At 36.9% G+C, this 72089-nt stretch overlaps 1 protein-coding gene across 1 annotated transcript; it reads left to right on the forward strand.

Moving 5' to 3' along the window:
* The first annotated feature begins 14091 nt into the window (after positions 1 to 14091).
* On the forward strand, positions 14092 to 31478 carry LOC114290067 (rhomboid-like protein 19). The gene is made up of 8 exons (XM_028233961.2): positions 14092 to 14295; positions 14541 to 14665; positions 28523 to 28583; positions 28723 to 28889; positions 29301 to 29406; positions 29532 to 29734; positions 29839 to 29982; positions 31028 to 31478. Exons 1-8 carry the CDS (start codon positions 14272 to 14274, stop codon positions 31131 to 31133), a joined length of 936 nt encoding a protein of 311 aa, XP_028089762.1. The 5' UTR covers positions 14092 to 14271; the 3' UTR covers positions 31134 to 31478.
* The last annotated feature ends 40611 nt before the right edge of the window (positions 31479 to 72089 follow it).

A 72089-nucleotide genomic window follows, 5' to 3' on the forward strand; every position in this document is an offset into this window, starting at 1 on the left:
AAGAACGGAAGATGTTGGATTTTGGACATAATCGAGCTAATTGGCTCTGACAGCTCCGTATATTTCTTGTCGGCGCGCTTTGTGCACCTGCTATCGACCTGCAATTGCTCATTTGCTTGGTGTGAGCATTGATCGCTGGATCGGCGAGAATCCCATCTCTTGTCTCATTTAGCCCGCTATCGTGGTTCAGGGCTCTGAGGTGGTGCGGAACTTATCGGCTGAGCGATTTCGAGAGGGGCCGTTTTGTTGGCCACGTGTCCGGCTTTAACCCTCAAGGCGCCATCTTCCACTTTGTAGTATTCCTCTACTTTTTTCATCAACCCCCAAACTGTTTTGGGGGGTCTTCTAGTCAAGGAACTACGGAGGGCACTATATGGGTGTAATCTCATTTTGAAGGCGGTGATGGCCATGGAGTCGTTGCAAGCGTCATCAACAAGATTACAACATTCCCAATATCGCGCCAAATATGCTCTTAGTGTTTCTCTTGGTAGGATTTGCATTGCCCAGAGAGAGTCAACTTGCTTCGGCTGGACTTCGTTGGTGATGAATCTAGCCCTGAAGGATTTCTGTAGTTAGTGGAAGGTTTTGATCGAAGCCGGCTCCAGTTTATAATACCACCTGACCGCCAATGGTCCCAAACTGCTGGGAAATATTCGGCACATGAGGGCCTCGTCATCTGCATGCAATGTCATGGCCTGCTTGTAGTGGCGGATGTGGTCGGTGTGGTCTGCTTTGCCGCCGTACAGGGTGAACGACGGTGCTTTAAATTTCTTTGGTAGCGCAGCCCTTGCAATCCGTCGTACAAAGGAATTGTGTTGGTCTTCGTCCAAACTTTTCCTTCTTCGCTTCTGCATTGTACGGGGACTTTCTTTGGAAGAACTGGTGGTTTCATGTCGTCCCTTTTTCCTGGGCTCCAGGGATAATGAGTCGGAGTCACTATCAGTGTCTTGTCGTGCTCGAGGTTGTCAACCACCTACCTTCGGAGATCGTTTCGGATTTAGGCGCGCAGCTTGCTTAGACTTCGCCATTTCCAAGGCCAAATCTTCACGAAGACATTCATTTTCAGCGATCATGTTCTCCAACCTCTGTTCATTTTGCTTTGCTTGTTCCATGATCGCCTACATTGTCTCGTGCTCCAAAGTCGAGGGTGAGGCAAAATTCAAGGCACGTCTTGCAGCGATAGTCTCTGTTCCAAGCAAGTTTGTTGAAGTGGTTTCGTCTTGCGGTATAGGGTCGACAGTGACTGTCGGAGGATCTTCCGTCACGCTCGCCATGGATGTGCTTGAGTATTCCCATAGATGGCGCCAATTATGGGGAAGTGGTTTGAAAATACTCTTCTGATCCTGAAGAACGCTCGTGATCCTCTTCTGGTCACCTGAAAAGGAATAAACACTCCGGTCGGGGGTGCCGGAATTAGCACTCCGACGGACAAGTTAGAATCCACACTCATGAATGCTTGTATTCTAAGTTAAGCACAACAATTCTCACCTACCTTTCTTAATTTGTTGTTCCTTTATTTATACTTGTTTCCTGGGCCTCGTGGCCAGGCCCACTTGTCACTCATTATCCTCTTATTTACTCAGCTCCATAGTTCAGTATCTATTCGGCCTATTTATTATATTCGGCATCCTTATCGTGTAGGATAAAGCCGTGTAACATTTGTCTTCTATAGTACGCTTCTGATTATTCCAATTATCCGGCTCCCACAGTACCTTATGTACAAATTTTAGAGAAAAAAATCGAATGATACCCAAACATTATCGCAGCAACTCAATGATTGTAGCTCGGTTTTTTCGCACCCTCTTTCAGAAGCTCAAAAGAAGCCCTAAATATTTTGTTTTTGAAAAATTTAGGAAACCCATGACTCGTGCCAAAGGCTATGTGTCTGTCATCACCAAAGTTGCCTCGGCTCGGAAACTTAGGTACGAGAGTGGAAGGTCATGAATTGAGCACCCCCGCTCACCCCGATCAAAGATCGGCCTCTACTAATCATGATATGATTTTTATTAACATTATATGCTCTTGTTCCAGTTATTTAAGCTAGCTTTACTATGTGATGCGCACAAGCAAGTATAGGCTAGTTTGCTCAAGTTGAAACGATTCAAGTTCATGTTTGTTTTTTTTTTTTTTTTGCGAAAAGGGTTTGAATTTGCCACCTCAAGTGGGCTTAAAGTTTGTGAATTTTCCACCAAACATAGTGGGCTTAAAACATGATTTGCAACTCAACAAAGTGGGCTTAAAACGCACATTCGTTGAATCATTCCAATTCAAACAACAAGCCTTCATCCACAGGCATGCAAGCAGTTTATCAAGTAAGCATTTAGCCTCATGGTAAGCATAGTAGTCATGCAAATCACTTACACTCATGCAAGTAAGCTAAAGCACTAAAAACTCACCTAGTACTCCAAGCTAAGAATATATAAGTTAGAAAAAATATACATGATTCCTAACTATGCAAAATATCTAATGCAACACATACAAAGAATGAAATTAATAGGCTCGGCTACTAATATGGCATGTAATTCAATTTGATAACATGCGGTTAAACACGTATTCAAAGAATGTATTTAAATGACAATGCAGTTAGAATGATGAGCCGAGCCTCGATGCATGCAATACGAATGAATAGATGCAAGCATAAGGTATGCTAATTGAAACATGTCCCTAATATAACTATCAAAAGTGACTAAATAAAAGAGAAAAAAACATGGGGTTAGAAAATATACACATTATTACATTACACTCTCACGAAGGAGAGTTTGAATAAATAAAGCTAACTAACTAATTAAGCTAAGCTAAGCTAATTAAGCTAATTATTACAAAACTTGAATAAATAGCTAAACTAATTAACTAATTAACTAATTATTACAACACTTGAAATGAGTATTTAACTAACCATCTAAGCTAATTAATTAAGAATTTAACTAGGCTAAGCTAATTAAATATTACAACACTGAATAATTAGCTACAACTAATTATATTAATTAAATATTACAACTCAATTCATTATGCTAATGAAACAATTAAACGATCAAACACATTTGATAAGGACACCAAGGAAGATGGATGGAGGTTGCATGCCCATCGCCTGAAAGCTACTCTGTCTGCCCGAGCCACTCTGTTTCACCTTCAGCCACTGCCTCTATTTCTGCAAAATTGCACTGCTGGCCACACACCAAGGGTCGGTCGTGCATTACTGATGACCTGCCGGGCCTATAGAGGGGCGGCCATGCATTGATTTGGTGCAAAACTTTGTTTCTATTGAGGTGAAATCAGTGTAGATAAAGCATTTTCAAGCCCTGTTTGCCCTTCCTTCCTTCTCTGTCATAGGAAAGCCTCAAGAGAAGGTTGAGATTGACTCCAAAACCATTAATGAGCGATGATCGCTTGATGATCTCGGATATCATTTTGGACCAAAAATCAATGAATGTAATGCAAATGGACTGTCACGCCCCAAACCCGCCCCTAAAAGTTTGGGCATGACCACTTCAGAAATGGACATTCAACTTGATATATATATATGAGATATGGGGCCTGAACGGAAGCATTAATATTCTAAAATAACAAAAAACCATCTCCATTGAGCTATAACTACCATGCCAAGATCACCAACGGAACATAAGGCAAATAAACATACAGTGACGTGCATCTGAGAATTTAGCTATATGCTTATACACATACATATACAGACCCAGCCCTCAAGATTGGGCATATAACAAAAGCATTGAAAGGTAAAAGGATTATATACACTTCCTCTTTAGACAGACAATCGGGGTACAAAATCAAAAGTTTACAAAACTCCATAAAATGAGTTGCCTTAATCTAAGTGCCTGGACACCCTGAGGTTGACATAAGTGGAACGGATGCCTTGGGTTGAGACTGACCTCCAGGTGGAGTGCCTACAGAAATAGACATAACATAATGTGAGCCAAACTCAGTGAATAGTAGTACGTAACAATTTAACAATTAACTTGAATTACAATGTACATGTATAAGGGCGGAGGACATATAGTTAGCTTTATCCTGTAATTATTTTTAGAATGGCCTTAGGCCTATGGTTTTCATCCCTTAAACAGAACGGCATTAAGCCCTTAAACAGAACGGCATTAAGCCCTTTTCATGCATGTATGAACTCAAGAGGTGACTCGCATGACAGCACTTAGTTCCGTGCAGCACTTTGTTTCATACTAACAGATCATACAGAATGGCTATAGGCCCAGATGTCACAAATTGGCCATAGGCCTCACAGATGTTACAGAACGGCTATAAGCCTCATAACTTTCACAGAATGGCCATAGGCCTCATAACTTTCACATCGGCTTTAAGCCCAGTTCACATATGTATGGACTCAAGAGGTGGCTCGTACAAATTCTAGAGGTTGCTCGCATTGCAGCACTTAGTTCCGTACATCACTTTGTTCCATACCAGAAATCATTAGGTCTTAAAGACCAAACCATCCATATCATGTCAGAGCATAGCATAACATAAACAGAAATCAGAGTTCATACTTGATTATACTTGGTACTTTCAATAGCACTAACAAATCAATATAGGGCATACTTGTTAGTTCCATAACAGAACCTTCGGTACCGGGAACTTGTAACATACTTGAACCACAGTATTATTACCCCTGGGCAAGGGCCATAAGACCACGGTATTCTTACCCCCGGGCAAGGGCCTTGTGCTAAGGATGCCATGAATACTTACTTATATATATATATATATATGGACAATCATTCATTAATTCAAAACGTAACATATCATAAAATAGAATATTTCTTGCCATATCATGTCATTACAGTATGCTTAACAAAGACAAAACAATTTACATTCTAACGTGGGTTACATAATGATGTTAAACCTTTGCATTCATGTCGTAGATTCTAAACGACCTCGGGTCCATACGTAACACAACAGAATAATCTTGGATTCATACAGATACCATTGTTCAAGGATGAACATAAGTTTCATTTATTCTTTAAGAAGTAACGTAGTATGCTGATAAATAATAGAGGGTTAATATTTGTTATTGTCAAAACAAAAGGATTCCAAAGTCATACCGATGTGCGCAAATCTTTCAATGTTCATATATGTTGACACTGATTTCCAATCGTCACAATTGTTTGTGTACCACTTACAAAAAATAGAGTGTTAGTGACAATAATTATCAACAGTAAATAAAATATACACTTCTGTACTGCTACTCACAGTGATCGGCTCCCGGTAGCAATGGGACGGTGTCCTCGTTTCGACGTAGAGCACGGTGCACAACACATAATATGAGAATATACTCGATCCTTTACTTATTCTCTTTGATCATTTGATCAATTAGCCATGGTGGTACCAAGCTCATTATTCCTTAATAATTTATAATCCATGTCTCAGAAAACAGGAGAAGTCGATGGGAAATGGTTTAGGTGAAGAAATGGTACAAAACTGGTTGACAAAAAGTGAACAGTTGTAACTAATTTGGGCATAACTATTTCTGTATTTATAATTTTGGAGTAATACCACCGCCATTGGAAACTAGACTTCCGGGGCTTGATTTTAGGCTCAAGAATCACTCAAAACAGAGTCCCGAGGAAAAAGATATGCTTATTCAAAGTTGGCTGGACAAAGCTATCTCCCGCACGTGCGGGAACGTGCGGTTCTGTGCAGTTTGCTGTCTGAAAATGGCTCTTTTTTTTCCAACACTTGGTTTTTCCATTTTTGAACTTGGTTCTTAACATAAATCACTCAAAAACATGTAAAATTATCTCATAACATGATAAACTAACATCAATCAAGTGCAATTCCATTTTAAACAAATCAATCTTTGCCTCAAAAATAGAAATTCAAGTCTCATCTTCTATATAATCAAGCTTCTATAATATATACCCCAAAATCATACAAATGCATCTTACACATGGTTGATCTTCACACCACAACTTGGTATTCCATGAATCATTCTTAAGATTGAACCCAATTCAAGCAAATTTAAAGAAATCAAGGTTCAATTCCTTGAGTTTAACTCATTTCACTCATAACCCAACACACTTGTTCATTTGCATATTAATTTTCCCCAAATCCATCATTGATTTCATGTAGTAGATGCATTATTTACAAAGATAATAGTTGAAGCCACATACCTTAACTTAATTCCTTGTTTTTCCCCTTTAATCTCTTCAATTTTCCAAGCTTCCATGGATCATCCTCTTTCCCTTTCTATCTCTCTTTCACGGTTCTCTCTCTCCCTCTCCCTTAGATATTTTATTTGATTTCAAAATGATAAAACCCCCAACTCACATGGCCTATCCATATATGTATATATCACATACTTAAGCTTAACACAAGGGAGAGCCAAACGTGGCCTTACGAATCGCGCAAAATTAAATTTCAATTAAACTTTCCAGATGACTCTAAAAATTATGATGATCATAAATATGCCCCCTGTTCTGGTTTCTGAAGCTTCTAAGGCCTTCAATTTGCAGTACCAAGTTAACCACCCAAACGTATATTAACGAATCAGACAAATTAGATTTCCAATTAAGTTTCCCAAATAGTTCTAAAAATTTCAATTAACACATCCAAGTCCTCAATTGTGATTTCTGAACCTGTAAAGGCCGGTAATTTCAATTTTAAAGCCGTGGCTCAACAGTTAATTCCTCAATTTAAACACATATCATTAAATTAAAATGCATTAACCTATAAGGTCGTAAAGGTAATATTTAATATGGATTTTGGGGTCGTTACACTAAAAGTGAGTAAAGACAAAATTTAATCAGTTTAATCATCCCTAATCAAATTTCGACAAAAATGCTTATTATTACTTAAAAATTATGCTGATCTCAGATGTAAAATCAATTTCAGGTAATTAAGCTTCTAAGGCTTCCAATTTCTGATTCAATCATTATAATTGTGACAGATGCTTTCCTTACCAAACAGATAGAGGTTTCAATTTATAAGAGCCATGTGCTTAAACTAAATTTCTCGAGAGATTTCACATTAAACATTTAAATGCACAGAACAAGGGACTAAATTATGCCAGAAACACATACAAGGGTCGAGTTATTACATGGACCACCCCTTCCTTTTTGTCATGGAATGAACTCAAAAAGAGGAAGTTGAGACGCTTCAAGGACATCAAAAACACCATGAATTGCTGCTTGATGACCCTTGACACAAGAAACTTGGCATAACGTCTGGCCAAGTTCAATCTATTAAGCCATTTTCTTTAAGTGTGTTGATCCAAGTTTTAAACCAATTGTTTTTGTCATTGCCATTCATTAGTCCATTTATCCAAATGTGATATTAAAGTCCTTTAAACAAGAAGTGAGGTCAAACAAGAGGTCCTTCTAAGACATGAGAAGGAGACTACACTGTTGACGATGAATCTCCAAAGAGATTAAGCCATTAAGTGTAGGTCTTCTTTACATACATTGAACAACCTCAATTGGTTTAAACCATTCTCAAGAATGAAAGATATGGAATATTTGATTGATTAGTAAACTTAGGCTCCAAACATGGAAAATGAACAAAGAAAGCATATCAAGCAACAAGTATGCCAACTTATGCGACCACAAGTGTGTTAAACAAGGCATGAATCAATTGAAAAGGGCGAAACAACCTCAAAACAGCCCTAAATACATGAAAATTAGAGGTAAAACAACATGAAAATGGGCTGAAAAGCTAGACAACAAAAATGAGATTTAAGGTTAGTAACAAGGATAAGGAGGGGTGGCTAACCCCTCCACTTTTGAAGCTTCAAAACATGGTTTTAGCCTTTTCCAACCTCTGAAAATCAGTGTAAATGCCAAAGGAAAAGAGTGAAAATGAGAAGGGTTGAGTTATGAATAAAGGTATAGAAAGAGCAAGCCCTCTCTACCCTTTTGGTAACTCTTCAAACTCAACTCCAATCACTTCAAACAAGCTCAAAACAATCCAAAACAGCAAGAAGTATGAAGTAAATGATAGAAATGAAGGCAAGAGAAGAGTAAACAAGCTTATACCTTTCAAGAAGTAAACTTGTTATGGATGCTTCAAACTTGGTTTCAATGCATTCTCAAGCTTGAATTACACTTCTCCAAGATCAACCAAGGCTTTAGGGTGGTAAGACAAGGTTGTATATGGTGTGTATAGGTGGTATAAGCAAGTTAGGTTAGCTGAAGGATGACTTGCAATGGAAGAATGAGGACTCAAGAGCTCTCAAGGTGTATATATCACTTCTAGAATTTTGTCCAACCCTCAAAACAATCCCAGAGGTTCGGTTTTATAGAATTCGAGCTCAAAAGGTGATAAATATCTTCAAAAATGGACAACTCGCGGCCTCCCACCCAGAACAGTGTTTGTCGTCATCGAGGGCCGGCCGACCATTCATAACCACGGCTGGCCATCACTGATGCACGACCGGGCCTTGATGGCCTCTCTTGTTTTTTTGGTTCAAACTCAGCTCAAGGTGGGAAAAGGTCCAAAAATGAAACTCATGGGTTCAAACAAGGTAAATGTTGAAGACTTAAAGTTATTTCGGGAGCCTGATTGAATTCGAATTGCTGCGAATTCACAATTCAACTTTCATCATCTAGTGTATTGAACCAAGCGTCTGAGTCTTGCGGGCGGTCAAAAATGGGGTGTCTATAATGATACAGAAAGTAAGTACATCAAATAAAAAGTTTTGATTAATTTTTATCATATGCTGATTACTAACAGATAACATAATAAATTTTGTAACTTGACAGTTTCATGAAAGTGAAAACAATTATGAAATTCTTACATCGATCGAAATATTAAGGTATAATATCATTTCATTTTCTTAAAAAATTATTTCATATTTTCTACGTAAATGAAAATATACTAATGGCTAATGTTATATTTTTCATCATGCAAGATATTCGTGGCATGTGAAACGAGACTTAACAATTCTTGATGTATAAAAATATATTACATATTGATATTAATGTATTCTTACACCAATAATATGCAATACTAAGTTCAATGAATTTGTATTATGTGTAATTGTGTAATAATTTCATACCTTCAATTGTATTACAAATACGGATTATGAAAAATCGAAGTAGGAAGTTGATAGAAAAAGATTGAGTGAATTACAATTTGCACCCCTACACTTTGCACTAAATTTCAATTTGGTCTCTACACATGAAATCATGACAGTCAACCCCTTGCACTTCTGGTCAAATCCCACTTTGGTCCCTACATATGAAATTGTGGCAGTCAACCCTCTGTATTTTTGGTCAAATCTTACTCTGGTTTCTACACAACTGTCAATGTCCCCTTTATGTTACTCAATTGTTTAATTTTTTAACAAAATCTAATCATGTGACAAGAATATGACTATGACATGAGGGTAAGAGAGGAAAATCATCTACATTTTCCACCAATACACACTTTGTCCCAAAATTAATATCAAATTATGATTATATTAGGTTAAAACAAAATGCAGATTGTGAACAACTAAGAAGATGAACTAGGGTTTTGCATAAATTGGAATCATGAAACTCTGTTATTCACGGTAACACTGTCTATTCATCTTCCTTTATCTTTGATTTCTTTGTCGCATTTTTAAAAAAAAAAAAAATTCAAAAGCTATATTATTTTGCCTTTTCGTCCTAATTTTTAGCATACAATATATATATATATATAGTATTATATAACTCTCACATGCTTATCACGTACGACAAAGAATATTGGTGGGAAACATAGATAATTTTCATCTCTCACCCTCATTTCGTAGTCACATTTTTGTCATATGATTGGATTTTGTTAAAGATTTAAAATGAAGTAACAAAAGAGATACATTGACATTTGTGTAGGGACAAATGTGGGATTTGAGCAAAAGTGCAGGGAGTTTATTATCACGATTTCATGAGTAGAGACCAAAGTGGGATTTGACCAAAAATACAGGGGGTTGACTGTCATAATTTCATGTGTAAGGGATAAAGTGGGATTTGGTACAAAGTACAGGGATACAAAATGTAATTTACCCAAAAAGATTTGTGTAACACTACATATTTGAAGGACTTATTTATTGTTTGTTGTTTAAGATAAGATTGTGATCTCAACAATCTAGCTATAAATTAATGTTTATGTTTATAAAATTTCTCATTTATCATTTAAATTATTCAACCGAATATATATTCATTTCTTCTTAATTGTATTTTGGGTACAAAACAATTTACCCATATAAGTCTCTATATTTTGTACACATATCACATACCAATTTAAGAGACACGTATACTTATAATACTAAAAGTTGATGAAAAATTAGATATCACGTGCAACGCACGTTTCCAACTACTAGTAAGTTAAAAATATATAAATAAAATTATATGATTGCATTGAACTTTATCATTTTAAAATAAATTGTTCATTTAAATGGCATTGAATTATAAAATTATTGTTGTCACATTAAACAATTATAAAAAAATGTTATTGAATTATAAAAATTCTATATAAACAATAGTTTTCCTTCAACAACAAATGTACTCTAACACTATGTTTGATTGAGAAATTTACGAAAAGATTTGAAAAGGGAAAAAGAAAAGATAGATGATTTGTGAATAAAATATACTTATATTTTATCTAATTTCATACACATTTTTTCTTTTTCTTTTCAAATTCCTTCATAAATCTTCTAACCAAACATAGGCTAAAGAAAACATCTCCTTTAGTAGCTTACAATTACGGGTATTTAATCCCTAATCACATCTCATTCATTGACTTCTCAACCTCACGGCGTCCATAAAATTTAATCTAGTTTGTTTTCTAGTATTTTTGTTTCTGTGTTATTTTTTAAAAAAAATAATAAGAAAAAGTTTTTTTTTTTTTAAAAAAAACTCTATTTAGTTTAACTTAAAATTTGCTTTCTAGATATTTTTTGTTTAAAAAATATCAACCAATTTGGTAACAATCATATGAAAGTGAGAAAATTATACGAAATTGTGCTCGTACCCTATTTGGCACAACCAATAGGAAGCTGGCACGTGACACTAAAAATCCAAAGAATGATAGGCAAACAGACACATGGCAACGCTACCGTCAAGGTAATGGGTAGGTCAACCCATGGCCGCAGGTCCCCATCCAATTATGAGTCATCATGAAGTGAATAGATATGGTCAACTCAGCAGTTATAAACTTCTCACGACCATAACCGCCAGGCAGCTTTAAGTAGCAAGAAGGATCTATCCATGATGCATGCCACTTGTTAAGTTTTCAGTACTTCTCGATAGTGAAATCTATCATCTCAATTAATGTGTTAGTGGGACAGTCGATAAAAGCACGTAGAGAGAGACGTAACAGATTACCACAAAAACATGTGGGGGTCGAGTAAAAGTGATCGTTCAAAACTTGTTCAGAGGATGTCAAAAGATGAACACTGGCGAGGATAACTCGGCATGACCAGACTCATCTGAAGGCCGAGTAGAATCTATCCAAGGGCCTAGTATTCCGTGATTCTTCTGACACATGTGGAGGTCTCGATGTGATGACGAAAGGTAATGATAGGAAAGTGGGCCCCTAGAGTGCAGTATAAAAAGGAGGAGCTTTGGTCAAACTAAGGTATGTAAAAAAAAGAAGAAAAATGAGATAACTTGAAATAGAAGTAAGACTTAAGAGAATACTGACTTGTCCGTCGGAATGCTAATTTTGGCACCCCCGATCAGAGTATTCATTCCTTTTTTCAGGTAGCAATTTGATCTATCAGGATCAAAGAGTATTTCCAAACCACTTTATTACAAGACACAATAGACTAATTAAAGACGAATTAACTAAAATTATGAAATAGTTGTCAGATAGAGAAGAAAGTGCAAATGTGATGCAAGGATATGGCACCAACTATCCACCAAAAAAAAAAGAAGTGGACAATATAGAGGAAAAATCATGGGACACAGGGTAGGCTATCATAAAATGTTAATAAAAAAAAAAAAAATATAACCAAATAACTGTCAGCAGCAACACTATAAATACTTATGGAGGGGACATGGCAAAATGTCCAACACCAATCAAACCCAGGGCCTTTATCTTTTACGTTCCTTAGTTTCATTAAGTTAGAATATTCAAATATGGAAGCTACTTTTGTTCATTAATAGAATAATTTATTTCATCTTTTTTCCATACAAGTTCTACACGCTCTTTCTTATTTTTCTGTCAAAGATAATAACTTTTATTCAAATAGGCAATGAATCAAACTACACAACCATTCCCTGTTCAAGGAGTCAAATAACCATGACAAAGTGAAAACCCCATTCACGCATAAAAAATAGTGAAATCCTCCTCAATAAAGGAAAGAAAGAAAATCAGTGGTGTTTTCCTTTGATCACCAACGAAGGTTTAATATGAGAAATTAGATTGAGCAAATCGTGCAATTCGATCTTAACATGTCTGCATTTATATTTTTCAATCATTAAAGTTGTTCAATTGTTTTCTTTCCAGACAAACAAAATGATGATTGCTTTTATTTATTTGATTTTTTTCACCAAATTATTTTAATTTTAAAAAAAAAAAACTTGGATACAATTTTTGAAAATGAAAGTAAGAGGATATATTATTTTCATTTTGTATGATAACAGTTTTCTAAAATATATTCCCTAATCAGTGATTTGTTTCAGAAAGGTTTTACAAAAAAATCTCTCTGAAAAAATACAGATAAAAAAGAGTGTTGTTATTAGTACTCTATCAATTATTTTGAATCCCTCATTTTTTAGTTTTTTTTTTTATTACAATAATAACTTCAAGTGAAATTACTAAAAAAAATATCAATAATTTTGGGACATTCCATCTTACAATTAAGTCCACATGTCCACTATATCATGAGTTACGGTTTATGAGAGCATCTACATCCATCACCATCCATCCATTTTTCCTAAATCCCACCTTTAAAACCTACATCCACCCTCAAAACCTTAAAAATCATTTGGTAGCAATATTTTGGCGGCAACGGGAGTAACTATTTGATTACATACATTTCTCTGGCAATGATAATGAGTAGAATTTTTCCCGACAATCACAACTTCATGAGACAAGAGAAGTACAACAATGAAAATTTAGAATAGACTCATAATTTTGATGGTGTTCTAAGCTTAGAGAAAATTGGCATTATAAGAATAAGTTTCTTGAAAAAAATGGCAAAAATAATAAAAATTATTTGTCATTTTTTTGGGACTAAACTCTCGTATGCCCAAAATTCGGGAACACAAGCCCGATCATTGTTTATTTGTTCAGGAAGAGATAACCGAACATTTCTTATTTGTTCATGAATAGATAACCGAAGCAGCAGCAAAAGTAGGCAAATAAGGGAGGTCTGACCACCCTTGGGTGGTCGACCAAGGAGTGAAATCCTCTCCAGTTACAAGTACAGTGGAGCTATGGATAAATGATAGAAAACCAACTAGAGAAGCATGAAAGTGGTGTTGTGTGTGTGAAAAGAGGTAATAGGAAAAAAAAAAGTCAAACACAAACCTCGTAATGAAGTAAATAAAAAACTTCTTAACCACACAAAAAAATTTCACTGGTTTTGGGAGGTTCTAGCGTTGTGGGTTTTATTAGGGTTTTGGAATAGAGGCTTTTTTGGGAGTGGGGATGTGTATTTGAATGGGTGAAATATTTTTATAATGATAATTTTGATATTATTTGGAGGAAGAAAAGAAATTTTGAGAGTTTTACAATTTAGCAGTGGTGGTGTAAAGAACTAGGAAGTCCAAAATAATTGATAGGGTACTAATAACAACACTCATAAAAAATAAGGCAAATTACGATAGTCGTTATTATATTTTGGTACTTATATCATTTTAGTGTTTGTAATTTCAATTGACTTAATTTTGATTATAAATTTATGATTTTATTTCAATTTGATCCAATTGATTACAACTCTTAACAGTTTTTAATGAAAAATATACATATAAGTGAAATGTATCATATTTTTAAAAGCAAAATTATAAAGTCACTAAACTTAATGAGTCAATCTCAATCAATTCAGCAATTGTTTTCTGTCAAAATATTATCAATTCGATTAAATTAATATAAAATTTAAAATTAGAAGTTAAAATTAAATCAATTAAAAATATAATGATTAAAATAACGGGACAAAATATAGGGATTAGTAGGGTAATTTGGGTTTTTTTTTTTTTTTTTTTTTTTTTAATCCAAAAGAATGAACTGTTGTCAAACGAGCCTTGTTTGTCACCGCAGCGATCTATGGGTCCGTTAGTCAGAAGCTAGAGGTAAATCAGATCATCATCGTTCAGATTCCAAATCGACGATCACTATTCGAAACCTCCCGTCATGACTACTCCGGCGATTTCAGGAGTAATCACTGTCTCTCTTTCTCTCTCTATAAATATATCTGTGTATTCGTCTCTGTATATCACATGAATGTGTAAATTCAGTGTTGAAGCACCAGTAGATCTGAGTTTCCTTGGTTTTCTGTCTCTAAACATAATTCAAAGAGTTGTTACAATGTTCGTAGCTCTCATTGTTGGCTTGGCTACTTGTAATTGCATGAATTCTTCATAATTTCATGGATATGTATAGTGATTGGGTTGAATTAGCAGGGCACGAGCTTGTTTAGTGGATTGACTCGGCTGTGCAAGGGTCTTGCGGTAGTACTTGTCGGCGGACACATTGTGGTTCAGATCTTACCTTCTTCTCTCACTTATCTTGCTCTCATCCCCGCCAGGTTCTTCTCATCTCAAAAAAACTCTCATAGTTTTAGGGGATTACTAATCTCACTCCCTTTTGTGATCATTCCAATCCAAAATTTGTCATTTATTCATGTTTGGATCGCGGGGTTGAGAAAAGAAAAAGATTTGATTTTGGTGTCTCATTTAGGTTAAAAAGGAAATGATTATGTTGTATAGGGATATAGATGTGATTTCCTTTTCTTCCTATATGTTTTGAATGGACAATCTTGTATTATGAAAAATGTACAATCAATCAATTTGTTTCTCAGTAAATTTCACCACTTTTGATGAGAAATGAAACCTATAAAATAAGAGATTTTTCTCTCTCCATTTCTCATAATTTTGGCCCTAACTTAATAAACTAAATATGAGACAAGAGTTCTCCTTCTCTTCATTCTGTATCATTTCTCACCAAATCACTTAGAAATTGTATTATGTATAGGTTTTTAGGCTAATGACAAAATATGGACTGTTTTTATAATAATGGGAGTGCGTATAGCATTTCCCTAGTTTTAATTTATTTACAATTTTCATCATTTAAACACAAAAGCGCACACAAATCATATGAATCAATGTATGGATGAATGGAAGTATAGATTCGGAGTAGAAGTGCAGTTTGGTTGGGCATGGACCTTGATAAATATACAAATGATGACTCACACAAGAATGTTTATATTTCGGTGGGCAAGTATTGTAATCCCTTCAGTCATGGCAAAGTTTCTTGTTTTCTATCTCTAATGGCTGGCCTTTGTCAGTATATAACACGCATAAACTCAATCTGGCTTGCATTTTACATCATTTTTCTTCTTTTCTCTTTCTGTTTTTGCTCTCTGGTCTCCACTTGTTTGAAATACTTGGATTTATTCATTTAGGGCTTGAAACTTCAAGATTCAATCTTAATCTTTCGTCCTACTTTTGAAATTGTAATTGTTATTGAATTTTAATTGGTGTTTTCATTCCATATAGCAAAATGATGGATGTCAGTATGTTGTTATATAGACTCCACTAGTTTGGTTGTATTATTTGTATCATTGTACCTTAAAATATTTGTTTATGTTTGTTTTATTGTTATGAATTATCTACTCTAGTAGCATTTCTAAATATATTAGATAGTGAATTCCGTTGCTAGATGAAATGAAATGTTCCACATTTAGCCTTAAAAGTAATAAAAAAATTCAATCTTACTTTACAAAACATGTTTTTAGGTGCCACTATGTTGATTAAAACCATCATAAACATTCAAATTGTGATAAATAAGGGCAGAACATGCTGATCAATGAGTCTTTTTTTATATATATATATATATATAAAATCAAAAAAAATCAGGCCCATTTGTCTTTGCTCTTATATCTGATATGCAACCAAAGACATTCTTTAGGACTTGTTTGGATATGAGTAGTCCCAAGCATACTTGGGATATAGTTTATGATCATTGTCCAATCAAGCCTTATGTCTCAAATCTCGGGTCTAAACCCAAATCCATAAGTCTATAGCATGTGGATCCCATGCGCACCAATGCACATGATTGCATTTCTTCTCTCAGTTGCAAACTTGCAAAACCTAGATTTGAATGACTAACACTACAAGAAATTAAACTTTTAGTTACCCAAATTTTTAGTCACCAAAAGTCATTGGCGACTAAAGTTTTTCATTGCCCATTTAGTCGCTGAAGCCTTGTCGGCAATAGTCAATGGCAACTAAATACACGTTGGTCGCTAGCTTGTTTGGTTATAATTTTCTGAAAACAGTTTTAAAAAAATTCTACTTTTTTATTTTTTGTATTTTAATGTTTTCAATGATTTTTTTTTTAATATTTTAAGCATTTTTGTTTTTTTAATTTTTAGACACACCTAACGTAAATACACTTAAAAAGTATAATATTTGTGAAATAAATCTTTAAAAAATACACTAAATATCAAAAAATACAAAAAAAAAAAAAAACAAAAAACAAAAATTCAGTATATTTTTGGTATTTTTTGTGCATTTATTAATTTTTTAAAATATTGTTTCACAAATATTTTACTATTTAGATTCCTCTAAGTAAGGTGCATCTAAAAAAGTAAAAAATTACTTAAAATATAAAAAATATTCACTAAAAACAAAAAAATACGAAAAACAAAAAACTTAGTTTTCAGAAAACTGAATTCAGAAAATTGAAATGAAACATCTTTGGCTACTAAAACAAACTTAGTCGCCACAAAGTAACCATTGGCGACGAAAGATTTAGTGCCGAAAGTAATCAAATAAAAATGAAATTCTCTTTCAGCGACTCCAATATTTAGTCGCTAAAACCTTTTAGTCGCCAATAATAATTACATTTAGCCTTCATTTGGGATGTGGGTTGGTATTTTGGCTATTTTGTCTTGGCACTAAAAAATCTCGTTTGGGATAAGCTTTTTGACTTTTTTGACTTTTTTGACTTTTATGAGAGAGAGAATGAAATGATTATGGTTTGGATGTGACATTTTGTCTTATTGGACTAAAAATTTTTATTTATTTATTTTTTTTTTGTGGCTAAAACCCCAACCCAACCCAAACTGTCATGCCAAACATAGCCTTAGCGACTACATAATTTAGTCACCGTTTTATGCCACCATTAGCCACCAAATAGTTTAGTCGCCGTTATTTTTCACGACTAAACATTTAGTTGCCAAAATACTAGATATTTTCATTGCATTGTATTTTACGGCCAAACATTTTAGTCATCAAAGGTGTATTGTTCTTTCGTGACTAAAATATTTGGTTGGCAATATTGTTTCGGCTACTAACTATTTGGTCGCTATAAGTTTTTTGTTTTTTTGCTACTAAGTATTTAGGCACAAAAAACCTTTGCTTACATTTTTGGCTACCAAATATTTAGTCGTCAAAAACTTTATAATCTGTTTTTTTTTTTTTTTTTAATTAGTTTCTCGACCACTTGTTCAATTCATTAGTAGTGCAACCTGTACCCTGTATATAAACAAAATAATGCATGTACTGATTATATCATCAACCATTCTACATGATGCACACATTTCACTTTCAACCATCCAAAAAATTCATATTTAACGCCAAATTTCAAATGTAATAGAAATTCCATACAAACGAAATATAATCCAATCTGAAAAATGTAATTCCATACAGAATAGAGGATTAAACAAAAATCATGCCCTTTGTACACAAAAAATTAATATCCACAATATCATGCCAAAAGTTAATCTGTACCACACCAAAAAACTAGTTTGTGCCACACCAAAAGGTAATCTGTACCACGACCAAAAAGTAATCTATACGAACAATAGTAATCCGTAGACTACAAACAATGTCCTCCGTAATTTTCCAAAAAAAGTGGTATCCACAATTCCACGGCAAAAACTATCTGTAAAAATAAAATTAATCATTATTATTGACTGAATATTGGCATATTTAAAATTATAAAAGAAAAATCATATAAAACTCGAATGTAATTGATCTTTTCAAATTAATCATTAGTTTTGCATACTCAAATGTATATAAAAGAAAATTATGTAAAACTCGAACGCATATATATATATATATCAGGCAACTAGTAATATTTTGCAGGTAGTTTCGTCAGTCGTAGTGAAACAATTAAACACTTTGTTTTGTCTGTGTTGTCATACGCGGACTATAGAAAGTAATTAATGGCAAAATAAGTCTGTAACTAATAAACGCTAAATGCTAAGCATGATGTGTTATCAAATGATATTCTACAAGCCAAACTGTGTTCTTCAGATCAAGTATAAACTCAATAAACAGAACTTCAAATGCTTTTAGTGGCAATTACAACGGACTGACAAATTGGAGCACCTGCCATCCAAAGTAAGATCTAAAAGCTAATACAAAATATGAAAGAGTATGCACTGAATCTCAGTTTAGTTAGAAAACTTTTTTTTGGGGGGGGGGGGTGGGGGTTGCATTCCAGTCCATGCATTGTGAACCAAATGTCTGGTACAACTACCAGAAAACTAAACCAAATATACATATTAAGACATATTAATGAAGCATCATCTTGAAGAAAAAGTTAATTCAGACAAGGATATTGCCGCTGGTGGGTGATCATTTTGGTAAAAACGCTTCTCTGTATTTAGTGAAATAGGGAAGGATTCATGGAGGTGACCTTATATTTATAGCAGGTGTTGCCTGTTTAGTCCTTTGAATCTAGTGTATTGGGATTCTTAGGATTGAAGCATACCCTCGCTCCAACTACAACTTGGAAAAATTCAAATAACTTCTAAGGTTGTTTTCTTCTATCATCTCCAGCTATGCACGAAATGCTGATCATTGTGGTTCATAGAACAATAAAAGGAAGACATCTCTAAAATATGATGTGATAAACGTAGGCTTAAATTGATCACTTGGTTGAGATGCATCGTGTAACGCCTCTCGAGGTACTGCTAAATACAAGAGTGATAATGTAAAATGCACCATTCTTTGATCCTCATGGAATGATTTGGTTGGGGGGTTGTTTTGCAATTTTGCCCCCTGAACACCCTTTTCCGACTAACTGTAAGGCATTTTTTATCTACATGTCCTATTTACGTATTGTATGTCCCCACAGGTCATATTTGGCATAGGGAAGCTGAATTATACGTCCCAACAGTGGTTCGAGGGTTGTTTTGTATTTTCGCCCCCCAAATGCCATTTTTGGACTAACTTTAAGGCGTTTTCGACTCTTAACTCCCAATCTACGTGTCCTATTCATGTATCATCTGTCCCCAAAGGTCATATTTGACACGGGAAAGCTGCCCATTACATCCCAACAGTGGTTCGAGGCCTATTTTGCATTTTCGCCCCCCCAAGCGTCCTTTTTATACTAACTTTAAAACGTTTTCGACTCTAACTCCCAATTTATGTGTCCTATTTATGGACCATCTGTCCCCACAGGTCATATTTGGCATGGAGAAGCTGCCCATTACATCCCAACAGTGGTTTGAGGGCTATTTTGCATTTTTGCCCCTCAAACGCATTTTTTTGACTAAGTTTAAGGCGTTTTCGACTTTAATTCCCAATCTACATGACCTATTTGCGTACCATCAGTTCTCACATATCATTTTTGGCATGAGAAAGCTGCTCGTTACATCCCAACAGTGGTTGGCGGGCTATTTTGCATTTTCGCCTCCCGAACGCCATTTTTCAACTAAATTTAAGGCGTTTTCGACTCTAACTCCCAATTTACACATCCTATTTATGTACCAACAGTTCTCACGTGTCATTTTTGGCATGAGGAAGATTGTTACATCCCAACAATAGTTAGGGGGCTGTTTTGCATTTTCGTCCCCCAAACGTTTTTTTTCAACCACTCTAAGGTGTTTTCGACTATAACTCCTAATCTACGTGTCCTATTTACATATTGCCTGTCTTCACAGGTCATATTTGGCATGGGGAATCTACCCATTACATCCTAACAGTGGCTTGAGGGCTATTTTACATTTTCACCCCCCCAACTTGAACTCCCTTTTTCGACTAACTTTAAGGCATTTTCGACTCTTAACTCCCAATCTATGTGTCCTATTTACGTATTATCAATTCTCACAGGTCATTTTTAGCACGAGGAAGCTGCCCATTACATCTCAACAGTGGTTTGGGGGCTATTTTGTATTTTCACCCCCCGAACGCCCTTTTTCAATTAACTTTAAGTCATTTTCGACTCTAACTCCTAACCTATGTGTCCTATTTATGTACCATCTATCTCTATTGGAATATTTTTTGCAAGATAATATTGTTCCAGTAAATATAAATGGTAGACGAGGTTTAAGAGTACGGAAATAATATCAATTTACTAGTTCATTGTTAAAGCTAACATATTTTAACAAATTATATATGCCATTAATGTAATTGTGCTTACCAAACAGTAAACGTCAGACGACCGCCTCAGATCCCCAAGAGTTGTGTGAGTTTGGCGACTACGTTATTCAGATGATCAACCTTTTTATTTGTCTCCTGTTACTCTTTCTAGCTTTTGACCGTTTCTACAAAAAATAATTACATAAACAAATATGATTGTTACATATTTAGGCATATCACACTTGGCACGGGGCTATGCAGAATGCATTATTAGTTTACCTAGTGAGATGAATCTTGCCATGCGACGTCAATCAAATGTTTCCAATCAAACAAACTCACTACTCAGGGTGGATGAGCATAGAGGTCATCAACACCCTCTTCCTCTAATAGTTTGAATTCTTGCATCAAGTTGTACCTCCAATCTTTGTGCAACAAATATGCCTTCTTATTCACAATCTGCTGAGCTTGTGAGTCATTGTAAAAATCGTCCCCAATATCAAACTTATCCTACAAGCATAACAAGTGAAAATGTGAAAATTGCAGTCATTAAATACAAGTGATTCTTACAAGTATACATAATACAAATACAGATTGCCCAATATTATGAATTACTAGAACAACTTGGATGACAGTAGCTTTGGTAGTCTCATCAATATTTAGCCACGACTTAACATCCTTGAGAGGGCACAAACTCCTAATCTGAAGCCCTAACTCATTAGTTGCTGGAGTGGCTTACATTCAGGTCATTGCATTCATAACACAATCAATGTGAACATATAATTTTTTCCCTTTTTTGGATCTAATTGGCTTTTGTATTCCTTTTCCAAGGGTAGGTTCCTGTACACGTGTGGACCTAGAAGTCGTCGGTAACAAAATAACAATAAGCAAATTGTAAATAATGGCAAGTGATAATTGACAAATTTTAAGTACAACCTACGCCAACCGTCTATGTTTCTGACCGTGGCTGTGTCTCATTAGAATCCTTGAATTGGTGGGCTAGTGGCATTAGGAGATGGTGCAACTGTTGATCCTAAGGGGACAACAGGAGATAGTGCAACTGTTGATCCTTAGGGGACAACAGCCGGCGAGTCTGTTACAGTGGTTGTGAGTGACTTTTTCTAGGGCCGACCAGTCTTCAAGCCAGGAACCATGATGCAAACTGCAATAACACAACTGACACTACAAAATGTCATATACAATAAGGCGTTAAATTATTAAAAAAAAGATATAACAAGCTATGACATGATTTTTAAATTATTTGTTGCATAGATATATAAAAAGCTAACATTATAAAGCATGATCTACCTAAAATAAATTATAAAAAGAGTTATAACAAGTTATGACATGATTTTGATGAATTAATCAGACGAGGTCTCATATCAATAAGTGTGTTGCAAAGTTAAGAAACACTTTTACACAAAATTATCCCTAATCTTCGGTGTACACAAATTCATGTAGTTTCAACCAACTAATTTAAAAAAAAAAAAGGGTACCCATTTGGGATGCTCCTTGAAGATTGACAAGGTATAAAAATTAGAAAAAGATAACGTCAAAACAAACATACACACCAAATGTCCATATGCATATATACAAATCAAAAGATAAGGTGATCACATACAATGAGAGGTGAAGGTGATTACATAAACAGAAGACATGACACAACCAAAATGTGAGTGGTATCTGTGTTCATATTTTATGTGGTTATTGATGTTGAAGATTAAAAAAAAAATGGTAAACCAAGAAGTTCTAAATCTAAACCTCGCCCATGTAAACTAAGAAGTTCTCAGTGAAACATTGACTCCATGAAATTTTCTAAAGTTCTAAACCCAATAAAATGTTAGTGAAACATTAACTTTTTCAAAGTTTCTACATTTGAGTTTATTTGTCTAACACAAAAAACAAAGCCATCAAACATAAGTAGAAAACCCAACACTTACCAAAGACCAAATAAGTAACAAATCAAAAAATAATAGCTTTGTTAAATCATGAAAATAAACTATGGCACAGATACCAATAAAGGCTAATTAAATCATGAAACATAGTTAAGTATTGGACATAAAGTTAGAAGTATATTTGTTTAAGTAAATGCTCCATATGTTCATTTTTCTTTTCTTTTTTTCAAATGGTATTGTTTGTTTGTCTGTTTAAAGTAGCGTTGTATTTGTCTCAATTTTATTCAGGTTGACACTAAATTTGAAATTAATTTAATTATGATCAGTTTTAAATCCCACCTCTTTAGGCCTTTATGTAATAACTTCGTTTTGTCATACTTTTATGTATCTCTTGTACACTTCTCTAAGGATCTGCTCATTGTCAGAGGTAGGATGGAGGGGATTGATAGTGAGGAGATTAAGTAAAATTGTGTTTGTTTTTATGATAGTTGTTAGTGTGGGGATTGTAAAATTATTTTTGTATAAAATAAATATAAAATAAAATAAATAAATAAAAACATGGTTTTTACTTAAAAAAAAAAAACACAAAAATTAAATAGTAATGTTTAAAATGTGCTGCCCAAATGTATAAAAAAAAAATATAAATAAATTAAAATTTGCAATTGGCCGGTTGACAGGCCGGTAACACCCTAAGCCGAACGGACTATTTTTTAATACCATCTCCTCGCCCAGACTATTAATCCGCTTGCCAAGGCCTTTCAGTCCGAAGGGACTACCAATCAAGACCTCCATTTCCAAAACAAACATGATATTATTTTACTATTCATCACTAACAGTCCAGTTTGGATTGCTACAATGGAAAACAAACGGGCCCTAATAGATATGTGACTGTTTTTTAAGTGCTTAGCACAGTATCCACAATTCAAAAAAATAAAAATATAAATAGAGAACGGAAAAGTGTATAAAAGTGCATATAATGAATAAAAAAATTAAAAAAAAAAAAAAAAAAGTGCATAAAAGACTTACCTTTTCCTCCTAATATCTATATGCAACTTGATCATAGAGAAATTGGTGGAACTGTTTCTCAAAAGGTGTGAAAGAGACCTCAATAGCAGGCTTCCTTGTTCAATTTGGTTTCTCTTTGTTGTCCGTTTGTAATTATTTCATTTATTTTGATTTTTATTTATTTATTTATTTTTATTTTTTTGTGAATATGAAATCAGAGCACTTGTGAGAATGGGGAACAAACTTCTATTAGTTATGACCTGCTTATCGGATTTGGGTTGCTTCTTTGGTTTCAATGTTTCCTCTGATGGGTTACTGACTATGAAGCACGGATACTTCAAAAAGGGAGACGTATCCGTATCGGATATTTATCGGATACCAATACTCCTTAGATACTCGAGGATACGTGTCGGATACTTTTTAATTAATTTTTTATTAATTTTGAAGTATTGGATACTTAATTTTGAAGTATCGGATACTCGAAGTTACATATTACTTATAATATTTTGTTTAGTTCTTTGATAAGAGGAATTTAGTGAGAGTTAAAGTAATAGAATTTGTCAAATTGATGTATCCTTATTGTCTCTCACTTCTCTCCCGCTTTCTCACTCTCTCACGTTTCTTCTCTCTGCTTTTATTCTTTTTTTGGTGTTGGCATGTAAGGATGATGTTTAATTTGCATTTACTTTTGCTTTTAGTTTTGGATGTTTTATGAATGTTTGAAGACTTTTAGGTTAATAGGAATCCCTATTTTTATTTATTAATGTACTTTAAGTTTTATTTTCATGCATATTACATTATTAAAATTATAAAAATATTTTTTTTTATGAATGTATCCTCGCCGTACCCGCATCATACTTTTTCAGATTTTGATGTATCGCCGTATCCGTATCCCCGTATCGCTATATCCGTACCCGTATCCGTGCTTCCTAGGTTATTGAGAATTGGTCTAAAGAGGTGGGATTTGGACCTTAACAGTATAAATAGTGCAGCAATCAGCAGAGGACATAACTGGGATAATGGTGGATTGACGGAGGTGCGACGGTGTGAGAGAGATCGTGGAAGAAAGGAGGGCAGAGGAGAGAGAGAGAGAGAGAGAGAGACACTCTGACATTTTGAAAACCTAAATTTTTTTTTTTCCTGACTAACTCTTTTCGTTGCCAAAAACAAAGAATTGTTAATTTTTTTCGACTAAAACATACTTTGTAGCCAATTAATTTAGGAATCCCTCCAAAAATTTGAAGTCCTCCCTCCGAAATTTTAATTACAATTACCGACTAAAATTTAGTCACCAGAAATCAGCTAAAGGGCAACTAAATTTTTTTTTTTGAGCTAAATATTGTACTTTTTGTTGACCAAATTTTGTTTTGTCGTCCAAAACTTTGCTTTCAACGACTAAAACTCAATTAGTAGCCGAAAGTAAAATAAATACCCCGACTAAATTAATTTTAGTAGCTATAGATTGAACATTTAGGGACCAAATATTTTTTTGGTCACCGAAAACCCTATTTTCAACAACTAAAACTCAATTAGTTGTCAAACATAAAGCAAATACCGACTACATTATTTTTTGTAGGTAAAGATTATACCTTTCACGACTAAAGCCCCGTTTGGGGACTTACTTTTTTAGCCAATTAGCCAAAAAGTTACTAAATTAGCCAAAAAGCCAACAACTCATACCAAAAAGTCAAAGATTCTCTTTTCTCTCTATTTTTTGCACATCTTTTCGTAATTAGTCAAAAAGTCATCCCAAACATACAAGTTTTTTTTACCTACCTTTTTAGGCAAATAGCCAAAAAGTTACTAAATTAGCCTATTCCCAAACGAGGAACATGTTTTTTTAGTAACTTTTTGGTTAAAATATGATGTTAAAAAAACTAGTATGTTTGGCATGACTTTTTGATTTTTTACGAAAAGATGTGCAAAAAGTAGAGAGAAAAAGGAATCTTTGATTTTTTGGTATATGTTGTTGACTTTTTGATTTTTTTAGTGATTTTTTGAGTTTTTGGCTAAAATCACCACTTGTCAAACGAGGCCTAAATTACAAGAAATTACACCTCTGGAGACTAAAAATGCCGACTAAAAAAACATTGGGTCGCCAAAGGCACACACTTTAGCTACTAATAAAAACTTGAGTCGGCAAAGGTCCACATTTTAGCTACTAAAACAAAATTGAGTTAATGTGTTCGCAGTTGTGTAAACTCTTTTTGTAACAAAGGGAGTATTGGAGTCTTTTTTTTTTTTTTTTCTCTTGTGAGCTTATCTCAATTTAGGTTTCCTTTTATGGGATTTTTTTTTGGAAAAATGTTCCTGGTTCAATGAATATTGACCATAGTGATTGATAGTGAAAAAAGTTGTCAACAAAGTCAAAGGTGAAGGCCAAGGAGTAGGTCAATTAATTGTATGATACATGCTGAGTCGCTATACGATATGAAATTGGACATACAAAATTGTATCTTACGAGTCAATAACCTACAATACGTTTATTTTTCCAAATAGAAAATACCATTATAAGTGTTGGTATCAAATTAAATATATTTAGAAAATGGTCTTACCAATTCACATTGCAATGAGGAGTGAACTGGGTGGAATCTTAGACTTTGTTTCCCTAAAGTGGAGTTGAAAGTCCTATTTACAATCGCAACCAAGCAACTGGCACTTTAGCATTTAGATCCCATCTAGTTCACTTTCAAATGTTTTAGTATCCCACCAAATATTGAATATCTAGAAACTTTCAGTTGCATATTAGAAACTGGCATTGCACAGTTGAATGAGGAAGTATGGAACATTAGTCTTTTGAGCACAATTAGTGTTTTTGACATTTAGATAAATTGTAATTATGTACATAAACATACATCTGCCTTTAACTGTAATGTTAACATTTGTTTGTCACATATTTTAGGGTAAATTACACCTGACACCCCCTGGGTACTTCTTATATTATAATCCTCTTTATTCTCTAAACTATCACCAACATTCCTTATTTAGAATTTTTTTTGTAACATTTAGACCCAACTGCTAATCAACTGTATATTGATTGAACGGAAAAGCAAGACAAACAAAAAGATCATGCTTGAAAACTTTGCCCATATATCTATTTCCCGTTTCTCTCCTTTTTCTATCAATCTACTAAACCACCACTGTTTCCTCTCTCTCTTCCAATCTCCAACCCATCCCAACCAGAGTCTACCAGCCCCATCTCTTAGACCTACCACTGCTTCCCCTCCCTCTCTTATATGGTGGAGGTGAGGGTGATTGAATTTGGTGGATAGGGCATTGGGGTTTGCGGTGGGTGGTTGTGGTCGTGGCAATGGTTCCAACAAGTGGCGTGGTTGTCGCAGCGATTACAGTAGTGTTGGGTTTGGTGGTGGTTCTGCTGGGTGGCTTCAATGGTGCTGAGTGTTTGCAAAGTTGGGTTTGGAGGAGGCTAGAGAAAGAGAGGGGGTGATGACAGCGTCCACCACTGAACAATTCTTTACAATTCATTTTCGTCTTGGAGTAAAATTATTTTAGAGTTCTTCTCAATTCCTTCCCCTCATCTCTTGCAACTACTGTTTCACCACTATAGCCCCCTGCATATACACATTTAATTGAGATATTTTATAGTGGGTTGCAGTGGTTGGTACTGATCATAACACACACACACACACAGTGCAATCCATGGAAAGCAAGTTCAGTTTCCAGCAAATATACATACATATTATATATATGTATGATGCAGGTTGATCAACAATCTTTTTGTCAAGGGAAGAACCATTTTCCAAATCCAATCATTGTCAATGTATTGGACATTTTTATTTTGGGAGTTTTGATATAGATATGATACAAGTTAAGCATCACAAATTTACACAGACTGTCTATTTTCTTCCTCTCATTTATTTATTTATTTATATATTTATAATTAAAACTTAGCATACTCATATTGTTTGTATCCAACCAATGATTGTGAAGACCATTCACATTTAAAAGAGAAAGATACACTTCATCTAATTTTTTAATGGTTATGTTATTGGGATTCAGTGATTGTGGTTTGTTGAATTTGAGTGGAGGCTGTGAGGGGGAGGCCAAGGTAGGTCAGTGATATTTCAGAGAATATAACAGTCTGATGAAATTCATGTGCATATTTTTTTTTTGGTCTGAGTTTTCAAGATACCTTCAATCTCTGGGTAGACACCTTATCTGAATTGGTTTTAGGTGGTTTCTTACATTAGAAGTTACATGTGACTTGATTACTTTCATTCAATTTTTAGTTTTTTTCCTTTGGGAAAAACTTAACATGTAGATAAGATGAGTGTGACTGAGATGAGGATGCTAAGGTGGATGTGTGACAAGATTAGACAAGACAGAATTAGGAATGAGTATATTCGGAAATGGGTAGGAGTAGCACCGATAGAAGATAAGTTAAGAGAGAATCGATTGAGATGGTTTGGTCATATTCAACGGAGACCAACAGAGGCAGTAGTGAAGAGATGCGATGCTGTAACGGTAGATGGAAGTGTTAGAGGACGGGGTAGGCCTAGATTAATGTTGACTAGCGTTATAAATAGAGAGATGGATCTACTTAATTTGACTAATGAAATGGCCTTTGATAGGGCTGCTTGGAAAAGAAGGATTCATGTAGCCGACCTTATTTGATGGAACTTAAGGCTTGGTTTGGTTTGGTTTCCTTTGGGAAAAACTCAACATTTTCCATCTCCAAACTATGGCTGCTGACTGAACCAGACAGATTTTCTATAATTTCCAATTGGTCAGGCCCACTACACATGCGAATCTAGAACCTGGGGTTCTGCTTGGGTCATCATCTTTGAAATGTCTTGTTTGGAGTAGAAGCCTCCATGTATTTGTAGAAATGTTTTGGTAGTACAGCAAGTTTGAGCTTACCAAGATTATGGGAAACTGCATTAACTCTATGTATGGCCTTACCAAGACAAGGTATCTGGCTGACATGCTATAGCATGCTTTTTATCCAGACATTAGTCATCATGTTTTTTTTTCTTCCTTAGTATTGTCTTTGTGGTTGTATGCTTGGATGTTTTCAGATGCAACTTTTCTTTCTTATTTTTCCTCCTCAGGAGACCAGATGTGATTATGAAGCATGATACTTTATGTTTACAAGCTTTAGTTGAATGACTTAGAACCTTTCTTTCTTCCTTTCTAAATCTTTGTTTGCAGGACAATCCCCTTTGTTTGGAATGTCATAACAGCTGGTTACATTGAACAATCAGTCCATGGCGTAAGTGTTTCTTTTTCTGTAAAAATGCAACTTTCAATTAATTATTTCTTTTTTTCCTCATAAATGGTCTTGTTGGCTTTCATATTCTTTCCTAGGTAGTTTTGACAGTCAATATATATATATATGTATATTTTTTCAGGTGGTCATCAGCACAATCGGCCTCCTTTTCATTGGGAAGCTGCTTGAACCCATATGGGGTTCTAGGGAATTCTTCAAGTTCATCTTTGTAGTTAACTTCTTGACTTCTGTATGTGTTTTCATTACAGCTATTTCGTTGTACTACATAACAATGCAGGAAAATTACCTGTAAGTAATATGAGTTCCTTTTTATTGCAGAATACAATATGATTTCACTTTCATTTTTTTCTTTTTTCTTTTTTCCTCTCGCCAACCAGTTCTTGCCTGATATGTTGCCCAAGTTAAATTGGCTTTCCATTTTGAAAGTGGACCCCTCCACCTCCCAAAAAAAAGGGTTGACATTCTCTCTCTGTAATTATGTAGGAGTAGGAAACAACTAAGTAATTGAAAAAAAAATATGAATCTCTCAAAGTTACACCTACATAGCATGCTACAATACCTACCCAATTTTCTTTTACAACTCACCTGATCTTTGCCAATCTGTTTCTTATTCACCCTTGTGCTTCTTTTTGCATCTGTTATGACTATTTGTGCACTATCACGTCAATCCTTATTTTCTTAATGTTCTTTTTTGGGTAGTTACATGCCTCTTTCTGGCTTCCATGGGGTCCTCTTTGGATTCTTAGTTGGCATTAAGCAAATCATACCTGATCAAGAGCTGTCTTTGTTGAGAATAAAAGTGAAGGTATGTATCTTTTTACGGCAATTTTTGGTCAGATGGCATCTTCAAAAACAATTTAATATGATATTTGGTGAGTTGAAAATGTCCCCCGGCACCCTATCTTTGACATTGTTTCTCTCTCCATGCAGTGGCTTCCTTCACTTGCGCTAATGTTGTCCATTGTTGTAAGCTTCTTTACAGCTGAGTCAGCAACATACCTTCCAACATTAATATTTGGCACATATATGAGCTGGATCTACCTTAGATATCTACAGAAGAATCCAGAAACAAAACTCTGGGGTGATCCAAGTGATGAGTTTGCATTTTCCACATTCTTCCCTGGTTTTTTAAGGTAATTAGTGTATGCTGCTATTTTTGTTTAACACATTGCAGGTGCTGTCGTATTGCTCTCTCTCTCTCTCTCACACAAAAAACTCTTTGCTGGATTGCATACAGACCAATCATTGATCCCATTGCTTCAATATTTCATCGGATGCTATGTGGAAGATCTGAAACTTTGAATGATGGGACCGGGGGTTATACCTTGGGTGGTAGTGCCCCATTGCCTGGTTCTGACTCCATTGAGTCTTCTAGGAGGAGGTAATATTCCCTGTTTCTATGCTTACTACGAAGCCAGTCATCTTGCATGCAGAAATAATCCAGATTAATAGCTTGTCGTGCAAATATGTTTCGATATGACAACTTATGGGGCACCTGTTGATCATGTTAAGCCGTAATAGCTGACCCTTTCCAAAGTGAAAGCTTAAATGATTTGATGGCGGCCATGAAAAAGGGAAGAAATCCATTTTGACAATTGCCTGTATTCAAAGCAATAGTTGTCATTTTTATATTGCATGCAAAAAATCAAAAGGTATAAAAAGAAAAAAGAAAAATGCAACAGTAACAAGATTTATTTTTGGTTCATGCCCTTGTGTTTCGTGTCTTTTCTGAATAAACTTCTTTTCCTAGGTTTTCTTTTTCGTTAACAAGTAAGCATAGTGCATTTACATCTTGTTGGTTTGTGGTTATAATGCCAAATATCCCTCTATTTAAGAAAACTAACATAATTGACAATTGGGGGCATATTTTCATCTAGTGTCTTGGCAGCATTTGAAGGGATTCTTCATTACTGCAATGGAGTCAATGACAAGATGTGGAATTATCGCACAATGTTAGGAGTCATCAAATGTTTTTTTGAAATTCCTTTCATGGACATGTCCATGACGTATAGTAAATTGTTGCAGAAATTATTTAGGGAACACTATGGAATTATCCAAAGAAAAAGACTGAATGATGTGCCCCACTAGCACGTGTTCTCAAAATTTGCCTAAAATCAGATAATTCGTAAATCCTAAGATTATGAAGAAACTATTGATAATCGCATTCAGAAGGATGTGAGGGTACTATGCAAAGAGGCCATTACAGGATTTCATGTCAGTTTATTTCAAACAAAGCAATGCATAATCTATAGATTTACATGTTAAATGCAAGCCAAAAAGATGTGCTTACCAAAAAAAAGGTCCAGTGAAGTGCTAGCATGAAACTAACAACAGTATTGTAATAACATTTTAATACCAAGTTGTCTAGGTTTGGGAAATTAAATAGTTCGTGAATATGACCTCATCGTTTTTTGCTGAAATTGCAGAGAAAGGGGTGCTCGGGCACTGGAAGAAAGATTAGCAGCTGACGGGTTGGTTGCAGGAGGGAAGCCAGAAGAAACATCCAAAAAAGATGCTGCAGAGAACGTTTGAAGTCATGAAACCCAACTTTTCAAATCCAAACATCCAAGAGAAATGTTTCTATGCTTTAGTTACTTGAGAGAGGTTGTGCGCTATTGGATCACTTTCTGGATTCCCGAGGACAGTTTCGTCCTGTGGATTATGATCCACTTTGGTACAAAATATTTTATGTTTTGTATTGCAGTTACTTGCGCAACGATATGCATCTGTGCCCCTTTTCATGATTGTATAAAAGTTCGACACATCCGACACCATTTTCCCATTACCATTATACTTGTTCTCTTCAATTGTCTAAGGCTGTAAACCGAAAGGTCCTTTACCATTTGTTATTTTAGCTTTGTGTTCCTTTTTCACAAATGTTTTCTTCTTCTCAAATTGAATATGTTTTGCCTTCTTTCTCATCCATTTGTAACAATTAAACATTGATTGGACCGTGTGTTGTCAGACTTTTTCTACCGTATGTTCTCAACTCATCTCTCTTTTCTTCTCCCTCGTGTTTTTGTTCCCTCCTTTCTGTTTGGTATTGATTTGAGGGTTAATTATGACAGTAGTCTTTGTATTTTGATCATTGTGTCATTTTAGTTTTTGTAATTTTATTTAGCTTAATTTTGATCTTAAATTTATGATTTTGTTTCAATTTGGTTTAATTTGATTGCAATTCTTTAGAATTTATTATGAAAAATATGAAAAAACGTATCATGTCATATTTTTAAAGACAAAATTATATACTTATTTAATTTAGTGAGTTCACCTCAAACAATTTAATGATAATTTTTTTTAAAAAATAGTAATGATATTATTAACTGGATCAAATTAATACAAAATTTAAAATTAAATGTCAAAATTGAGGCAGTTGACAGTGCATGGATTAAAATGACACAAAGAATAAAATATAGGGACTACTGATATAATATGTCCTTGGTTTTATTTTTATATTCACTTTTCGTGTTTTTGTGAGAAGTTTGAAAATATTTATTATTTTTATTTTTGCATTCAAAAATTCAGAAAATAATGTGAAGTGTGTGTTTTCTGAAGAATTTCTCAAAAACAGTTTGTTGAACAAAAATTTAATGTCAGTTTTTGTTTTTGTTATTTTCAAAAACAAGAAACATAAATAAAAAGAAAAAAAAAATGATACCAAACGCTAAGGTTGATTTCAACCCATGAGTAGCATTCTGTATCAGACATCAAACACCTAATAAGTTTTAAAAAGCTAAATTCATGATTAAAGGATGAAAGCAAAATTTTTGCAGATTTCAATAAGATAATCAACACTGGAGGATAAATCAGGTTGAAAATAATTTTACTATTGGCCGAACTGCCTGGTTGGCAAAGTAAATTTTTTTTTTTTTTAATAGATTTGCAATCAAATAAATGTTTATTAAATTAAAAGTTTGAGTTGTGTTATTTTAATCCATGACTCGTTTTGATAATCACAAAAGGGTGGTTATAAAAAACACAAACGGAATAAAAATAATGAAAACATATTGGAAGTGCCTGTTTTTGGCGTAGACTTAGAAGGTTTGTTCTACCAACCTCTTATGCACATTGTCACTCTATAAAGACAACATAAGCATCAAACAAATGAGAAATTATAAATCAGGTACAGTGAAAAAATATTTATATTTTTATGGTGGTGTAAAGTTTTGTTAGAATGGTAAAAGTTATTCTTGAGTTTGGTAAAAATCATTTTTGTGTCAGAATTACACTAAGAAATATTTCATTTATAGTGCAATTATTTTTTCACTATCCTACTAATATACAATTTCTCCTTAAACAAATATTGGATCACGTTTGTTTTTGGTAAATTACATTGACCTCCCTTAGGTTTTTATAAAATACAATAAGTCTCACAGTTTTAGTATAATTACACTAATTTTCCTTTTCGTAAAATTAAAGGGGTTGAAACTAATGTAAATAGTGTAAAGACACAATGATAAATATATATATAGGGTTCGACTATGGCACCCAAAAGTGGTATTTGGATACCATACATAAAAATGAATTTTAGCCTTTAGATGGAAATCTTTAATCTGGACCATTGAAAAAAAAAAAAAAAAAAAAACCGGTTGAACTAGTCACACAGCTAACACACACACACTCTTTCTCTCTGTCTCTATTATGTTTTGTGTCTCTTTCCCTCTCTACCATAGACCCACCCATGGTGTTCTGTTCTGCTTTTTTTTCTTTTTTTTTTTCTTTTGAATGAGTTTTGTTCTGCTGACTCTCTATGTACTCTCTTTTCTCTCTATACTGTGTGAGGCTTTCTTCAAACCCTTCTCTCTCACACCCCACCGGCCTGTTGTCGCCTCGATCCCATTGTTCCACCACCACCGGTGCAACCTCCGAAGCTCTGTTCAATGGCTTCCTCGGATAGAAATAAGAAGAAAAGGGTTTGCTTTCTATACTCTTTTTTTTTCTTTTTCTTTTTTTTCTAAACCTTTAGACTTGTTCATGGCTCTTGGAGTGAATGTGCATATTTATAGATTGGTTTGCCTAATCCAATACAATGAGCAGTGAATATGCATATGAAAAAAAAAAAAAAAAATTCTGCATACGAGAGAGAGAGAGAGAGAGAGAGAGAGAGAGAGAGAGAGCATTTTGTGGGTGTGGATCTATATTTCTAGAAGTTTGACTTCTTGCGAAAAGTGTTGAAAGTGTTGAAAAGTGTTGAAAGTGTTAAAAGATCAACTTTGATAATGTGAAAAGTTTTTGTTTTTTGATTTTTTTTTTTGGGTTCAAAATCATAAAGTGTTTCTTTTTTTTTTTTTTTTGTTCAAATCATAAAGTGTTTCTTTTTTGTTTTTTCTGATTTGTTTTTTGCTTCAACCTCTGTTATTAAAACTATCCATTGAGTTCAACAATTTGGGGGTTATGGGACATAAGAGGTTGGAATTGGTATTGGTTTTTTGGGACGACACGGGAAGAGAGATTGTGAGGTTTGAAAGAGAGAGAGACATTTTTTTTGTTTCTGTTTTCTTTGGTAATGGAAGCAAAAAAATTGAAATTTTGTGTGGATTTTGATGAAGAGGATTTTTTTTTGGGGGGGGGGGGGGAGGGAGAGGGGTGGACATTTTGGGAAAGAATGTGTTGGAAAATGGTGGAGCTATTGATTGTTTTTGGCTTCTTCTTTGAGACAATAATACAAAGCTGCTTTTGTAATATAAATTACAACATTGTTTGACACGAAGAAATTCATCCTATTGCTCCCAACTAAATATGAATGAATTGGTTTTGTAATGTTATACAATAATAACTTTTTTAACACAAAATTTTCAGTGGAATTTTTTTTTTATATCCGTGCAATTTTTTTATTTTTTATTATCTCTTAGGAAGTTTTAGTCAAAAAGCCTTCCAAATTTGAAATGCAAAAAAATAAATAAATAAATAAATAAATAAATAAATAATCCTGTAAACGCAAAGAAAATTGCTAAAATTCTCTTTTTATTTTTAGTTCCATTTAGACTAAAGCAACTATAAATAAAAAAGCAATTTGTGAAAATTAAAAGATTTTCAAATTATAAAGATGGTTTCCAGTTTGTTCTCATGGATCTGGTATTGTTCACTATCTTTTTCATGTAGTTTGTTAAAAGTGCTACAGCCAGCCTAGTTTGCTACAGCCTTGTTCATTTGTCTTACCCATGAAAGTAACTCAGCAAAGGCTTCATATGGGCTAGTGATATCCTCTGTTTTTACAAGTAAAATTTTCATTTTCATATAATTAATTCTCCTTGCTGATGAAGAAATCCGGTTAATTTGACGTCAATTTTATGCTTCTCATACTACTTTATAGCTTTCTATTGTAGCGGAGGGAGACATTGTTTTGTTTTTATATATATTGATTGTTTTTGTTTTTAAATTATTTTTGTATGGTATTTTTTTGGATTTTTAGTATGTGGTTGGAGGTAGCATTTTTTTCTCTTAATCCCCAAATCTTTCTAGAATACTAGGTATATGGTTGTCTCATATGTTTTGGAGTTTGTTTGTGGGTATGAATTTTGTGTTGTCTCATATGCTTTGCTACTTATTTTTTTAAAGTAACGGTGGTCCCATTTGTAATTTTTATGTTCTTTCTTTCTTTTTCTTATTTTTTTTCTTTATCATTTATACACTTTCTTTGTTTTTGGAATGGAGGGACATGAATGGTTGACAAATTGTCCCATTGGTGGGTAATGGGGACTTTGACACTTTTTGCTAGACAATAAATGGTTGAGTTTTTTGTATTATCTCATGCTTTGTTGTTTATATTTTTAAAAGTAAGATAGTCTATGGTGGCCCCATTTGTGGTTTTTTTTTAGTCTTTTTTCTATTATTTTTTTGAAGTAAGATAGTCCATGATAGTCATATATCTATTATCGGTTTGCTTTGGAGATTGTGTATATGGGACCATATGCTTTATTACATTTATTTTTAAAAGCAATATAGTTCATGTGATCCCATTTGTGATTTTTTTGTTTTGTTTCTTTTTTTTTTTTAAAGCAAGATAGCCGATGATGGCCCCATTTCTGTTATTGTTTTTGTTTATAGAATAGAGGGATATGTAGGCTTGATTAATTGTCCTATTAGTGAATAACTAGGACTTGGGTGAGTAATCTTAAAAGAATATATATATATACACAATATTTATAGAATACAATGAAAGAACACTATAAAAAATTAATGATATTAATAATATGTTTTAATTGTAGTGTTTTAATACAGGATTAAATTTTCATAGTATGTTTTGGAATTTAAATTTGGTCTAATGTATTTTTTGTTATTGTGTTTAGCTAACCATGACAACTCGGACAGCATTGAACTCAGTTTATGAGTTAATACAATTGCTTCAACCATTACAAAAAGAAGTTATCAAATCCATTGGCTTTGGAGGTTTATTAGAGCTTAAATGCACGAGATTGCCACGACAACTCTGTGAATGGTTGGTTGGTTGTTTTGATCATACATCTCGGTGTTTATTCGTTCATGGTAAAAGAATAATTATAACACCATTTGATGTAAGCCACATATTAGGACTTCCTTGTCAGGGATCAATTATAAACGTAAATGGGGATGACACTGATATTGAAGAGTTGTCGAACAAGTATGGTGTCAAGAAGTGTGGTTCTATTTCATTGAGGTCTTTAAGGAATGAGTTGTCTAATATGAAAGTAGACAGGGATGATTTTAAGGGAAGATTTGTATTGTACATTCTAGGTTCTCTTTTGTGCCCTACATCGGAGTTGTCAATAAATCGTTATTTTTTCCATTCCTTGAAAGATATGTCTTCTTTACATAAGTTAAATTGGTCAAAACTCATCTTAGACTTTTTAGTCGATGGTGTGCGAAAGTACAAGGACAAAGGAGAAGGAAAGAGACAACGAGGAATTCGAGATTACTTGTTTTTTCTGATGGTATGTTTCTAAATCATGGTAAACAAATGATTGTCTATTTAGTGCATTCTTGAACTTACTAATCATTACATAACCATATCGTGTAGTTATTCTACATTGAGCATGTGACACCTGCTGTGGATTTTGTTAGTCCATGTGCAAGTAGACAAGCACCTCGTTTAGTATATTAGACAGATGAGGTGATTAAAAAGAGAATCTCCATGTTAGAAAAACTTCAATACCAAAACAACAAGAAGGTAATCTTATGTGTTAAATAATTTAATTTGTATGCGTGTTGTAATTAAAGAATTCGTTTAACATGTTTGTTATTATTTTCTTAATAGGTTGGTTTTATTGTTGAAGATAATGATGTGAGTGTAGAGCCAAACATAGATGCACGGCTAAGTAATGTTGAAAAAGAAGTGAAAGATTTGAGAGGAGACTTGAATAACTTGGTCGTTGGTGTCAGTCAATCAATAGAATCTGCCAAAGAAGAGATTTTGATAGCAATTGCAAAGGTAGCTAATGGGTCATGGCCTATTGAGAAGGAGAAACACTCTTATGATATCGATTGTCAATTAAAAAATGAAGATACTTGGATGACAAATGGAGTCCCCCACCTTATGCTTTCCAAGATCGTACGTCTCCTATGGATAAACAACTCAAACAAGAAAATGAGGGATTGCCTAAGACTCCATTAGGTGATCAATTCACATCGTCCGTATCTCCATTTGCCCCATTTTTTAGTGAACATGAGCTACTACCACCAAAGTTACCAAAAGTGATTTTAAAAAGGTCAATTCTGGTAGATGATGGTGCCGAGTCTTCAACAATTTTGCCTTATCATATGAAGCTTAGGAGGGAAAGCAAACGAAAAAAAAGCAAACATATACTTTCACCCTATGATGTTGAACTTGGCAAGGTAAGATACATTATTATTATTATTATTATTATTATTATTATTATTATTATTATTATTATTACTATTTGTTTTGTTTTGTTGTTAGAATTGAAAGTAGTTATTGATTTATTTGTGTTATGCAGAAATATAATATAACAAGCAAACAACTTGACATGTTGCCTAAATATGGACAAAAGGTAATAAATAATATTTGTACACATAACAATTTTTTTAAAAATAATTCATTACAAATGAACTTAGTCACCGATTGATTTATGTTACACAGGAAGCTACAATGAAAAATAAACAAGTTGTTGTGTTTCCTGAACAACACTTACTACTTAATAAGACTCTACTTATTATTTTATCAGACTTAACTCATTTAAACCACACTTACTACTCAATGAGACTGTACTTACTACTTTATCAGAATCACACTTACTACTCAATGAAACTCTACTTATTACTTTATCAAACTTGACTTATCAGCTATTTAAACCACTCTTACTAGTCAATGAGACTGGACTTACTATTTCATCAAACTTGACTTACCACTCATTTGAATCACACTTACTACTCAATGAAACTATCCTTACTACATTATCATACTTGACTTACTACTCATTCAAGCCACACTTACTACTCAATAAGATTATACTTACTACTTTATCAAACTTGACTTATCACTCATTTAAACAATACTTACTCAATGAGACTCTACTTACTGCTTTATTAGACTTGACTTATCAACCATTTAAACTAAATTTAAGACTACATTTACTATTTCATCAAACTTTATTTTTTTTTCTTACCACTTGAATCTCATAATTTTTCTTTTAACTAACTGAAATATTATTCCAACAAAACATAAAAATTTATAAATTCAAAATATAATGGAAGTGAAAGTAAAAAGAGAGAGACTTACCTAAGGAGTTCCAAATCAACAACAATTCTATCTTAAAATCTCCGAAAGTTTTAGAAATGAACATCCTTGACTTATCAATCATTTAAACTAAACTTAAGACTACATTTACTACTTCATCAAACTTGATTTTTTTTTCCTTACTACTTGAATCTCATAATTTTTCTTTTAATTAGGTGAAATGTTGTTCCAACAAAACATAAAAATTTATAAATTCAAAATATAATGGAAGTGAAAGTAAAAAAGAGAGAGACTTACCTAAGGAGTTCCAAATCAACAACAATTTTATCTTAAAATCTTCGAAAGTGTTAGAAATGAACATCAAATTTTGTTTATGAAATCCTCAAATGAATTTGAAATTTTTCTATATTTTGTTAATCATATTTCTCATTAATTACATTTATTGTGGTAGATGAAAAAGATACTAGGTTTCATTTATTGCCATTCATTGCCATTAAGTACATAAATAAATAAAAAATCATATTCCATAAAATGTACAAAATTATAATAAAATTTATAAATTTCATATTTATTTTGTATATATATATATATATTTTTTGTTTACATTCTATTTTATAAATTTTATATTTATTTTAGAGGTTAGGTGCATTTTATTAATGTTTGAATGGTAAGTGTAGTTATGTGGAATAATTACAACTATATCAAGAAGTAAATGTGTTTTGTTGTTGTAATAAATTGAAAAACACTCATTTAAACCATACTTACTATTTTATCAGACTTACTTACCACTCATTTAAACCACGTTTACTACTCAATGAGACTCTACTTATTACTTTATCAGACTTGACTTACTACTCATTTAAATAACACTTACTACTCAATAAGACTCTACTTACTACTTTATTAAACTTGACTCATCACTTAAACAACAATTACTACTCAATTAGACTCTACTTACTACTTTATCAAACTTGACTCATCATTTAAACAATACTTACTACTCAGTGGGACTCTACTTACTATTTTAGTAGACTTGATTAATTAATCATTTAAACTAAACTTAAGATTGCACTTACTATTTCATCAAACTTGATTTTTTTATTTTTTACCACTTAAATCTCATAATTTTTCTTTTAACTAGGTGAAATGTTGTTCCAACAGAATATTAAAATTTATAAATTCAAAATATCATGGAAAGTTAATGTAAAAAAAGAGATAGAGACGATAGAGACATAGATTCTTACCTAAGGAGTTTCAAATCAACAACAATCTTATCTTTAAATCTTCAAATATTCAAAAATTTTAAAAATAAACATAAAATTTTGTTCAAGGAACCCTCAAATAAATTATAAATTTTTCTATATTTTATTACTTATATTTCTTCATTAATTGCATTTATTATTTTCAAGTGTAATAAATGAAAAGGAAATTAGGTTTCATTTATTGCTATTAAGTAGATAAATAAATAAAAAATCACATTTCATAAAATGTAATAAATTATAATAAAATGTTTAAAATTCAAATTTATTTTGTATATTTTTTTCTTAAATTCTATTTTATAAATTTTATATTTATTTTAGAGATTTTAAAAATTTATTATAACTTAATTTTTTAAGTTTACCTGTTACCTGAATAGCAGGTTAAGTGTATTTTATCAATAATTGAATGGTAAGTATAGTTATTAATAATAGTAAGTATAATCACATCAAATAGTAAGTATACTTAGTTATTGTGGTAAGTTAAAAACCACTTTTTGGTTTCAAAACCATTAAAAACTACCTTATTTTTTACGAAACTACCTAGATTTCTTAACCTGGTTTTAATTATTATCAATCAATGGTTAGATTTAGTTTACTTTTAGATCTAATGGTCCAAAATTATTTATGTATGGTACATGAAAACCACCTTCATGTATCATAGAAAAATCCATATATATATATATATATATATTCTTTCCCATGCAGTATCAAGGAAGTGAAAGCCCTAGTTACGGAATGGGTAGCTGACAGAGAGTTAAAGTTGCCTCAAATTGAGGAACTTTCACCAAAGAAGGCTGTGACAGTCGCAATTATTGTGTTTTTCATCACACATTGAAACATCCTACAAAGAAGTGTTGGACACTCAAAAAGATTTTCAGAGAGAAAGCTGAAGCGAATGATCTTAAGGCTCGAGAAACAGGGGCCCTAGGATATCAGAGAAAACATGGCTATGATAGCGTACAACGGGCTAAAGATTGAAGCAATTGTGACTCTGGAGGATGAGGAGTTTTTCCTCGAGGACACCTCCGATCCAAAGGATGAAGATAACTACTATGGAGCACTCTTCAATTCAAAAAGAGGGCATCATGCTTACATGGCGTCTTACTTTGGCAAAACCGAGGAAATGGTTAACTATAACCTCCGAGGGTGGTGAAGGTCCATTAAGGAGGTAAGACAATGTACTACTCGTGAAGGCATGGGGAATCAATTTCTCTCATAGCTGGCTCGGAGTTGAAGGAAGAACCTCCTGACGAGGACATAGTGACAAAGCCCAAAGTGGCTCCGGAATGTATGCAAGATGGGCTGAAGCTGCAACCCGGGAGACTTGTGGAAGTTGATCTAAGTTATGGCCAAGATGTTCCAATGCCTATATTTCTGAGTTCAAGTCTCAGTCTAGAGAAACGAAAGTAGTTGGTGAAGCTGACATACCAAACCACAGTTCAAAGACTCCTTGACAAATTTCAGAAAGTTGAGATGGAGTATGGGCTTCGCTCCGACAAGAAGTTTTTAGATGTCCTTGCAACACTAGGGGCAAGGGTCAACATCCCGTAGAAGAGACCTATCTATAATATTTACAACTTTTATTTACTACTTTGTCTAAGAAGTTTTATCTTTTTTATGTCAGGAAGAAGTTTATTTCCTCTATGATTATGTATCTCCATTGTATTATATTGCTCGAGAAAAAGTTTTCATTTTTTGTCACCCCTCGAAGGAGAAAGAGGAGTAGTAGACTAGGGTGCCCGCCAGAAGGGATTTTTATTGCTAAAGTAGGGTGTGTGCTTTCACTCGGACTTCCGAGGAACAACCTTTGCTTCCACTGTTGTGGGTTTCAATGGCCTGGGGTCGTGGATTTCTTGCAAGAAGCCATTTAGCTAAAATAACAAAGCCAACACGCAAAGTAAATAGTGTCAAGTTCATATTATGATTCAAACATCTCAAAATATAGTTTTTGACAAAAAAATTTCAAAATTTTGTTTAGTTTAAATTTAAAAAAAAAAAATTCAAAATCACTTTTTCTATCTTACACATCAATTATTCATTTTTTCTCTCTCCTTCTCCGTTGCTTTTTCTCACAAATATCTACTCAAAACAACAAAATATCAAATCATCCCAAACTCTCAAACTATTTTCAAAATATACAATCAAACAAATCAAAAAAAAAATTATAAACTCTCTCTCTAACTTTTTTATTTTTTTAAAAAATTTATTTCAAAATACAAACCAAACACACCCATAATCTTCAACATCTTCAAAAAAATAAAAAAAAATAGGTCTTCAAGATTTCTAGAAAAGAGAGAGCCTAAAAATGGGTCCTTCTTGTTTGACTTCTCAAAATGAAAAAAGGAACAAAGAAATAAAGGTTTGCTTCTTGGGTCTTCAATTTTCTAGAAAGAGAAAGTGAGTTTCTTGAATATCTTGCTTGGTGGAGCAATAAAGAAAATCAAAGACTTTATTTTTAGGAGGATTTTTTAGCAACACAAAGTGTAGACCCAAACAGAGTACAAGGACAAAGCAAATACAAAATACTCTTCCTTTATCTTTTGGGAGCCGTCAACCTTATCCAAATCAGTAGAAGATAGAACAAGTCCGAAGTCAAAATTGTGCATTCTGAGAAGGTGAAAGATATGCATGTCCGAAAAATTTTAAATTTCTTACACATGCAAGAGGCAAATGTAAGAGGGGATAACTTGAGACTCGAAATCCAGTGGGCACAATACTAGAAAGCCCATAACCAATGGACCCGGAGGAATTATCACCAAATGGGTCAAAACATATCCTAATGAAATGGGCCCGAAAGACTGTTAACCAAATGGGTTAGAAAGGCCCAACGTGCTTATGATTCTAAAGAAACCAAAACAAACCCACTCACGGAGGTCACCATCATAGGGGCATCTATGGGAATTAAATAGATGAAACCTTCATAGGAGATCTATTCTTTGAGGTAAAAACTTTAATCTCGAAAGGGTTCGGAACCATGAACCTAGAGATCTCTTAAGCTCAAACTCAAAAGGGTTCTAAGCAAACCTAGAGATTTAAAGCATTTAGCTTTGAACGGATTCATATACAATCTAGAAGTCGCTCCGTTAATGAGTCAAAAAACACTTGCGAGCTTGGAGCTTTCCGGAATGGACGCACCAAAACCATGAGTGTGGCAAAATCTGAGCAAAGAACTCGATCCCGAAGACAAATAGTGAAAAATAAATTCACTCTTCAATTAAATTAGCCTATACCTGAGTCAAGGTGGCACAACCTAGGGGTTCCATGAGACTTGGCAATATTTGCGACAGGGCGTTCTCTTAAACTACCTTTGACCCTTTTCTATGGCAGGGTGTCCTCTAGGACTATCCCTGAGACTTTTGGGATGATTGGGGATTATTGGTTAGGTGTGGCTAAGAAAAAGAGTTCACCAAAAAGTTGATCTCATCTGTGAGATTTTCCTTATCCTCAAAGAGATGACTTTCTCAGGCAAAGTGGTTACAGGGAATATTTCCCATGTGCTTGCTTGTGCTTCCATTTGACTTGCACATAGGCTCAATCCTACATTATGAGTTGCGTATAAATAACACTCACCCATAACTTTACAAAGAAGAATTGAGATAGTTCACTTAGAGGTAACTAATCTCCATACTGATTACTTTTCTTTCAAAGTGAAATTGGTGATTTGTTGAAAGAGCCATGTCCTTGTTCTCTCTCTAACTCCTTTGCCTTCTTCTTCACCCAATGTCTTATCTCCATTATCTCCTTCCTAATGTGTTCCTAGTTTGCAACAATTGAAGAACCTAACTTTACCATCTATTTCTTGAGAGTTTGAATTTTCTAGTGACAATTCAAATTTTTCGGCGAACATTCGAAGTTTCTGACAAGTTTTCTGATGACATTCGAATTTTTTGACGACTTTCCTGAACCCCTACATACACCTTGTAACAAAGTGAAGTTTCGGTGAAATGATTCATGTCGCATTCAACATTGTTAGAGGTTATAGGAATCTAAAATTGTATATATTATTTTATTTTCCTTTCACAAAGAGAGATTATTTGGTGGATTTGGAGTAATACTCTACCCCATTTAGCATCACTTGACACTTGTTAGGTTATTTCTCAAAAATCCAAAGAAAAATACGCAGTCCACTATTTTAATCAATAAATATTAAGTTGAAACACCATATGAATTTGACCTTGGTCCACCAAATAATTTTCCCTTTCATATAACGTATGCGAATCATATCATCTGAGTCTCAGATCACATATGAGAAGGGAATAAAATAGTGCATAAAAATTCAAAGGGATTAGGCTTCTCTCTAGTCTACATCTAGATTATAGGGTGTTGTTCAGCCCTATAGAGCCCATCATAGGTTCTCTTTCGATGATCCAAATCGCTCATTTTATCGGGCCTTCTGTCTATATCATTTGTGAAAAAATTAGATCAATCTAATAATCATAACTTCTTCATTTTATAAACAAATGGGATAAAAAGAAAAATTCTATGATTATTGGAACGATCTAATTTTTTCATAAATGATATACAGAGAAGATCAATAGGCTTGTACCTCACCATCCATCATGGCACCACTTACCACCATCTTCTCATTCTTATTTTGCTATCACCCCCAAGGACCCTCATTTCCCAACCATCTCCCACTCAGTCCTCGTTGTCCCGAGTAAGATTTAGTATAACAGTGGCACCACAATACCATCCATACGTGATATACCAACTGATAACAAATCAATACATAAGAGGGTGAACCCCATCTAATCAAATGTAAATAACAATCCATTAAGTTCCACATTTGTATAATAGAATTAACAATGTCTTCATGGTAATTTGCTATTAGATAATGATATCATGTGTCCATAATAGTATGGTATGATCATTGTATTGAATTTTTCTAGCCATCTTAACCTTTATTTCCTTACCCCATTAGTCACTTCTTCTTCCACACTGCTAATGCTTTATTACCTCTCCAAAACCATATATATAACATAAAAGAAAGAACTACAAAGGAAAAATAATAAGAACATGTAGAAGATAAAATGTAAGGAAAAAGAGGTATGAGAAAGGGTTAGTAGAAAGAGGGACTGAAGGGAATATAGGAGATAAGAAGGGAAAAAGAGAAATTGGAAATAGTAAGAGAGAGAGATGTTAGAGGGTGTTGAAAAGGGTTTGTGTAGTGGTCAGAGATAGATAAGAGAAGATAGATAAAAGAGTAAGGTGATGGTGACCAAGTATAGTAGTGGTCCATGATGGAGGAAATGATGGGATAAGGTGCAAGTCAAGTTTAAAAGGTCATAAATGAGAGTAATTTTGTAATTATTGTGAACGTAAATAATAATTGTTCCCTAATTTAGGTCATCTATGTTCTTTAGGGATGGCAATTGATTTGCTTCCGCTCTACACTTACATTTCCCTCTTCTTGCTCCCATCACCTCCTTGATTATGTCTACCCTCAAAAGTAAATGAAAGACTACAAACCTATTTTATCCTTGTTGTAGAATGGGAGAAATCAAGACGCGGACTTAATTATTGGATTCGCCTCAATTAGGAGAATAAGTATCATTAAATTAATAGGGGTCAAAACCCAAGAGGTAAACTAGAGAATCGATCTAGGTCCGACCTGCTTGGGCCAAATGGGCCGTAAGCGAAGTCCAAGGGAACTTGCTGAGGTACTACTTACCGAGGTACAATTGTTGAGGCAAACCCTACCTCAGCGCCGAAATTTTTCATTACAGCGCCGCCTTTATCACTATCTAAGGAAAAGGGAGCCATGGCAACTTTAACATCTGTAACTACCTTCTGAAGCACAATAGCCTTTGAGATAGGCCTTCTCTATACGAGATAATGCACAAACACTTGTCACCAATAGTAGGCACTAATAGCCAATGGCTGATAGTAGGCCCGAAGCACATATAGCTTAATGCTAATAGCAGGCCCCAACGCTTACTAATTTGAGCTGATAATAGACACCAAGGATGCTAGTATACCACGGCGACCCCATAAAGATAAGAGCATGATTTCCCGAAAACAAGGGACTTCTTTTCCATATACCTAGGCCAAGGACCTACCTTGGTTGCACAAGCAGGACCAAAGAAGCCCTCTTGGGCTTCGTACGAGGCATAACCCTTATTATGGCCCATGTCATGGAAAGTTAGGGAGTTCATGATTTGGTGGCTAAAGGTGGAGGAGTCGCTGAGGTAGACACCAGTATGGCTGATAACATGTCATAAGTCTTGAGAGTACATGTTTTGGGAAACTAAACTGAGAAGGCAGGTGCCACGGCAACTAGGACACTTGTTAAGGTTCATACAAAAAAAAAGTACATGCTTGTAGACACCCTATTTTTGACCGTCCTCAAGACTTGGACATCATCGTTTGAACACTCGATGATCATCCATGCTCGTGTTCGTTTTGAGTTCCCGAAGATCTCGGCTGTGCGCCTTGCCTTAAGATCTCTCAACTTGTTTGTTTTGTGCTTGGTTGTAGACCAAGGACTTGTGATTTTTGCTTCTGAGGGAAGAGGGTGGTTTGTTGGCCATCCCTACAACCCATCGGCTAAGGCCTTATGCCATCGGCCTTGTTTTCTTGCCATCGGCCATAAGTGGTGGCCGATCGGCACTCTTTTTGGTCGATCGGCCATATTTTCTGGCCGAGACCTTTCCACCTGTTTTTGCAGATATTTTCTTGCCAACTATGACAACTAGTGAGCACAGATCTCATCCTCCATACACGTGTATGGAGGGATTGATTCAAGTCCTTAGCTTGCTCAACAAGCTTAGAAATTGAATTTCTATAAGAAGGGAGACCCCTCTCCCTTTCCAGAGGTTCTGAAAAGTTGATATACAAAGCATATATCACTCTCTCTATATATTTTACCTCCCTCTCCATATTTACCCTAGTTTGTGCTCAAAAGTGTATTTTCTTCATACTTTTGCACTAAAGCACCTACTAGAACACCACCTTTTTGTTGCTAAGGTACTTAGGAGCTAGTGTTAGTGTTTTTGGACTATTTTTGGTCAGAAAAGAGTGCTGGAGTTGTGTTCTTGAAGGTGTTCTTCAAGGGTGAGTCAACTAGCCTTTAAACCCTTGTTTTGGTTTAAGCTTTTGGACCTATTTTCATGCTGATTTAAGCTTAACTTTCTACTATAAAAATTTCTAATTTTTCATGCTTGTAATGTTTGTTTAAGGTCACTTTTGTATTGGGGGTTGTCTACCCCCTCTTAGGCCTTGTTGGTCTTGTTCTTGTGCCTTTCTTTTAAGCTATTGGGACCACCTTGTTTTGACCTTCTAAACACTGAAATCTAGAGGATTTTTAGTGGTGGAAATGGTGTTTTGAGGTCCCAAATAGGAGAGGGTCATCCACTCTCCTTATGTCTCATATGCTTGTATTGATGGCTCATAAAAGTAACATGTTTGTTAAGCTTGTTTTGGCTCCATCTTAGCATGTATTAGACCTTATTTCAGCATGATATACCTCTATCTAAGGTTGGTTTGACAACCTCTTGCATGCACCATGCACTTGTAGTGCAATCCTCTCTATTGCCTTAACATGCATCTTGTGCCTAGATCATCATTCTTGCATGTTTTGGCTCAACTCAAAGAAGTTTTCCCTCATGTTTTACCATGCTTGAGCTTTGTTTGATGTTGTTTTAGTCATGCATGCATTGCTTTGTATAGCCATAGTGCATTCTAGCTTGTTAGTTTTGATTGTCCAAGTCATTAGCATGCATTGCTTAGACCATTTTCATGATTTGGCATCATTTCATATGTGATTTCAGTCCATATAGTGTGGTCATGCACTCACATTTGTCACCTTTTCCATGCATTGGGAGGTTTGTGTTTTAAGCCTTGAACATGAGCCATTATGCATGTCTTATTGCTTAAGCTTTTGGGATGCCATCTCAGTGGGTTTTTGGGCTTATTTTGACATGCCATAACACTAATTTTTATTGGTTAAGTCATGCCATGCTTGGTCTTGGTAGGTGTAGTGTAACCCTTTTTATTGGCCTTGCATGCATCATGCCTTATACCCTTCATGTTGGCTTGTTTTAGCCTTAGCCCATGCATGTTTTAGACTCATTTTGGCATGATCTAGGACTGTTTTGGTTGTCCTTGGCCCTTTGGGGTTTGATTCATGTGGCTTTGGTACAAGTTCCTATGCTAGTTTCAAGCTTTGAGCTTTCTTGCATGCCATACTTGTCTTGCTTGGTTGATTTGGCATCATTCCATACTTAATTTCAGAGCTTATAGTGTTGTTGTACTTCCACTTTTGTCACCCTTTGAGTGCCTCTAAGGGTTGTGTTCTCATTGCCTAGCTTGTGGACCAATATGTGTGCATGCATGTTTTGCCTTTTGGTGCCTTAGTTTTGGTGTTTTGGCCACTGATTTGGGCATGATTGAGATCTATCCATTTTAGTTTAAGTCCATTTTGCATGTTGTTGCATGCTTGTCGCATTGCATGTTGTTGCATCGCTTGGTACATTGCATGTTGTTGCATGCTTGGTGCATTGCATGTTCCGGCATGCTAGTTGCATTGCGTAACATTGTTGCATAATTGTTGCATGCCATGTTGTTTACATGTTTAGGTTGCATTGCATTGTTTGCATGCCATTAGCTTTGTTAAGTTGTGCATGCATTGCATTGTGTTTGGTTTGGGTGTTAAGCCAAGCACGAGAAACGAGGGACGTTTCATACTTAAAGTGATGAAACGTGCCTCAATTCTCGGTCACCGACCCTCTTGATCATGCATGATAGAGGTTAAGGCATTTATGTGTTTTTGTGTGTTTCATCCATATTGATTTGTGCAACTCGGCCTCTTTGGTAATCATGCATCGAAATGCGTGATTGATGGCTCGAGAGTCAAGCACTACACTTCTTTGAGCTTCAAACATGATAAGGAGTGTGGTTGTACAAACATTTTCTTGCAAATGTATTGCCATGCCTCTGTTTGTACTCTGTTGCAGCAAAAGGAGGAGTTTGCAGGAAGAGATGGCCGATCGGCTACAAATATTTCGCCGATAGTCTCAAAATTGGTCGATGACCATTATCCACTGGCCGATGGCCACCCCTCTTGGCCGATGACCTCTCAGAATGTCCATGAGGTAGGTCAGAAGCATCACAGAAGTTGGCCTAATTTTCAGAGGTGCAGAACAGTGCAAACAAAGGCAACATGAGGCATGGCAATGGATTTCTGAGCGAAGTCGATCGAGCATGCATATGCCTTTCTTCTCGAGGCCGTTTAAGTACTTTGTATAGTTAGTTAATTTGTAATTAATTAGTTAATATGTTAGCTAATTTAATTCATCGTTGTAAATTCTTAATTAGCTTAGCTTAGCTAATATTCAATTTGATTATGTAATAATTAGTCTAATTAGATTATTAGATTAGTTAGAATAGCTTAGCTTAGCGTAGATAGCTTGTATTATTCATTCGGACCCTCCGTCGAGAGGGCGGATTTTGTAATAAGTGTGCGTGAGTGTGTGAATGTCTTCCAATCCCACGTCTTTCTCCCTTTTACTTAACCGCTTACGATGGTTAGTTCTAGGTTATGTTTTGATTAGCATCCTTATGCTTGCATGTTTGCATTCATTCATCTGTCTTGCATGCATCGGGCTCAGCGCATCATACAAACTGCATTGTATTTCAATACATTTACTTGAATACGTGTTCAATAGCATGTTATCAAGTTGCATTTCATATGCCATCTTAGAATAGCCGAGCCTATTTTAGTTGCATTTTTGCATGTGTTACATTAGGCATCTTAACATAGCTAGGATCATGCATTGATTACTAACTAGTTGTTGTTTTGGCTCGGAGTACACTGTAAGTGTTTATGCTTTAGCATCCCCACATGTGTATTATTGATTGCCATGATAACATGCTTGCCATGAGGCTATTTGCTTAAATTATATAACTGCCTGAATGCCTGTGGGTGAAGGTTGGATTGCTTGAATTGGAACAATTCATTGAAATGCGAGTTTTAAGCCCACTTGAGAGTGGCAAAATCATGTTTTCTAAGCCCACTTGAGGGTGACAAATCCACGTCTTAGCCCACTTGCGAGTAGCACCTTCAAACCATTTTCAAACAAACGGAGATGTTTTGTTCCAACTTAGGCGATCTAGTCTATACTTGTATCCTGTGTGCATCACGTAGTAAGCTAGCTAATAAACTGGAATAAGAACACATGTGTTTTCAAAAATAAAATATCATGCTTAGTAAAGGCCGATCTTTTTGATTGGACGAGCGGGGGTGCTCATTGCATGACCTTCCCCTCTCGTACCCAAGTTCCCGAGCCAAGGCAACTTTGGTGATGATGGACACGTGGCCTTAGGCACGAGTCAGGGTTTCCTAAATTTCCCCAAAAAAAAAACATTTAGGTGGCGACTCTGTATCTGGAAAAGCAGTCCATGTTTGGCACTTCTTCATTAAAATCAGTTTTCCAAAACGATTTGCCGGATTTGGACTCTTTGGTGATTTATTGGTCTTGCATTGCACTTTGCGAGATTAGATTCAGAACTGTGACATTGAGTCCGAACTGTAGTAACTAATGAACAAAACGGATTTCGCGCCATTCGCACGCGGAGCCGGGACGTTCGGGCACGTCTACAATGCTGAGGCTTGTTCCAAATAGATAGTACAGTTGCATTCACTGAGGTTTTATACCAAACAAATAGTATATGTCAAGGGACACGTGTTTACCAAGGTCTGGTGGTTCAAGACAGAATATCCTGCGACACGTGTCGTCGCACTGTTTGGCCACTTGGTATATTATGGTATTAAGAAAAAGCCTATAAATATGGCCCAATTTCCAAGGTTCAAGAGAGAATGTTTTAGGGATTGGGGGAGATACACTATTGTAGACATCCCATTTTTGACTAGCTTTGAGACTTGAGCACTCCATTTTGAGTTCATGATGATGAAGAAAATATGTGTTAATCTTTACAGGTTCCGAGGCAAGGTGCCTAATGATCAGGCTTTAAACCCGCCGATGATTTGTTTTGGATAAAATGTTTTTGAACAAAAATTGAAAGTTCTTTGAAAAACGAGTTTAGTGATGCAACTCCAGACGTTCATGCGATGTTCTGATACTCATATTTTTTTAAAATAAAAGCGTTGTATTATTTCCAAAAAAAAGAGAGCAAAAAATATAGTGGAAATGAATGAGAGGGATGAAATCCTCTGAAATACTTGTTTTTCCTTTCAATTCAGGCTAACCTACTCTTGTTGATCTGACGACGTACCCACTAGCTAGCCGAACACCATATGATGGCCAGCTACAAAAGCACTCGGCTGATCAACAGAAAGTTTGGTCAACTGAATGTTCTGGGTACAGAGCATTTTCGGAAATTTCAGCTTGTTTTGCTTGCCTACCACAAATATGTCAAATATTTATGACCTAAGGCATAGGAAAGCTTAGGAGCTTCCCCTCATTCTTCTCTTGCTTTCTACTAACCAGCTTCACCTTTTAACACTAAATCCTCCATTAAAGCTTGATCATAAGCTCTAGACAAAGGACTTTGAACATTAAAGAACACACTTAGAAGCTCTTGAAGAACCTTAGACAGAGTTTGTGAACAAAAGAACTCATCATCTTTAAGAGGTGAAACCTTTGCATCTTTGATCATCTTCTTCCTACTTTTTCTTTAGTTCTAACTTCATTTTCAATTATTTAATTGTTGTAAGTCCTCATGGATGTTGAGGGCATAGCCTTAGCCACTCATCCATTGAGATGATAGCCATTTCTTTACTTTACTGCTCTGCTTAGTTTTAAATTCATAGTTATTATGTATTTTGGATCCTTGTGGATGTGATTGGGAGTAGATTTAGCTATCCACTCACAAGTTCAATAAATAGAGTAGCTTTTCTTGTCATTGCACCCCTTATCTTTATCTATCCTATATCTCAAGTGTGTCAATCTATGTGTTTCAACTCCTTACTTAATGACCATGAGTGTTGGGGGTTGTTCCATAGGATTGCTTGTGTGATCCATGGGATTTGAAGTTGACAAGTGGTGCCTTCCCATTTTCATTGAATATTTTGGATGTAAAACAAGAGATTTTAGGTCAAAGAAAGTTGAAACCTCCCTTCTTAATCATTTTTGAACATAGAAAGGGGTGTTGTCATTCTTGTTCTATGGCTAGATGAGGAGTTTTCAATGAGTTTGATGAATCCCTTATTTTAATAAGCAAAGCTTCTACCAAGAAATGATTTGCATTAATCTACGCTCTCCACTTAATAGCATGGATTTGGATATTAATTTCCCTTATCCACAAAGAGAAAATATAGGTTCATATTCTTTTATTAAGCTTGAATTTGTTCTTGATTTTGGATTCACTTAATCGTTGATTTATTACAAAATATCTGTTGCATATATCTTGTTTTACCATTATTGAGGGCCTTGGCTTATCCGTCTCTTCCCCCAAGTGAACCCTGTCGATACAAGAGGCAGAGGGGTTAAGCACCCCCAGAAAGTGCCCTTTTAGCTTCTATCCTGGAATTCTACACTAACCTATTCTCTAGCCGGAGGAGAAATTTGGCTAGCCACTTCCTTATGCGACCAGCTTAATTTGTGTCTAGCCAGTCATCCTCCACAAGAACAAAACAAACAATCTGGGCAGTTTTGGAACTCTTGGATGGTTTCTTTTCTTTATTTAGTCTGATTTGTTAGATTCAGTAACAATTTGGTTGGATCGATTCATTATTGTAATAATCTCTCTCCCTCCTCCTATTTTCTTATTAGAATTGTTGTAATAATCTTCCAACCTCATGTCTTTCTAACCCTTTTATTTACCTGCTTTCGGTACTACATCATGTTTTTTTTTTTTTTTTTTTTATCATGCTTGTATATTGCATCCATTTTTTATGCATTCAGGTCTAGATCATTTGAATTTTTGAGATTTACTATCTTCAAAGATGAATACGTATATAAACTTGTGTCTTGAGATGATACTCATGTCACGTCTTAGTATCTCACTCCAAGTTGCATGTTATGTATGTACTGCATTAGTAGTTCGTATATAGGATCATGCATATCTATATATATCTGTATGTGTCTTAGGACTCACCTTGGATTACTAGGTGAGAGTTTTGGGCTTTAGCATATTGCATGTGCATGTTCCTTATCATATTTGTTGCTACATCATGAGGCTAAGTGCTTAAGTGAGATATCTGTTCGACTGCCAGTAGATGGAGGTTGTGTTATTTATTTTGAAATGTAGATGATTCTTATGCTGCGGATTTTATTCAAAAAAAACCCTTTTCAAAATGCTTGAAGTAGCATAACCAAAATTGGTGACACAATCTATATTTGTATGCCTCAAATAGCAATGATAATATTATCAATAATCAGAATATGGATGTACATTGATTATAAAAACCACATTATGACTTAGTAGAGGCCAATCTGTAATCGAGTAAATGGGGTGCTTAATTAATGACCTTTTTCTCTCATACCTAAGTTCCCAAGCTAAGACACTTTGGTTATGATGGACGATGGCCTTTGGCAAGAGTCATAGGTTTCCTAATTTTTCCAAAAGATTAGGTGGTGATTTTGAAATCTAGTAATGTAGTCCATTTCTGGCAATATTTCGTAATAAAATAGATTTTCTATAAAAGTTTCCAGATTTAGACTCTCATTTTCTGTTTTGCATTGCACTAGTGATATCAGATCAGAAATCGGGAGTCTAAATTGTCAGACACACTTGGTAGCCCCAAAAAGGCATCACATAGCTACCCATTTGATTACACTGCCATTTTCTTCTTCTAGACCACTTGCTCCATCTTCATCTTGCTATCCACTTTCCAGCCAACCTAGATTATTGACTCATTGACACAGCTTTGCCTCTTTAAGTGATATTATTATTACTGTTCATTTTGGACCCCCTATATTCTGGTGACTTCACTAGGGAGACAGCTTTGTTGATGGTTAATACTCATAGTGGTTTACTCACTACACTAGAAAGAATGACAAAGAACGAGGTTCATTAATAGCCTCAGCAACACGGGTCTTCCATCGAGAAAGCAACACATGTCAAAGACCATGACCACAATGTCATCATCGAAGCAGTCCAGTCTCTTCAGAATACACAGAAGGAGATCTTGATTGCCTTACAAACTCTCATTGAGGCCATTTTGGGTATGGCAGCCAGACCAGTGCAAGCTCTTTCGGCACAAGTCCCTTCACATGTAGTAGCTTCTAATCTAGCAGTAAACCAGTACCTTGAGAACCAGGCCTCGTTCCAAGTGCCAAGCCTCTGGTGATTTCTCAAACAAATGGTATCGCCGTTGGTTCAGCTACTCAGAGATTGACTAGCTCGTATTAGCCCAATCATTTTGTTACCGTAGTTGATGTCCAAGCTATGCTCGAGCAAGAGCGTATCAAGAAGCAATTATAATCTCTGCTAGATTCGGACATTAAGTCCCTATATCCCCATGAGATACTGGCTATGCCATACCCGGTTGAGTATATCATCCTTAAGTTCATGAAGTTTGATGGGAAACAAGGCAACACGAGGAAGCATATGGTGCGATTTATTGAAACGCTAGGTATCCATGGTACTGACCACAGTTTACATCTTAGGGAGTTTTCTAAGTCACTTATTGAAAGGGCCTATAGCTGGTATATGAACTTGGGGCCTAACTCGATCAAGAGTTGGGAGAAAATAATGAACAAGTTTCACATGAAGTTCTTCCAAGTCCAAAAGAAGGTCACAACTCTTACACTTGGCCATGACACTCAGGAAAAAAAAGAAAAAAAAAGGACATATTGGACTATATTAAATGCTTCCAAGATAAAGCCATCGATTGCCACGAGCCATTGTATGAGGCCTACCTGGTTAACATGTGTGTGGAGGGTGCCTTATGGGACTATAAGTGTCACGCCCCCAAACTGCCCCTAGTAGTTTGGTGCCGTGATGGCCAGTAATCCGAGATTACCGAAGGCCGACTTACAAGAATCACACACAATCAGAGTATGAAATATGGGGCTTACAATTGCGGAAGCAATATGTGTATATACAGAATCTAAATAGTCCGTGAGAGCCGTGCATAAGTCCAATGAAATGACATACATCTTTATAAAGTCTTACAACTTAAATACAATAAGGAAATGAGTTACAAAACACATCTTGACCAAAAGGCTTCTCAAGCCGACATATACAAGTACAAATGAAAAATAAGCCAAGAAGCATGATCTTCAAGATGGTACAAAAATGCTAATCCAAAACATGTCGGCAATGCACCCAAAAACACATCGGCATCACGTCTAGGCCTCAATGCCTTCTTGTTCATCACCTACATATATATAGAGAGGGTGAGCTTGGATACTCAGTGAATGATATTAGAAATAAAGGTTTTGCATGATTGATATCCAAGATTTCTTTCAAAACAATACATAGCATACTTTACAATCAAGGGGGAATCAAGTTCATTGCCGGCCTTTCAAGTTCTTTGGATGTTATTACATCTACTTAATACAAGAGGGTGATGACAATTCCGAGACAAGAGTGCAGTTGCATTATAGTCCCCTGCAGCTAAGGACTTTCAAGACAAGAGTGCAGTTGCATTATAGTCCCCTGCAGCTAAGGACTTTCAAGACAAGAGTGCAGTTGCATTATAGTCCCCTGCAACTAAGGACTTTCAAGACAAGAGTGCAGTTGCATTATAGTCCCCTGCAACTAAGGACTTTCAAGACAAGAGTGCAGTTGCATTATAGTCCCCTGCAGCTAAGGACTTTCAAGAAATGTCATCAAAACAAGATAGTGCTTAATATACAAGTAGGGATAGTCATTCATGCTAGATCAAGTACTTTTCAAAACAAGGCAAGACGAGATTTATGAAAGCAAGTGTAACATAGCTTTATTAAAAATACCACTCACATAGTTTCTTCAAACGTCGGGGTCGAGACAAGCCCAAATCCTATAATACACATGGCAAAGCCTATTGAATGCACCTTCAACAAGTTTCGTATGTACACAAATGGTTTCGGAAAACATGCTGGGCACCAACCAGGTCCAGGCCGAGGTTCCACACCTCCTCGCCGAGGTGTGTTCCCGAGGGCCACATGCAAGGAAAAGCGGTCGGGAAACTCTGGGTTTCCCTCTGCTGATGAACATGAAGAACATGAGTGTGAAAACATGAAAAACATGAATGTTCAATCATAATCTGTCATCACAATCTGGGGTTTTCGTGCTATGAGTTTGAAAACATGGACCTGGGTACCCGTACTTGGAATTCTTGCGGAAATAAACACAAAAACATGATTCTTTATGCAAGCTTTCGGATCAAAACAAGACTTTCTTGAAGAACACATGAATGTCATTTTCTCTTTCTAAAATCGAACTTCAAAACGATGCATGGCTTACAAATCAAGTCCGATCATGCAATGCAATAACATGAACATAGAGAACATCTTGAGCAGATCAAGAATCTAACCTTAGAACACGGATCTAACGGTTCGATCTCTAGGAATCAAGCTTGAAGATCTACTTCCTCACTCTAAAACTCCTTCTTCCTCCTAGAGCTTCTCTCTCTACAAGGCAAGGTTATGATACCAAATGATAGTTTTCTTTACCCGGTTCTGGGGTTAACCCTCTACTGAGACACGTGGCAGCGACTGGTTGGGTTCTTTCCTGAAAAGGTGGCTGACAGACCAGACAAAGCATGGTGGAAGGGTGTTCAACAAGTAAAGCGGTATGGCTCTCTGACGGGGCAATGACACCGGCTAACAACAAGGCGTATCTAACAAGCTATACGGAATGGCACTCCGACAAGGGGTGACATCGGCTAACAAAGGACCTCGGCAACTAAGGTGACAATGACCTCGGCTAGGAAGGACAACACTTGACTAAGCTGTGCCACATCTTGGCCTAGATGCGCCACACCTCGGCCTAGGTCGTACCACTCCAGGACGAGATCGCTTGGGTGCAAGGTAACATCTCGGCTAATGTGTCAAGGCGAGAACGGAGGTCAACAAGGGGTTCCAAGATACTACTACTAGATTAAGGATGACCTCGGCTTGGAATAACATCGGCTAGCATAACTCAGGCAAGGCGTGACCCAAGTTTCACATCAAGGAAGGAACAAGACAAGTATACTACGCTTAGACAAATCACAAGGCTTCAAAACAAGGCATGGATCACATTAGCTTAAGCGAAACAAATCACAGCATACACATGCAAACTTAACAAGTCATAATCATACAGATGCTCATGAACATGACGAGAACACAAAATGTGGGTTCCTACAGTCTACCCTCCTTAAGGAAGTTTGGTCCCCAAACTTAAGTTACCTTGTCCTACGAATAACTCCAGGTAATGGATTTTCATCTCCTTTTCCTTTTCCCATGTGGCCTCCTCGCCATAATGCTTCTCCCATTCGATTTTCACCATTGATATCGACTTGTTTCTCAGCTGTCTCACTTGTCTGTCGATAATTCTCATCGGCTTCTCTTCGTAGCCCAGGTCTTCGTTAACTACAATCCCGAAGTAATCTATTACATGCAGTGGGTCTCGGATATATTTTCTCAGCATTGAAACATGGAACACGCTGTGGACTTGGCTCAAATCTGGCGGCAAAGCGAGTCTGTAAGCAACGGTGTTGACTTTCTCAAGAACTTCAAACGGCCCAATATATCGGGGTGCGAGTTTACCCTTCTTCCCAAATCTCGAAACTCCTGTCATCGGTGAGACCTTCAAAAATACATGATCCCCAATTTCAAATTCTAACTCCCTCCTCCTTTGGTCAGCATAACACTTCTGTCGGCTCTGTGCAGTTTTAATCCTCTTCTGAATGAGCTTGATCTTTTCAGTTGTCATCTGAACCAACTCGGGGCCAATTAGAGCTTTGTCTCCTACTTCAGTCCAACATATCGGCGATCTGCACTCCCTTCCATGCAAAGCTTCATACGGCGCCATGCCTATGCTGGCTTGATAACTGTTGTTGTACGCGAACTCTACTAATGGCAAATGCGATTCCCAACTTCCCTGGAAATCCAACACGCACAGTCTGAGCATGTCTTCGAGTGTCTGAATCGTTCTTTCTGTCTGCCCATCGGTCTGGGGGTGAAAGGCTGTACTAAATCTCAACTCTGTTCCCAAGGCTCCTTGTAGACTCTGCCAAAATCTAGAAACGAACTTCGGATCTCGGTCTGACACAATGGACATCGGCACACCATGAAGCCTAACGATCTCATTCATGTACAATTCGGCAAGTCGGTCGGCATTGAATGTAGTCTTGACAGGCAAAAAGTGAGCTGACTTAGTAAACCTGTCGACTATAACCCAAATGGAATCCATACCTCTCTGCGTCCTCGGCAAGCCCACTACGAAATCCATGGAGATGTGCTCCCATTTCCACTCAGGGATTGACAAGGGTTGAAGAAGTCCTGCCGGTCTCTGGTGTTCTACCTTCACTTGCTGACAACACAGACACTAAATACAAACTCAGCTATCTCTCTTTTCATGTTTGGCCACCAAAAGGTCCGCTTTACGTCTTGATACATTTTGGTGCTCCCTGGATGAATGGCAAACCTGGAACTATGGGCCTCTTGCAAAATCTTCCTTTTTAACTCTGGTACGTCGGCTACATACAATCTCCCTTCAAACTTAAGCACTTGATTCTCCATAGTGTATCCCGGCCTCGGCTTGGTGACGAATTCGTCAATTACTTTCTTGAGGAATTTATCCTCCCTCTGTCTGGTCTTCACTTCCTTAATAATGGTCGGTTCCACCGAAACCGCTGTCAGGCACGCCAAACTCCCAACTAACTTCCTGCTCAATGCGTCGGCTACGGAATTTGCCTTACCTGGGTGATACTGAATCTGCATGTCATAATCCTTCAGTAGCTCGAGCCATCTTCTCTGCCTCATATTTAACTCTTTCTGAGTGAACAAGTACTTCAGACTCTTGTGGTCGGTGAAAACTTGGCAAGATGTTCCATACAAGTAATGACGCCATATCTTCAAAGCAAAAACCACGGCAGCTAGCTCCAGATCATGGGTAGGATAATTCTTTTCATTGGGCTTCAACTGACGAGACGCGTACGCTATGACTTTACCTTCTTGCATTAACACGCAACCCAAACCTTTATGTGAAGCATCACTGTAAATCTGAAATTCCTCATTAGCCGATGGTAGTACCAGAACTGGTGCTGTAACTAACCTCGTCTTCAGCTCCTGGAAGGCTGATTCTCTTTCCTTGGTCCATTCATAAGCTGCTCCCTTCTTAGTTAGTTGTGTCAAAGGCACTGCAATCCTCGAGAAATCCTTCACGAACTTTCTGTAATAACCTGCCAAACCCAGAAAACTACGAACCTTGGACACGTTGGTCGGCGTCGGCCAATTCACAATGGCTTCAATTTTACTGGGGTCAACTGATATACCGTCCTCATTAATCACATGCCCTAGAAATGAAATGCTGGAAAGCCAAAACTCGCATTTACTTAACTTGGCGTACAACTTTTTATCTCTCAAGGTCTGCAGGGCAAGTCTCAGATGATTCTCGTGCTCGCTCGTACTCCCGGAATAGATCAATATGTCGTCGATAAAAATAATGATAAACTCATCTAGGTACGGCTTAAAGACTCTGTTCATCAAGTCCATGAATGCTGCTGGGGCATTGGTTACTCCGAAGGGCATTACCAAAAATTCGTAGTGGCCATATCTTGTCCGAAAAGCAGTTTTCTCGATGTCCTCGGCTTTAACCTTCAACTGGTGGTAGCCTGACCTAAGGTCAATCTTGGAAAAGACTCGTGCTCCTCGTAGTTGATCAAGCAAATCGTCGATTCTAGGCAATGGGTACTTGTTCTTGATGGTCACCTTATTAAGTTCTCTGTAGTCAATGCAAAGACGAAGTGTGCCATCCTTTTTCTTAACAAATAGAACGGGTGCTCCCCACGGTGAAGTGCTCGGCCTAACAAATCCTTTGTCCAACAATTCTTGTAATTGCGATTTCAGTTCTCTAAGTTCGGCTGGGGCCATTCTGTAGGGTGTTTTGGAGATGGGTTGTGTTCCTGACAGGATGTCCACGGTAAACTCTATTTCCCTATCAACAAGGTGGCCAGGCAACTCATTCGGAAAGACATCGGGGAATTTTTCAACAACGGGTATGTCGGCTAACTCAACATTTCCATTCAAATCACTTAGTATACTGCATAAATAACCCTGACATCCTTTTTGGATCAACTTGCAGGCCTTCATGGATGAGATTAAGTAAGGTGGGGGTACTACTCCTTTACCTTGGAAAATGACCTCAGCTTGGCTTGGGGTCTTCAATGTGACGCTCTTAGTAACACAATTAATGGATGCATGGTTCGCTACTAACCAATCCATTCCCAATATGACATCGAAATGGGTCATGCTTAATGGCATTAAATCAACTAACAACTCTACATTCTCAATCATAACAATACATGCCCTATAAATGGATGTAACAATCATATTTCTCCCAGATGGAGTAGACACAGATAATACGTAATCAAGGGGTTCTAATTCTCTACTCAACTTCTCGGCGAATATAGTGGACACAAATGAATGCGTAGAACCTGAATCAATCAATACGTATGCATCTTGAGAACAAATTGGAAGGGTACCTGACACTACCGTCTCGGCATTCTGGGCGTCTCCGGGTACCAACGCAAAAACTCTGCCTTGCCTTGCCTGTATTCTGCCGACGTTGTTGTCCTGTGCAGAGCCCGAGGTGCTTCCATTCCTCTTTCCATTGTCAGTCCCTGCCTTCGGCCAGTCCTTCACACGATGACCTATCTCGCCGCACTCATAGCAAGCTCCTGTTGCCCAACGACAAACCCCGAAATGTAGCTTTCCACAACTCGCGCACACCGGCTTGGCGTTACCCTCCTGATTTGAGTTGCTGGAACTGTCTGTGCTCATTCTCTTCTTGGCATTGAACGGAACTCGGCGATTATCATAATTCTGTCTCTTCCTCTGACCCTCACCTGAACTCTGGTATCGGTTTAAATTAGCTTCAGCCAGGATGGCCTTGTCCAGTACTCCAGCGTATGTTGGCATATTGAGCATATTGACCCTATCTTGTATCGGTCCACGTAACCCACTTTCGAACTTTCTCGCCTTTCGGTATTCGTCGTCAACCATATGAGGCGCATATCTCGCCAGTTCAGTAAAGGCACGATCGTATTCTGCGACTGTCTTGTTCCCTTGCATCAGATTCTGAAACTCCGTGGTTTTTCGGTCTCGGACGCTGAGGGGGAAATGCTTGTTGTAGAACAACTCCAAAAATTTTGCCCAAGTCAAACCCGGATTGCTTTCTCGGACCATCATCCACCACCTACGAGCATCGTCGTCTAGCGCGAATGCTGCCAGAGATACTTTCTGGGCGTCTGTACTGGGGAAGATCTCAAACAACTTCTCCATCTCTAAAACCCATGCCTCGGCTTTCATTGGTTCTATACCTCCTTGAAATCTCGGCGGTTTCATTTTCTTGAACTCTCTGATTAGGGTTATCGTGTCGTTCCCATACAAAGCCTGTTGTAAAGGCACTTGTGGCACTGGAGGGGGTGGAGCTGTATAACGGCCATTCGTCTGCTCAGCCTGCGTGGAAGTCGTACCAGTATCCTGTGGCCTAGGTTGTCTCTGCTCACGAACCAAGCCTTCGACTAACCTTTTCAATCTCTCCAATCTATCTTCTGAGCGATCTCGGCCAACTGGAGGTCTGCCTCTTCTCATGATGCTAGGAGGATGCAAGATGAGACTTTAAAAATAACTGAACAGATAACACGTATACAAGTAACAAATGTCTATGCCGAAATGATCCACACGTAGTCAAGTAGCAAGCAATATGATGCAATCCTAACATCATTCTAAGGAAAATCCTATGCTCTTTAGGACTCAAGGTGGGTGATTAACGTACTATAAGGAACTTGGGCTCTGATACCATTCTGTCACGCCCCCAAACCGCCCCTAGTAGTTTGGTGCCGTGATGGCCAGTAATCCGAGATTACCGAAGGCCGACTTACAAGAATCACACACAATCAGAGTATGAAATATGGGGCTTACAAGTGTGGAAGCAATATGTGTATATACAGAATCTAAATAGTCCGTGAGAGCCGTGCATAAGTCCAATGAAATGACATACATCTTTATAAAGTCTTACAACTTAAATACAATAAGGAAATGAGTTACAAAACACATCTTGACCAAAAGGCTTCTCAAGCCGACATATACAAGTACAAATGAAAAATAAGCCAAGAAGCATGATCTTCAAGATGGTACAAAAATGCTAATCCAAAACATGTCGGCAATGCACCCAAAAACACATCGGCATCACGTCTAGGCCTCAATGCCTTCTTGTTCATCACCTACATATATATAGAGAGGGTGAGCTTGGATACTCAGTGAATGATATTAGAAATAAAGGTTTTGCATGATTGATATCCAAGATTTCTTTCAAAACAATACATAGCATACTTTACAATCAAGGGGGAATCAAGTTCATTGCCGGCCTTTCAAGTTCTTTGGATGTTATTACATCTACTTAATACAAGAGGGTGATGACAATTCCGAGACAAGAGTGCAGTTGCATTATAGTCCCCTGCAGCTAAGGACTTTCAAGACAAGAGTGCAGTTGCATTATAGTCCCCTGCAGCTAAGGACTTTCAAGACAAGAGTGCAGTTGCATTATAGTCCCCTACAACTAAGGACTTTCAAGACAAGAGTGCAGTTGCATTATAGTCCCCTGCAACTAAGGACTTTCAAGACAAGAGTGCAGTTGCATTATAGTCCCCTGCAGCTAAGGACTTTCAAGAAATGTCGTCAAAACAAGATAGTGCTTAATATACAAGTAGGGATAGTCATTCATGCTAGATCAAGTACTTTTCAAAACAAGGCAAGACGAGATTTATGAAAGCAAGTGTAACATAGCTTTATTAAAAATACCACTCACATAGTTTCTTCAAACGTCGGGGTCGAGACAAGCCCAAATCCTACAATACACATGGCAAAGCCTATTGAATGCACCTTCAACAAGTTTCGTATGTACACAAATGGTTTCGGAAAACATGCTGGGCACCAACCAGGTCCAGGCCGAGGTTCCACACCTCCTCGCCGAGGTGTGTTCCCGAGGGCCACATGCAAGGAAAAGCGGTCGGGAAACTCTGGGTTTCCCTCTGCTGATGAACATGAAGAACATGAGTGTGAAAACATGAAAAACATGAATGTTCAATCATAATCTGTCATCACAATCTGGGGTTTTCGTGCTATGAGTTTGAAAACATGGACCTGGGTACCCGTACTTGGAATTCTTGCGGAAATAAACACAAAAACATGATTCTTTATGCAAGCTTTCGGATCAAAACAAGACTTTCTTGAAGAACACATGAATGTCATTTTCTCTTTCTAAAATCGAACTTCAAAACGATGCATGGCTTACAAATCAAGTCCGATCATGCAATGCAATAACATGAACATAGAGAACATCTTGAGCAGATCAAGAATCTAACCTTAGAACACGGATCTAACGGTTCGATCTCTAGGAATCAAGCTTGAAGATCTACTTCCTCACTCTAAAACTCCTTCTTCCTCCTAGAGCTTCTCTCTCTACAAGGCAAGGTTATGATACCAAATGATAGTTTTCTTTACCCGGTTCTGGGGTTAACCCTCTACTGAGACACGTGGCAGCGACTGGTTGGGTTCTTTCCTGAAAAGGTGGCTGACAGACCAGACAAAGCATGGTGGAAGGGTGTTCAACAAGTAAAGCGGTATGGCTCTCTGACGGGGCAATGACACCGGCTAACAACAAGGCGTATCTAACAAGCTATACGGAATGGCACTCCGACAAGGGGTGACATCGGCTAACAAAGGACCTCGGCAACTAAGGTGACAATGACCTCGGCTAGGAAGGACAACACTTGACTAAGCTGTGCCACATCTTGGCCTAGATGCGCCACACCTCGGCCTAGGTCGTACCACTCCAGGACGAGATCGCTTGGGTGCAAGGTAACATCTCGGCTAATGTGTCAAGGCGAGAACGGAGGTCAACAAGGGGTTCCAAGATACTACTACTAGATTAAGGATGACCTCGGCTTGGAATAACATCGGCTAGCATAACTCAGGCAAGGCGTGACCCAAGTTTCACATCAAGGAAGGAACAAGACAAGTATACTACGCTTAGACAAATCACAAGGCTTCAAAACAAGGCATGGATCACATTAGCTTAAGCGAAACAAATCACAGCATACACATGCAAACTTAACAAGTCATAATCATACAGATGCTCATGAACATGACGAGAACACAAAATGTGGGTTCCTACAATAAGTTATTTCTAGTGAACCATGGCTTGCTTACCTTTTCAGCCTTGATCGAGGTAGCTAGAAACCTTAGCACAACTAGCCCTCTCCTTGGGCATCAAGAGAGTCATCGCTACTCTTGTAGCAATAGAGTTAGTGCAGTAACCTCCCTTGGAGGGAGCTAGCTACTCACAAGAGGATACGTCAACATCACGGAAAATGAGGCTACAAAGACAAGAGTTCATATCCCTGCAGTATTGAAAATGTCAAGGCCATCATCAAGAAGTGGGTGGCAGATGGAGAACTCGTCTTACCGCCATGGATACTCTCTCAAGTAAGAGGGAGAGGAAGAGCGCAGATTACTGTGTTTACCATCGCGCCACTAAACACCAAATGCGAGACTGTTGGACTCTAAAGAGCATCTTCAAGAGGAAAGTCGCTGCAAATGAATTGAAGTTCAAGAATGCGGGCAATCGAGATGTGAGAAAAGACCCTTATCCAAATCATAAGGAAAATGGAGAGAATGTGAACATAATAGGGTATTGTGGGCCTGTACACAATCAAGTGCACGTGACGTCTTATTATAATGAGTTGGAGGAGATAGCAACGGGCTAATGTCCTGAGGCTATACCCACAAAGAAGTTGCCCATAGAAGATGTCCATACCCATGCTTTGCAGAACTCAATCAAGTTCTGCACCTTCTTTGATCAACTAGGATTGAGCCAAGTTGCTAGGCTGGAGGGAACTAAGGTACTTTTACTATCTCTAAGGTACAACATGCTGAAGAGATTGAAGTCAAAGAGCATGCGCCTCGGCAGATTCAAGAAGATTACTGCTCCATCATATTTTCAGAGGTTGACTGCACATACCCTTACCCCCATAATCGTCCATTGTTTGTTACAACTTATGTAAACGATGTGAAGTTCAAGCGGGCCTTCCTTGATGGAGGGCATCCATAAATATCATCACCACTGATACCCTATTGAAAGTGAATATCCCAAAATCCCACTTGATGTGCCAACCCATTACTATTACAGGGTTTAGCGGTGAGAAAAAAAATTACTAAGGGCCATGCCATGGTGGATCTGGTAGTCGGCGACATATGGAATTCCCTTCAACTATTCTTGCCAAATATGTCATATAATGAGGTTGAAGGGATATATCCAAATGCATATCTTATTCTTTTCAATAATCCATACTTGTAGCAATGAAATAGTATTGTTCCTCTCACAAGTGATAAATGATTGATTACAAATATCCTTGATATATCTTCTCTATAAAGGATTAGAAATGCCTTGTTCAAGGAGGGATTAAATAAAGGGAATTTAACCTGTGAGGTGAGTCCTTCACTATTGATATGGATAACACCCTTATACAGAGACTTCTTCCTTGCCACAAAATTCCATGTGATAGAGGCTGACACAAACTACCAAATGATATTGGGAAGAGCCTGGATACATCGGTATGGAGTTGTACCCTCCAACTTTCACTAGAGTGTTAAAGCTAAGCTTGGGAAGCACGTGATCGCTATTAGTGTTGAAACCGTTCGGCGTAGAAGAGGCACATCAGCCTAATGCTATTGTAGACACCCCATTTTTGACCGACCTTAAGACTCAGACGTCACCGATTGAGCGCTTGGTGATGTTGCATATTGTGCTCGTTCAAAAGTTTCAGAGTCTTGGCCGTGAGCCTTGCCTCCGGGCTTCCGGACCCTTTCATGCTTTGCCTCAGTTTGCGAACCAGGCTCAGTTTTCTCTGTTTTCTCTTCGCGAAGGGAGGGAGAGGTCTCGTAGACCATCTCTCAGTGGCCGTAGGCTACGTTTCGTGGTCATAGGCCATTTTTGCCAGTTTGGAGTCCGGTTTCCGATTTTTTGGAACCGTTGGCCGTGTGCCTCGGTTCGGGACCGCTTAACCATCTCCATTTGCTTCGATTTTTGGCATACTTCTTATTGGCTCCCTTTTGAGGGACACTGTGGTCCAAGAGACCGACTTCGTGGTCGAACACCACTCCCGGTGCTTAACAGCCCGTTTTCGGGGCCCCGAACTGCGTGTCTTCATTCTGCATTGGTTTTGGTTCATTTTTGGCAGGGACCTCTGTTTCATTTGTAAGAAGGCCGTAGAAGGGTGGGAGGCCAGTAATTGTTCTGTCAGCCAACTTTATCCCTTCATCGCCCTCCGTCGCCTGTTTTTCTTCACTTCAGAGCCAATGTTGAACACCCTTGCACCATTTTCTTGCACCCAAAACCACATATTTGTGATGTACACATCTGGGAGGCCACCAATTTTGGTGGCCAGCCAGTAATTGTTGTTGACCCTTTTGAACCCCTTTGAAAAGTGGGTTGTTCTCTCTCCTAGTTCACTTTTTCCAGTGTTCAACCACAGGGTTGTGTTGTGCACACATCCGAGACTCTCTTTTTGTGGTGGCCGGCCATTAATCACACTTGACCCTTTTGACCCCTAGCCGGCCGGCCATGTGAAGTAGCCGGCTGGCCACTTGCAACCTGGATAACTGGCCAGCCAGGATCCTCACATCATCTACAGTGCAGAAATGCATTCATTTTCCCCCCAGATTCTGTATCCGGGGGGCTGCATTTTGGAGGGAAACTTGGCATGTTTTCCCTCCATTTTTTCCCCTCATTTTCCCCCTCTTTTTGCCTATATATCAGAGGCTCCAGCTCTGATATTAGGGTTACAAAAAATCCCCTCAAGCCCTTTGCATTAGATCCCTCTCCTTCTCTATTTCCAAGCTCAAACCTTCCAAGTCCTATACCCCTTTCCACACCACCACCAAGCTCCACCCTTCCATCCTTCATTCCAGAAGCTAGAGGCTCTTCTTCAAGGCCTAGGAGTGCTACATCTCAAGCCAAAAGGGTGCCAAAGTCAAGTCTTCAAGGGTAAGCTCCATTTCCCCTCTTTTGGTCCATATTTTGTTCAATACATAAGTCATACATGCTTGCTGTTTTGAGCTCCGGCCCTAACTGAAAGTGGCATTTTTTTGAGCTCCTTTTTCACTTTTTTTTAAGGGCCCCTCACTGTTTGAGGCCCCCTTGATGCACTTGCTTCATTATCCCTCTTGTATGCCATTATCTTGTGTAGTATTTTTGGCTTATGTATAATCTGTTTTTAGGCATGCCATAAACTGAAGAGTTGCTTATTTTGAGCCCTTATTCAACATTTTTGAAGGGCTCATTGCTGTTTGAGGCTTCTATCTTCTACTTGCCTTTATATCTCCATTTTGGCTCCATTTTTGCATGATTTGTTAGCCTATTGTGCTTCTGTTTTTGGTCTCTTTTCAGAACTGAAAAAAGTCTTATTTTGACCCATTCTTCATGTTTCATTAAGGGTCTTTCATGTTTTGAGGCATCTTTTATATACTTTATGTTATACCTCTCTTTTGGGCCTCATTTTGCATAGCATTTTGAACATATTTGCATACTGTTTTGGGTCCGGCCATCAACTGTAAAATGAATTATTTTTGGCCCCTCTTCAACATTGTTGAAGGGCCCCTTTGTGTTTAAGGCCATAAACCACCACTTGCTTCTTTGCCCATCTTTTGGCCCATTTCTTGCATGAGAGCTTAGCCATACCTGTTCTGGTTTTTGTGATTTTCCATAAACTGTAAAAGATCATATTTTGGGCCCCTCTTCAACTTTGTTGAAGGGCCCTAATCTGTTTGAGGTCAGAAGCTGTGAGTTTCTTCTTTATCTCACATTTAGGGCCATTTTTGCATGCTAGTTTTGCCCTATTTGTGTTTTCTGTTTGGTCTTTCTTAAAACTGTGAACATGCTTATTTTGGGACTTCCTTGAATCTGTCTTCACATGTCATAAGCAAATAATGCATGCTTGATGTAGCTACAAGCCATTTCATGTGCTTAATCTTGCATTTCGGGACCATTTCATGCATCGGGGGCTATATTGTCATGATTCGGGACTGTTTTGGGTTATATTTTAGCTCTGAAATTTGCATGCTAATATGCCATATTTTGTGTTTTGCCATATCTTGTTAGAGTGGCATTTTGGTTCCTTAGGGTCGGTCCTCGGTTTGCGCGCATGTGTGCACGCATTTCGAGTGTCTCATTTTCATCTTATGGCCTCTTATGTGAGTGTGGCTGAGGTCCACTCATGTTAGTGTAAGCCCATATTGCATTGTGTATGCCATTTCATTTCATAGCATTGCGTATGCTAGGTTGTATGTTAGCGCATTGTGTATGCCATGTTACCTCGTGCATCGTGCATGCCATTTCATAGCATTGTGTATGCTAGGTTGTATATTAGTTGCATTCATGCATGTCATGCATATCGTATTGTGCTTGGGATAGGAGTTAGCTCGAGCACAGGAAACGAGGGACGTTTCGTACTTCGAGTGACGGAACGTGTCTCATTTCCCAGTCACCGACACTCCGGATTATCCATGATGGAGTTTAGGTTTTGTTGTGTTTATGTGTGCATTCATTCCATATTGAGTCATGCAAATCGACTCCTCGACCATCATGCATCGATATGCGTGATTGGTGGCACGAGGATCGAGGACTACACTCCCTGAAGAGTAGTCACGCATACATGTGTGAAAATACATTGCCATGCCCTTTTCCTGCTCTCTGTTGCAGCAAATCAAGAATCAGCAGTCTTTCGGGGCTTGGCGCGCTTTCCAAGAAATCATTGCAAAACAGAGGCTAATTGGGGCATCGCAGTGGATTTCCATGCCAAGCAACCCGAGCATGCATCATTCATCATCCGGAGCGGAGTCGAGGCAGTCCCTAGCTTGCATGCTAGTTTACAGTTTTCTTAGTTAAATTTGTAATTTAATTAGGATTTTGTAATTATTTGGACTGTAATATTTATTCGGGACTGTATTATTCTTTCGGACCCTCTGCGCGAGGGCAATATTGTAATAAGTGTGCGTGTGTGTGATGCATGTCTTCCAACCCCACGTCTTTCTCCCTTTTATTTACCAGCTTATGATGGTTAGATCAAGGCATGTTTCAATTAGCATATAGTATGAGAGCATGTTTGCATTCATTCATCTGTTTTGCATGCACCAGGATCGGCGCATCATACTAACTGCATCGTATTTTCAATTCCAAGTTGAATACATGTTAGCTGTAGCATTTCATATGCCATGTTTAGAATAGCCGAGCATGCTATAGTTGCATTTTTGCATGTGTTGCATTAGGCATTTCTGTATAATTAGGATCATGCATGGATTTCTAATTAGCTTCTGTTTTGGCTTGGAGTACTCGGTAAGTTTTATGCTTTAGCATCCTTGCATGCGTGTGAGTGACTGCCATGATAGCATGCTTACCATGAGGCTATATGCTTATGTAATATAACTGCCTGAATGCCTGTGGGTGAAGGTTGGGTTATTTGAATTGGAACAAATCATTGACTGTGAGTTTTAAGCCCACTAGATAGTGGCAAAACCATCTTTTCTAAGCCCACCCGAGGGTGGCAAATCCACGTCTTAGCCTACTTGCGGGTAGCACCATCAAACCATTTTCAAAATAAACAAACATGAAATGTTTTGTTCCAATTCAGACGATCCAGTCTATACTTGTATGTTGTGCGCATCACATAGTAAATCTAGGCTAATAACCGGAATAAGAACACATAATGTTTTCAAAAATAGATATCATGGTTAGTAGAGGCCGATCTTTGATCGGGCGAGCGGGGGTGCTCACGAAGTGACCTTCCCCAATCGTACCCAAGTTCCCGAGCCGAGGCAACTTTGGTGATGACGGACACGTGGCCTTAGGCAAACGAGTCAGGGTTTCCTAAATTTCCCCAAAATAAAATATTTAGGTGGCGACTCTGTATCTGGCAAAGCAGTCCATGTTTGGCACTTCTTTCAAAAATCTGTTTTCTCAAAACGATTTGCCGGATTTGGACTCTTTGGTTCAGACTTAGAACCGTGACAAATTTTAGAGTCCTGAACTGTAGTGAACCCCAAATGAACAGAACGGGAGCTCGATCCCTCCCGGGGCGTTCGGGGACGTCTACAGCTATCTTCTTTACTGAACTATTAACCAAAGAAACTCCCAAGACTGGGAAAGTAATTGGGGTAAAGTTTCCATGGTGGGAAGATATCCAAAACAATGAGGCACTGCCAACAAACAGTGGGACTAAGAGAAGTAGTAAGTCATCTAGTCCCTCACCAAAGATTGTCAAAGTCTACGAAGGCGGGAAGCCAGTTTACTATCTATGACAATGTTAGGGGCCAAACTTTATGCCTTGAGAGGATGACCCCGAGGTAAATGGATGTGATAGTATTGCAAATGCAGAATTGGTTTAAAAGCCTGAGGTAGCTCCAGAGTACATCCAGGAAGGGCCTAAACCGCAGTAAGAAGAACTTAGCGAGGTCAACCACAATGACCTCCCTGATCAAACCAGACCTGTATTCATCAATAGCATGATGGCACCTATGGCTAAGGAAAACTTACTCACACTTTTGAAACAATACAGTGATGTCTTTGCTTGGACTTATAGTGAGATGCCGGGCCTCGACCCGTCTCTTGTCACTCTAAGTATCACCCTAACCTAGAAGCAAAAATTAAAGAAGAGGTGGAAAAGTGACAAAAAACTAATTTCATTGAGCCTATCCAATGTCCAACATGGTTAGCAAACATAGTGTCGGTAAAGAAGAAGAATAGTCAAATCAAGATCTGAGTAGACTTTCGCGATCTTAATAAGGCATGTTTGAAAAATGAGTTCCTACTGCCTTACGTTGATACCCTCATGAACTTTACTGTGGGACATCAGATGCTCTCTTTTATGGACGGATTTAGCGGTTACAATCAGATAAAGATGACGGAAGAAGATGATAAGAAAACAGTTTTTAGAACACCCTTGTGTAAGTTCTTCTATACAGTGATGCCCTTCGGTCTAAAAAATGCAAAGGTAACTTATCAGCGAGTCATGACTGTCGTGTTCCATGACATTTAACATCATGAGATAGAGGTATATGTGGATAATCTGGTGGTAAAGTCCGCTAAGGCAAATAAGCACTTACAAGACTTAGAAAAGGTCTTTCGGTGGTGTCGGAAGTTTTTCCTGAAAATGAACTGCTTTTGGAGTCGTTGCCAAGAAGTTTTTGGGCTTTTTAGTCCACCAGCAAGGGTCGAAGCGGATGGAGATAAGATCAAAGCAATTATGGAAATGCCCCTATGTAGCTCGCCTTTTCGCACCCTTTTCGGAAGCTCAGAAAGAAGCCCTACAATTCAGACTCCTGCGGTTCTGAATCTAATCTCATAAGTGCAATGTGAAATTGATAATCACCAAAGAGTCCAAATCTGACAAATCTTTTGAAAAATTGATTTTAGGATCAAAAATGCCAAAATTGGATTGCTTTGCCAGATACAGTGTAGCCACCTAAATATTTTATTTTGGAAAAATTTAGGAAACCCATGACTCGTGCCAAAGGCCACATGTCCGTCATCACCAAAGTTGCCTCAGTTCGGAAACTTAGGTACGAGAGGGGAAGGTCATGAATTGAGCACCCCCGCTCACCCGATCAAAGATCGGCCTCTACTAATCATGATATGATTTTTATCAACATTTTGTGCTCTTGTTCCGGTTATTAGGCTAGCATTACTATGTGATGCCCACAAGCAAGTATAGACTAGCTTGCTCAATTTGAAACAATTCAACTCATGTTTGTTTGCGAAAATGGTTTGAATTTGCCACCTCAAGTGGGCTTAAAGGTTGCGGTTTTGCCACCAAACATAGTGGGCTTAAAACATGATTTGCCACTCAACAAAGTGGGCTTAAAACGCACATTTTTTGAATCATTCCAATTCAAACAACAACCCTTCATTCACAGGTATTCAAGCAGTTTAGCATGTAAGCATTTAGCCTCATGGCAAGCATGCTAATCATGACAACATTCACATTCATGCGATTATTCTAAAGCATAAAAACTCACCTAGTACTCCAAGCTAGGAAAACATGAGTTAGAAAAATATGCATGATTCCTAACTATACAAGATGACTAATGCAACATATGCAATATGCAATTAGTAGGCTCGGCTACTAATATGACATGTGGATCGATTTGATAACATGCGGTTAAACACGTATTCAAAGAAGTATTGAAATGGCAATGCAGTTTGAATGATGCACCAAGCCTCGGTGCATGCAATACGAATGAATGGATGCAAGCATAAGGTATGCTAATTGAAACATGATGCTCCTAAACTAACCATCAAAAGCAATTAAGTAAAAAGGAGAAAGACGTGGGGTTAGAAGACATACACATACGCTCGCACACTTGTTATAACATTACGCCCTCGCGAAGGAGGGTCCGAATGAAT

This window comes from Camellia sinensis, chromosome 8 (assembly GCF_055761805.1).
Source record: "Camellia sinensis isolate YWXY chromosome 8, ASM5576180v1, whole genome shotgun sequence".
Classification (NCBI taxonomy): Eukaryota; Viridiplantae; Streptophyta; class Magnoliopsida; order Ericales; family Theaceae; genus Camellia; species Camellia sinensis.

Coding starts and splice junctions, on each gene's coding strand:
- LOC114290067 (XM_028233961.2), top strand. CDS start 14,272: ATGACTACTCCGGCGATTTCAGGA. Junction 14,296..14,540: donor CTACTCCGGCGATTTCAGGA/GTAATCACTGTC, acceptor TTGAATTAGCAG/GGCACGAGCTTGTTTAGTGG. Junction 29,735..29,838: donor TTCTTCCCTGGTTTTTTAAG/GTAATTAGTGTA, acceptor GATTGCATACAG/ACCAATCATTGATCCCATTG.